Source organism: Capra hircus, chromosome 18, assembly GCF_001704415.2.
Source record: "Capra hircus breed San Clemente chromosome 18, ASM170441v1, whole genome shotgun sequence".
Taxonomy (NCBI): Eukaryota; Metazoa; Chordata; class Mammalia; order Artiodactyla; family Bovidae; genus Capra; species Capra hircus.
The window spans coordinates 60,217,221-60,289,309 of record NC_030825.1 but is presented as its reverse complement, the minus strand read 5'-3'; the positions used below and the strand labels follow the sequence as shown (position 1 = coordinate 60,289,309).

Below are 72,089 nucleotides of genomic sequence, written 5' to 3'. Positions count from 1 at the left end.
TAGATCACAGGCTCAGTACTTGTGTTGCACGGGTTTAGTTGCTCTGAGGCACATGGTATCCTCCCAGACCAGGGATCAAACCCAGGTCCTATGCATTGGTGGGTAGATTACTTACCACTGGACCACCAGGGAAGTTCTACTCAGTGTCTTTTAACTGAGCGCTATGTATGTTAAAACACTGCCAAACAAAATGGGGGTCATCAGTCAATAACTGGGAGATCTGAAAACCAGGAGAGACTCCCCGAAACATCTCTGGACTTGCTGAAGAAGTGGATGGACCCAAGAGACCCTTCCTGAAATACCAAGGCCAGAATGTCCAAAGCACAGTATGCTGCCTGCTTTTCTCAATCCTGCTTTCCCCTCAGGGTGCACTTTCGCTGAGCCACTGCAGTGACTAATAAGCTTGATCCTTGAAGAAGTGGAATGTCAAGACATTTTTCTCCTTAGAAGTGTTAGTATGAAGTAGCCCTTTCAAGAGTTGTGTGTTTCACATTCTAGCTTTTCATCCCTACATAAAGCCAGTTCTTATTTACTTAAACTGCTTAAATTCTAATTGTAGGAATATTCCTGGGTCCAACCAGCACCCCACATCCAGTCCCACCCCACCAGCACCCCACATCAACCCCCACCCAACCCCAACCTGGCCACAAGACCAGGTTTCAGTTCCCAGGCCTCTAAATCACTTCAGCCTAGGCAGCAGGACTCCAAGTACAGTTCGGTTCAGTCGCTGAACCAAAGAACCATATCCGACTCTTTGTGACCCCATGGACTGAAGCACGCCAGGCCTCCCTGTCCATCACCTACTCCCAGAATTTACTCAAACTCATTGTGTCAGTGATGCCATCCAACCATCTCATCCTCTGTCGTCGGACATGCAGGACTCCAAATGTTATGCCAAAACCTTTCTTTCCATTGTGATTAACCCACAGAATTTTAAGGTTTTATTAAAAGTGTTGTTGCTGCTGTTGCTGCTGCTAAGTCGCTTTATTCGTGTCTGACTCTGCGCGACCCCATAGACAGCAGCCCACCAGGCTCCCCCGTCCCTGGGATTCTCCAGGCAAGAATACTGGAGTGGGTTGCCATTTCCTTCTCCAATGCATGAAAGTGAAAAGTGAAAGTGATGTCACTCAGTCGTGTCCGACTCTTCGCAACCCCATGGACTGCAGCCCACCAACTCCTCTGTCCATGGGATTTTCCAGGCGAGAGTACTGGCGTGGGGTGCCATTGCCTTCTCCGATTAATAGTGTTACAGTTACTTAAACCAATGAGCAATCAATGGTGCAATACGAGACGTGAGGAACCCTCAAGTATTACTTACCCCTGACAAGATGCCCCTCTAGGGGGCCCCGCTCGGGGGTCAGCCCGGCTCACAGTTCTGGACACACGTCCAGATACAGGCGTGTGTGCTAGGCTCCGCCCCTCGTTGTCCCTTCCCTCTGGAACCTAATGCTTGGGAGTCTCTGGTGTCTCCACTCGAAGGACCTGAGTTTACAGGAATTCCTGAAGCCGAGACTTGGTAGGTGCGGGCTCCCCGGGAATAGTGAGGTACTGTCTTTTGCTTTTCGGTCTTGTTAAGCTCCGCCCACAGGGTCCCTTCTACTCCATATCTGTGGTCGCGGGTCACTTTGGACCTTCCTAATCCCCCAGCCTTTCCTCCACAAGTAAATTCAGTTGTTACTTTGAGAGGCCAGTGGTCTAATTTCCTTTCAGTGTAAAATCCTGAGGTAACATATATCGTGCACGAAATATATAGTAATTTATAGGGGGAAAGTGATTATCATTGAGACATGGCACTTGATAATTTTGTAAATATACCAAAACACTTGTTCAGGAGCTAGCTTAGAATTTTATCTTTGCAACTGGTGGTGGAGCTGGAGTTCCTTTTCTACTGTTAGGGAGGCGTATTACTGTCCTTTTCTGGTTTATATGACCAGGGTAATAAATTGACTACAGACACTCTTCACTTTAGATTATTTTCAGTAATGCTGCTTACTGGTATGAGCTCTAGAATCAAAGAAAAATATTAAATGGTCTCTATGCTCAGACATTTCTGACTCTTTGAGACCCCATGGAGTGTAGCCCACCAGGCTCCTGTGTCCATGGGATTTCCCAGGCAAGAATCCTGGAGTGGGTTGCCATTTCCTAATCCTGGGGATCTTCTGACTCAGGGATAAAACCCCCATCTCTTGCGTCTCTATTGGCAGGAGGACTGGTACCACTGAGCCATCTGGGAAGCCTCTTTGGTCTGATACTAAAGTTTCATTTGAATTAAAGAAGTGAGTTTTGGTTGGTAGTTTTCCAGTCAATGAGACCGAGTGTGGATAATGCTGAATTATGGACTGCTGACAAGTGCAGTGGAAAGTGGTGTATAATAGTGGGAAAATATCTTATGAGATCGGAGAATCTGAAGACATTTGGGGGATAGTTTTAGATTTTGTGCATCAAGGTTGACTGTCAGTGCTACACTAAACCTAAGATGATTATGTGGGGCAGGTGGACAAGGAGCAATTAGCTTCAAGTAATTAAGCCTGGTTATTTGTGGGAATGTTGTTGGTGGAATATTGTCAGAGATTAAAAATTGGTTGAAAATGCTTCTAACGAACAGACCTTTGATAGAGTTGAGTAGGAGTGGGTTGTCTTCATTAATCAAAATTAATCAGAGAAGGGAGGTTTTCCTAGAATTGTGAAGCCAGTGACAGGAGTGCTGTACACAGCTGTGTGGGATGTAGAGTCAGGGTTATTAGTAGGCTCAGGTCTTGGTGTGCAACATGTGGGCTGATTGGATAATAAGATCTTAAGAATGGAAGCCTGTGAGGATTGGTAATCCTGTTAATGGGAGACTTCATAATGTCTGTAGTGGAGAAATGCATTGCTTTCAGTGGTTTATCTACTCAGAGTGGGGGATACTGATTTTACTGTGGTTAGAGTGGCCAGAAGCTTTGGAATCTAAGGGGCTATGAAGGAGCCCCCCCCTCCCCCTTCCTTAAAGAGCTGGAGTATCTTCCAATTAGGTCAGTCAGGGACAACAGGCAAATTGGGGCCTTTCTCTGTGACTTTTTCACTGAACTCAATCAAGCCAAATCTCAAGGACCTTTAAAACTTTGTGATATCCCCAGTTCCTGGCATGTTTTCCCAGGAGGGCCAGTTTCTTGGTCTCCATACTGAGTGCCCAGTGCCCTTGCATTTGTGGCTTGCGTGTTTCTGTCTGTTGCCCGGGCCCAGTGGTCTCTACTGTTTAGCCATGTTGCTCAACAGAGCACAGAAAAGTGGTGAAAAAATGTGGGAAAGTGGAGAGGAAGCTATCAGGGGTCTAGGAGAGTTGCGAGAGGAGGCAGGTTTCGGCCTCTGGATGAGCCCTATGAATGGTGTATGCATGTGTTGCAAGCATAGTGGTGTGACCCAGTTCAAGCTCGCTCTGCTGCCTGTGAGAGAGGCCAGTGCTTTGGAGAGACAACTTCTTGAGGCAAACAATGGGACTTCATTTTGAAAACCAGCTGACCAAGAAGATGGCTAACTAATATCTCACAATAGCCATCTTGTTGGTGTCTGGATGCCAGATTCTTTTATGAAACCAGAGAAAGAAGCAGTGAGGAAATAAAGTCAGAAGGGAGGATAGGGAGAGGCAGTGGGGAAGTAAGGTAAAAAGGGCCACCAATAAAGGGCTATCAGTCTTGCAGTACATCTCAGGGACAGCCAGCCTTCTGTGTTCCTCTCTTGTTTTCTGCAGTCATTCACAGGTTGTGAGATCAGAGCATCTCCCTGTGAGCTCAACAAAGGCACTTTAGTTTAACAGTCAGGCCAAGAGGTAGGGTCCTCTGAGGCCAGCCATTATGGAGGATTACAATAACCACAGCAGTGAGAAGCAAGGCAAAGAAACCGTTCCAACTTGGAATCAGAATTGGCTCTTCCCTGCAACAGTTGTGGGATCACGTTGTGTGGAATTGTTGACAAGGGTGGTCTCAGTTTTGACTGGAAGACCTGGATGTGGGCTCATGGCTAATTGTGGGTTGCCTGGAAGGGTGGGCATGCCACAGTGTCTTAGCTCAGTTTCCCTGGGATACAGATGCTGTGATTGAGGCTGTGTGTGTTGGTTGATTGGGAAGGTCATGATCACACCTGTGGAGGAAGGAAGGAAGTGGAATTGGGAAGAGGACTGTTACCCTGCAGTGTGTTAGAATCAAGGCCTGAGCTGAGCCCACAGGGAGGGATGGGTGCGTTAGTCCTGGAGGTGGGATCCAGAAGGTTCCCCACAGCATCAACTCCATGGAGTGAATTTTGTGATGTCTTTTGGAAGGGCAAGAATCATTATGCAACCTTAAAATAACTGTTGGTAAAATCCAGGAGATGATATTGTTGGTTACTTTTAGTATTTTCTGTTATTTTGAGTTGTAATGAAGAAGGTTTCTGATGGATTTGGGAGGGAAAAAAGACCTTGGAGTGTATCTTTGGAGGTTGTTGACGTCTCACTGGGACATGTGCATCAGCAGACACATCTTCTTTTTATTATTAGAGTTTGGAGATGACAGTTTTTGGGCTGGCTGAGGTCACTGTGACTGGTAAGAAGCTGTCTTGAATCCGGTTTGCTGCTCAGGCACCTTCATGTGTATTATTCCATCATAAATGCATGAGTTGTTAAACCTTGGAATCTTTCTGGGGATTGCATAGCACGATGGATGGATTATTACTGAATGTGTGGAGAGTGTGTTGAACCAGATGAAATTTCATAAGGGTCTTTCAACCTAGAAGGAAAATGGTGCTAAACTTTGATGGCAGAGGGATTTCGTTAGGGAGGGGCCATTAAATCTCAGGATGTAAGGAAAGATCAGGCTCCCCAGGTGGTGCTAGTGATAAAGAATCACCTGCCAATGCAGGAGACATAAGAGACGTGGGTTTGACCCCTGAGTCGGGAGGAGGGCATGGGCAACCTACTCCATGGGCAGAGGAGTCCGGTGGACTACAGTCCATAGGGTCGAAAAGAGTCAGACGTGACTGAAGCGACTTAGCTCACGGGCACAGGGAAGGATTATTCGTAGACTCTGAGGACCATCAGCTCCATAGCAATCTGGAGTACAGAGGCTTATTCTGGAGATGATGCAGCTGCTATTTCTTGCTGCCAGGGCAGTGGGGTTCTCTCCATGTCTTTCCAAATCACGTGCACGTGCCACATACCTGCACAATACAGGTAAACAGGAACTCTTGTGAATGGTTGGTGGGAATGTAAATAGTACATGGAAAACAGTATGGAGGTTCCTCAAATATTAAAAAGAGAACATGCATAGGATCTCAGAGTCTCGCTTCTGATTATATACCCAAAGGAAGCAGAATCAGTATATATTTTTAAACATTTATTTATTTGACTCCCATGGGCCTTAGTTGTGGAGCACAAGATCTTTTCTGCATCACACAGGCCCTTTCATCCTGGCAGGGGGGCTCTGGAGTATGCCTGCTCTTTCTTTGTGGTGCTTGGGCTTAGTTGCTCTGCTGCATGTCAGATCTTATATCCCCAACCAAGGATTGAACAAGGATTGAGTCCCCTTTGTTGCAAGGCAGGTTCTTAACCTGGAATTCCTGTGACCACCAGGAATGTCCTGTGAAAAATCAGTATTTTGAAGGAGTTACCTGCATTTGTATAATCACTTCTTTATTCACAACAATCATTTTTCTTCAAATAACACAGTTTTATCCGATTTCAGTTCTACATAACAGAACCTAGTAATGCCCCAAAGGTTCCCAAGGTTGAAAGAATCTATTAAGAGTTTCTTTTCATGGTGTAATCAAAGAATAGTTAATTTGGGGATTATATACTAATAATTTGCACTTGAGCTATTCTCTCCACACTCTGTCCATAGTGGAGCTTTTATAGACTCTGGACCCCTAAAACCTACTCCCTTGTTTAAGGATGTTCCTGTATGATATTTCCCAATGTCCTCTTTTGTTCCCAATAAAACCAATAGTATGCGCCTGATCTACATGGAAAGAATCATGGGATCTTACTTTTTATGCCTGCCTTTCGTCATTAATCACCGTGGCCCTTGCTCTTTCTGTTCCTTCAGGTCTAGGCCAGTGAGGTCTCCCCGTCTCCTTCCCATATTCTCTGTCACATTAACCAGGTTTCCTGCCTCTTTATTAATCACTTTCATCAGAAATGCCTTTGTCCTTTGACTGTTTGGGGTCTTTCCTTTTTTCCCTCCACTGAAGGTTGAACCGTGTTCCTCTTCCTCCCTGGGTGCTCACAGCATCTCACTCTGGGGGTGAGGACTGGGAATGTGGGTTGGCCTGAAGAATTCTTAGGGGAGACAGAGGGGACAGGGTAGGTGATGATGGTTCCTGTATCTGTTCTGAACATTTCAACTCTAATTGATCCTTACCCTATGTGGGCACTTAATCACTGAAAAGCAAAAAGATATGGGGAGTCCTAATGAGCCCGATAGATCTAGTGTCTTGAGGTGTCCCCATGTTTTAGTCTGCTGTGTCACTGCTCACTGCAGCCCCCAGGTCTTCTAAGCTCTGTCCACCCAGGGACTGGTTGCCATCTTAGACAGCAGCTCTGCCTTCCAGCAGTTTATCCGCTCAGATCCGGGGATGCTGAGTTTACTGTGGTTAGAGTGGCCAGAAGGTTTGGAATCCAAGGGGATATGAAGGAGTCCCCCCCTCCTTAAAGATTGGGGATATCTTCCAGTTAGCTCTCACTGGGGAGAACAGGGGTCAGTGAGACTGGGGTCTCTCTATCTTTGTTAATTCTTCACTGAGCTCAATCCAACCAAATCTCAAGAGCCTGTAAAATTTTCTGATGTCCCAAGTTGCTGGCAGGTTTTCCCAGGAGGGCCAGCTCCTTGGTCTCTGTACTGAGTGCCGAGTGTCCTTGGATTTGCAGCTTGTGTGCAACTCTGTTGCGATGCTCATGCCCTTGGTCTCTGCTCTTTATCCCTCTTGTTCAACCATGCATGAAGAAGTAGAAAAGTGGGGGAAAGTGAAGGGGAGCTTGTCAGAGTCTCCAGAAGGGCTGTGGCAGCAAGAGTAGGCCTCTAGATGAACCCAGTGAATGGGGGTGTGTGTGTGTATGTGTGTGTGTGTAAGAGAAAGAGAGAGACATTCATACTTGTGGGATCACATGGTGTGTGGAACTGTTGACAAAGGTGGTCTCAGTTCTACCTGGAGGACCTGGATGTGGGCTCATGGCCAATTGTGGGCTGCGTGGAATGGTGGGCATGCCATAGTGTCTTAGCTCAGTTTCCCTGGGACACAGATGCTGTGACTGAGGTTTGCATGACTGGGTTTCATTGGGAAACACATGATTACACCTGTGGAGGACGGAAGGAAGTGGAATTGGGTTGAGGACTGTTACCCTGCAGTGTGTTAGAATCAAGGCCTGAGCTGAGCCCACAGGAAGGTCTGGGTGCAGGAGGATGGGCACAAGGTTGCAGAGAAGGGGTTTGGGATCCAGGAGGTGCCCCATAGCACCCCCTCCACACAGTAGATTCTGTGGGGGTCTTTAGGGAGGGCTAGAATCAGGCCCACAGAATAACTGTCATTAAAATTCCAGAGATCACTTTGCGGCTTACCTATAATTTTTCTGTTAGTTTGAGTTGCTAGTGAAGATTTCAGATGGAAGGTAAAAAAAGAGAAGTTGGCGTGTTCCTTGGAAGATGGTGAAGTTGCACTGGGGCGTGTGCATCAGCCTACACATTGATCTTGTATTATATTTTGGTGATGACAGTTTGGGGCTGCTGGGGTCACTGTGACTGATAAGGTGTCTTGAGTCTGGTTGGTGTTTGGCCGTCTTCGTGTATATTATTCCATCATTAACACAGGAGTTGTTAAGGCTTGGAACCTTCTGGGGGTTGCATAGCATGATGGGTGGATTATTACTAGGTCTCTGGGGAGTGTGTTGGCCCAGATGCAGGTCTGGAAGTTTCTTTCAGCCTCAGAGGGTAATGATTGGGCCTCAGCTTTGATGGCAGAAGTTTCTCATGATGCAGTGAAGGCTTGTTCTTAGAATCCGAGGATTATCAGCTCCACAGCAACCTGTAGTACAGAGGCTTATTCTGGAGATGACGCAGCTGCTACTTGTTGCTGCCGGTGCAGTGGATTCCTCTACTGTTCTCTCATCATCTTTACAGATCTCGTGTGTCTGCCATGTACATGCACAGTACAGTTAATGGTTGTAAACGGTGGAAGGCAATGTAAATGGTACATGGAAAACAGTACAGAGTTACCCAAAGATTAAAAATAGAACATGCATAGGATCGTGCAATCTCACTTCTAATTATATAGGTAAGAAAAGAAAAATTTTAAAAACTGTTTGTGTATTTGGCTTCACCTGCGTCCTTCAGGATCTTTGGTTTCAGTGCACTGAAATTCTAGTGTGCTCAGGCTTAGTCGCTCCGCTGCCTGTGGGATCTTAGTTCCCCCACCAGCGATTGAACCCACATCCCCCACAGAGCTAGGGAGGTTCGTCACCACTGAACCACCAGGGAAGTCCTGTGCAAAAATCAGTATTTTTGCAGGAGTAACCAGCACTCCTGTAACCCATACTGTATGATTCACAACAGTCATGTGTTGTAGAAACAACCTGAATGTCTGTTCTCAGCCGAGTGGATGATGAAACCGTGATGTGTATATGAGACAGGCTGGGTCCTGGGACCTTTCCCTGCAATTCTTGCACCTGGACGAACGTCTTCTCAGGCAACAGACCACAAAGAAAGTGTAACTGAACAAAGAATCTATACCCACATTCATGAGCGGGCAGCAATTCTGAACAATAAGTAAAAGGACCACAAACCAAGCTCAATTTCTGAGGCTCCAGAAGCAAAATCAGATCACTTCCCGTGACCCCTGCTCACAGCACCACCGGGGGGCCCGAGGCGGGGCAGATCACCTCAGCTTCCTTCCCACCTTAACCAAAGGGATCAGCTCACCCCCTTTTTTTGGGAGGAGCAGGGGCACCCACTTCTTTTTCTGTCTCTCCTTACTGCAGCAAGAGTCTCAGTAAAGCCTCTCTTGAAATTCCCCTCTGGTCTCATAACTATTTCTATTGATTAAAGAGCCCCAGGATCCAGGTTGAAAACATGTAAGTGTAAGTGTTAGTCACTCAGTCATGTCACACTCTTTGTGACCCCAGGGACTGTACACTGCCAGGCTCCTCTGTCCATGAAATTCTCTAGGCAAGAGTACTGGAGTGGGTTGCCATTCCCTTCTCCAGGGGATCTTTCCAACCAAGGGATCAAATCTGGGTCTTCTGCATTGCTGGCAGATTCTTTACCTTCTGAGCTCCCAGGGAAGTCCTCATTGGTAACCCAGGAAAATATACAAACATATTTGTAACGGCATATTCAGTTCAGTTTAGTTGCTCAGCCATGTCTGTCTCTTTGCCAGCTCATGGACTGTAGCACCCAGGCTTCCCTGTCCATCACCAACTCCCTGAACTTACTCAAACTCATGTCCATCGCATTGGTGATGCCATCCAACCATCTCACCCTCTGTCATCCCCTTCTCCCACCTTCAGTCTTTCTGAGCGTCTGGGTTTTTGCCAGTGACTCAGTTCTTTGCATCAGGTGGCCAAAGTATTGGAGTTTCAGCTTCATCATCAATACTTCCAATGAATAGTCAGGATTCATTTCATTTAGGATTGACTGATTGGATTTCTTTGCTGTCCAAGGGACTCTCAAGAGTCTTCTCCAGCACCACAGTTCAAAAGCATCAATTCTTTGGCACTCAGCTTTCTTTATACTCCAACTCTCACATCCATACATGACTACTGGTAAAACCATAGCTTTGACTAGACAGACCTTTGTTGGTAAAGTAATGTCTCTGCTTTTTAATATGCTGTCTAGGTTGGTCATGGACATAGCTTTTCTTCCAAGGAGCAAGTGTCTTTTAATTTCATTTGTGCAGTCATCATAAGCAGTGATGTTGGAGCCCCCCAAAATAAAGTCTGACACTGTTTCCACTAGTTCCCCAGCTATTTGCCATGAAGTGATAGGACGGGATGCCGTGATCTTAGTTTTCTGAATGTTGAGTTTTAAGCCAACTTTTTCACTCTTTCACTTTCATCAAGAGGCTTCTTAGTTCTTCTTCACTTTTTTCCATACAAGTGGTGTCATATGCATATCTGAGGTTATTGATATTTCTTCCGGCAACCTTGATTCCAGCTTGCATCCAGCCCAGCATTTCGCATGATGTGCTCTGCGTGTTAAGAGCACACTTTTTAACTTTTCTGTAAGTTAAGTAAGCAGGGTAATAGTGTGCAACCTTGATGAACTCCTTTCCCAATTTGGAACCAGTCTGTTATTCCATGTCTAGTTCTAACTGTTGCCTCTTGACCTGCATGCAGATTTCTCAGGAGGCAGGTCAGGTGGTCTGGTATTCCCATCTCTTTAAATTTTTCCACAGTTTGTTGTGATCCACACAGTCAAAGGGTTTGTCATATCAATAAAGCAGAAGTAGATGTTTTGTGGAACTCTCTTGCTTTTTTGAGGATCCATTGGATGTTGGTAATTTGATCTCTGGTTCCTCTGCCTTTTCTAAATCCAACTTGAACATCTGGAAGTTCACAGTTCACATACTGTTGAAGCCTGGCTTGGAGAACTTTTAGCATTACTTTGCTAGCATATGAGCTGAGTGCAATTGTGTGGTAGTTTGAACATTCTGTGGCATTGCCTTTCTTTGAGGTTGGAATGAAAACTGAATTTCTCCAGGCCTGTGGCCATTACTGAGTTTTCCAGATTGGCTGTCATATTGAGTGCAACACTTCCACAGCATCATCTTTCAGGATTTGAAATAGCTCAGCTGGAATTCCGTCACCTCCACTAGCTTTGTTCGTAGTGGTGCTTCCTAAGGCCCACTTGACTTTGCATTCCAGGCTGTCTCTCTCTGGGTGAGTAATCACACCATCGTGGTAATCTGGGTCATGAAGATCTTTTTTGTACAGTTCTTCTGTGTATTCTTGCCACATCTTAATATCATTTGCTTCTGCTAAGTCCATACCATTTCTGTCCTTTATTGTGCCCATCTTTGCATGAAATGTTCCCTGAGAATCTCTAATTTTCTTCAGGAGGTCTCTAGTCTTTCCCATTCTATTGTTTTCCTCTATTTCTTTGCCCTGATCACTGAGGAAGGGTTTCTTAGCCTTTCCCATGTAGATGGAGATTTTTGTCACTTGGGACAGCTTGGATGAATGTAGAGAATTTTATGCTAATTGAATTAGGACAGACGGGGTAAGACTGATATTGTATGTGCTTGCTTATATGGAGAATGTAAAAAAGTGAAATTCACTAGTACCAGACAGTGGGATGGTAGTTATCTGGGGCTGGGAGGTGGGGAGGTTGGGGAGATGTTGGTCGAAGTGTGGTACAGACTTTGAGTTGTAAAATGAGTGCATCCTGTGGAGGTGTGTGCAGCACGCTGACCGTAGTTAATCCTATTCTGTTACTGCATGCTGGGAATTTGTCAGGAGAGTTTGTCGTCAGTGTTTTCACCACACACAGACAGACCATGGGCATTTGGAGGTGGTGGATGTGTTGGTTCGTGGATTGTGATAAATATTTCAAAGGGTACAGGTGTCACATGATCACATGATGTATGGTATATGTACACATAACCCTTCTCGTTGGTCTCAGTAAAACTGGAAAAGAAGAAAGTGGGAGGTGGCCTGGCCTTAATCATTCACTAGTGATCAACCCAGGCCTCACATGAGATCATGAGGCATTTTGCCCGGGCATGTTTTGTACCCCTCCCCCAAAAGACACACTCCTCAAGATTTCATGTGGGGCCTCGCCTCAGGAATGTGCACAGGCCGCAGATGATTCCGATCTGGATCCTGCGTTGAGCACCAGGGCTCTTAGTCTCCACTTCTGAGACTGAGATCAAGACCTGGGGGAGGGGAGAGTATTCTGCTCTGAGTGGGGCTGGACCAGGGCCTGCTCTGTGACCTGAAGGGCATCGTGGGGTGAGCGGAGGTGCCCCCTGCTTCTGTGTACATAAGGCCTCCCAGGAGGGAAGTGTGATCCATGGGAAAGTATGGGAATGTCCCGAGTCAGTCTCTCTGTGGGAGTTGACCGTCCTGCGTCCCTCCTGAGACAGTGGGCACAGAGGACTGTCCGTTCCTCATGGTGAGGGCCTCCCTGTGTGTGTGGTTGGGGCTCAGGAAGGGAATGTGTTGACCCTAAGCATTAAACAGCATGTTTTCCACTTTCATGAGAGAACTGTGAAGACTCATGGATGAAGAAGTGCAGAAGAGGAAAGAACAGGAGTCAGGCATGGCTCTTTCTCCGGTAAGGTCATATTCTCAGTGGATTCTCACACTGCCTTCCTGAAATGCCCTTCTCTGGACTCACTAATCATGTCTGACTCTGAAGTATCCTGTCTGACTCCTGTACATGCACACTCACCCGGGGCCTTCCCTCAGGGCCTGTCCTCTCCACTTAGATCCCGTCTCCCCATGACCTAGTGACCTGGCCTTGTGAGGAGGTTCCCCTGGGCACCGTCCTGGGCAGGGCTTCTCACCCATGGGTTGGAGACGGGGTCTTGGTGCTGCTTAAGGCCCATGTGGATGTGCTGTCTGCTCTCTGTCAATCAGGGCAAAGAAGCTGTAGGTGGACCTCAGGTATTAATATGTACAGTACATGGTAAAATCTTCCAAAAAGGCCAATGAGGGGAAATCAGTTCTGAATTTTTATAGGACATTTAAAACTAAATGAACACCTCCTTGAAAACTTAAGTGTTTGGGAATGGAATGGAACGTTCAGAAAGAGATGTCAGGGATATGGAGTGTTTCTTTACACCATATAATTTACACTGTGAAATCAGACTTACTACTTTTTTTTTCTTTCTTTTTTGAGCACATGTTTCAGCTTCCAGAGTCTTAGTTTGCTGAGTAGAAATCGAACCTGAAACCCTGCAGTGGAAGTGAGAGATCTTTATCACTGGGCCATGAGGGAATTTTCCAGCTTTACTAATCTTGATTCAGTATTTTCTTAGTGGAATAAAATAATAAGATTTGGAGTTTGTTAATAAGTACATACCTAAAATTAATGATAAAAAATCACATTATGATTTTAAAAATATATTTATTTCCTGTACTCTGCCTTCATTGCTTTAGTGTCTTTTCCCTAGTTCTGGAGAGCGGTGAGCAGTCTGATTGCGGTTTGCATGCTTCTCATTGTGGTGGCTTCTCTTGTCTTGCAGCCCAGGCTCTAGAGCACGCTGGATTCAGTAGTTTCACCTGCTGGGCTCTACAGCTCTGGCTCAGGAATTGAGATTCACGGGCTCAGGTGCCCCTCAGCATGTGGGATCTTACTGGACCAGGCAACAACCTATGTTTCTAACATTGGTCAGTGGACTCTTTACCACTGAGCCACTGGGGACACCATCATATTATTTTTAAATACAGGTATTTTATACAAATTGGTATTAAAGTATTTTCTGTATTATTTTCTGCTTGCACTACTTTTTATGTTTTTAATAGTATAAGATAATGTTGAGGACTTCCCTGGTGATACAGTGGATAGCAATGTGTCTGCCAATGTAGGGGACACGGGTTCCATCCCAATTCCTGGAAGATGCCGCAGAGCAACTAAGCCCATGCCCAACAACTGCTGTGGCTGTGTTCTGGAGCCCAGAATCCTTAACTTCTGAAGCCCACATTCTTGAGCTTGTCTTCCGAAACAAGAGAAGCCACTGCAATGAGAAGTCTGGGCGCTGCAGACACAAATCCATGCAGTGCAGCCACAAGTAGAGAGCTGGATCACAGCAACGAAGGCCCAGCATAAACAAACCAAATAAGCTGTGAAAAGGAAATAGAATGTTAACAAACTTACTGAATCAAACTTACATTTGATTCACTTTTAATGTCCCAAAGATGCCAAAATATAGGAGAAGGGAATGGCCGTCCACTCCAGTTTTCTTGCCTGGAGAATCCCATGGACAGAGGAGCCTGGCAGGCTACAGTCCATGGAGTCGCATAGAGTCTCACATGATTGAGCCAACTGAACATCAACCTCCTCATATAGCAGACTGATTGCTGAAAAACAAACCTAAACCTCTAACTTTCCTCCTGCAGATTCTTAAGTGATGTCCAGTTGCTTTTGAAATAATGTCTTCAATTTATACGCCTTGCAGAAATCAGCCTCTACCTGTCATTATCCCGTCCTCGTTCCCACGTTGCAGTCACACTGGCTGGGTTTCTGTTCAGTAAATATCTTTCTGATAAAAAGCTCTTCTCTCTGCTTACAAAACTCTTCCATTTTCCACCTTGCCAATCCTAAGTGTTTCTTCCTCACAGAGACCTTGTCTGACTTCTTGATGTAGGTCAAGACTTTCTGTTGAATCTTCTCTTAGCACCAAGCCTGTTTCAGAGCACATATAAAAATAGTGATGTTAAAATTATGGATGTAATTGGCCAGCTGGCTGCTGGATGGTAAGCTCTGTCATGTTCACTGCTGTACTCCCAGTTAGGGACACAGAGTTGATACTCACTAAGTTTTGATTGAACGAAAGAAAAAACCTGTATGGCCATATGTCCTGTATGGACAACTCTTGTTTCAATCAATTGTGTGTTTCCTTGTGCATGCACAAGTGCATGGATATGTCACTCCATGATTTTAGTACAAAACCATCTCATAAATGCGGTTTATGCTTAGAGCAGTTGCAGTTGTATCTTAAGTGTGTATTCCATGGCCTTTAATATTTTCTACCACACCACATGAATAATGTAAATAGTAGTCAGACTATTGACATTGTGTGGGTTGGGGGGTAGAGTGGGTGACCCTGTACAGTGACTATTTATGCTGTTCCATTGCACTTCAGCTCCCTTGAACTTGTTTCGGGTATTCTCAGGGAACTCTCTGGGGATGGTCTTTTATACTGTTACTTAACTCTTTGATTCCTTAGGTTCAGTTGTCTCTCCCAACCTCCTGAGCTCAGGTGCTGTTGCCTCATTTCTTAACTGTTTGATGGGAGCTATTTATTAGAGTGACAGAGCTTTCTCCCCAGTAAGATGGACACAGATCTTTCTCTACTGTTGCTGTTTTGTTGATGACAAGTTCATATGGGTAAAGTCTTTAGAGTAATGCTTAGTGTGTATGAAGTGTTGAGACACCTCTCATCAGTGTGATGATGCCATCCTCATCACAGTCTGTGTTCTTTTAAAGCCACTGTGGACTTTGTCCTCTCTGAAGACAGCAGTCCTGCTGTAACTCATCTAGATAGTGAATGTCACTCAGTGTGTAGAACATAACACTTCTGCATCAATGACCCACTGTTGATTGGAATTTGTATATTTTTCATGTCTTGTCCATACCCATGATGACTTCATGTTGATTGGAGGATATCATCATCTTATGAAAAAACAGGAAATTAGAGAGCAACAATTTGCTCCATATAGATTCGCATGTATGTATCAGAATATTACTTGAGCTGAATCGACCTTACCTGTCTCATTTCTCCTTTTCTGCGAAAATAAGAACCCTCCTCAGGGCCCATTGGTGAAATGTGTTTTCATTTCAGGCACAGTTGACCTTCAAAGATGTGTTCATAGATTTCACTCCCAAGGAGTGGGACTGTCTGGACAGTGCCCAGAGACCCCCAGGAATCTGCTGTCTGTGGGTGAGGATCACTTCCCTCTGAAGTAGGGATCTACTTTGGGGTATCTCTGCATTTTCGCTTGCCGTCTATTGGGAGCCCTGTTTTTCTTGACTGAGCTGAAAACCTTGTTCACTCCGACATGTAAGGCTTTGTGTTTGGCATCGGGAGTTCAAACCTGTCTTTCCTTCTGATGACCTGCCCACTGTGTGATACACAAGGAGTTTTTTCAGAGCTTGAGTGTTTATAAAGCTGATATCAAACTTTGAAACATCCAGTTGCCTGTTTTATACCCCTGTGTTCTTGGTTCAGTAACTCTTGTAAAGGAACTAGATACCTGATGCATACTATACTGTTCCCTGTGCATTCAGAAGGAGGCAATTAGTAATTTGTGAAATATTTTTCTGTCCATCATAATGTCCTCATTTCTTGACAAAAGAGCTGGGATTTTCCACCTGCCAGTGCAGGAGACACAGGTTCGATCCCTGGTCTGGAAGATCCCACATCACAGAGCAGCTAAGCCCGTGGGCCAGAACTACTAAAGCAGCATTCTAGAGCCTGGAAGCTGCAATTTCTGAGCCCACATTGGACAACTACTGAAACCCGTGCACCCAGAAAGAGCCAAAGCAAATGAGAAGCCCAAACACTGCAACTGGAGAGTAACCCCTACTTGCCCAACTTGGGGAAAAGTCCAAGCATCAAGGATCACTCACTCCAGCCAAAGTAAATGAATAAACAAAATTATTAAAGATAGCAAATGCATTTATTTTTAAACAAGAAAGTTTGGATTCTGGAAGAAGCCAAGTATGACATTTCTTCTGAACAGGAATTTCTGCTTCTGACCTAAATCATAGCTCTATTTTTGTAGCACAAGAAAGATCACTGGATTGTGGAGAATTAGGTGATATTTAGCAGAAAATCAGATGAATGGGAAAGGATTAACAATGTGATTTCAGGTCAGCTGTCACAAGGACAGAGAGGAAGCCACACCATTCACTGTGTTTGGGAAACTCTTGAAGTGCAAGAGTTCTGTGAGAAAACAGATATTTTGTGTTTGTGAACTCTCACAGGAGATTTTTCTTCTCTTCAACTTCCTGCTCTGTTCTTTGACCTGTGAAATGTACATCACCCTCCAGTGGTGCTTTAGTGCCCACAGAGACAAAGGCAAGCCTTTTTGGTTGTTTTTTTCTTTTTCTTTTCTTTTTTTTTTTTTTTGGCTGTACTAGGTGTCTATTTCCTGTGTGGCCATTTCTCTATTTGAGACAAGTGGGGGCTACTCTCTGCTTGTAGGGTGCATGGCTTCTCGTTGCAGTGGCTTCTTTGGTTGTGGAGCACCAGCTCTAGGCACACGTGCTTCAGTAGTTTTGCTACACAGGCTCAGTATCTGTCCTTCAGCTTAGTTGCTCCCTGGCATGTGAGATCTTCCCAGAACAAGGATCGGACCCATGTCTCCCACACTGGCAAGCTAACTTTTTACCATGCGGCCACCAGTGTGTTAGGGAAATTAAAGAAATAGTCCTGTTTAGGCTTCAAGACAAAGCAGTGCATTCCTCTGTGCTTGCCTCCAACCTGCCTGGACACACCCTGACTGTGAGTACCCTGACTGCCTGCTGTGAGTGCAAGGCTTGCAGCACCATAGATAAGTTAGGACACAAATCTTGAGATTGTTCACCTTTGAGATTGTTCAAAGAGGCTCTGACCAACCCAGCCCCAGGCTTAGGAACATCCAAGTTTCATAAGACAAAACAAATAGCATGAAGATGAAACCAGAGCTGCTGTTTGCTCACAGAGGGATGATATCAGTTTGTATCCTGGGATGATAAGCAGGAACCCCGAACTGCTGTATGAAAGCCTCACCCATGAAGTGGACAGGCTACAGGGGACCTTTACCCAATTCGGACTCCAGATGTGCTGTGTCCTGGGACTTCCCAGGGCTGTTCCAGTCGGGATGTTGGTCAGAAGCCAACTTGGTGATGTATCCTCTGCTGTTTCTATTTCCTTGTCTTTTCAGTTCACTTCAGTCAGTCAATCATGTCTGACTCTGCCACCCCATGAACCACAGCATGCCAGGCCTCCATGTCCACCACCAACTTCCAAAGTTTTGAACCCAAACTCATGTCCATTGAACCAGTGATTCCATCCAACCATCTCATCCTCTGTCCTCGCCTTCTCCTCCTGCCCTCAATCTTCCCCAGCATCAGGGTCTTTTCAAATGAGTCAGCTCCTTGCATCAGGTGGCCAAAGTACTGGAGCTTCAGCTTCAACATCAGTCCTTCCAATGAGCACCCAGGGCTGATCTCTTTTAAGATGGACTGATTCAGTTCAGTTCAGTAGTTCAGTTTTGTCCGACTCTTTGCAACAGCATGCATCGCAGCACGCCAGGCCACCCTGTCCATCACCGACTCCCGGAGTTCACTCACACTCATGTCCATCGAGTTGGTGATGCCATCCAGCCATCTCATCCTCTGTCGTCCCCTACTCCTCCTGCCCCCCATCCTTCCCAGCTACAGAGTCTTTTCCAGTGAGACAACTCTTCACATGAGGTGGCCAAAGTATTGAAGTTTCAGCTTTAGCATCAGTCCTTCCAAATAACACCCATGACTGATCTCCTTTAGAATGGACTGGTTGGATCTCCTTGCAGTCCAAGGGACTCTCAAGAGTCTTCTCCAACACCACAGTTCAAAAGCATCAATTCTTCAGCGCTCAGCTTTCTTCACAGTCCAACTCTCACATCCTTACATGACCACTGGAAAAACCATAGCCTTCACTGGACAGACCTTTATTGGCTAAGTAATGTCTCTGCTTTTGAATATGCTATCTAGGTTGGTCATAACTTTCCTTCCCAGGAGTAAGCGTCCTTTAATTTCATGGCTGCAATCACCATCTGCAGTGATTTTGAAGCCCAGAAAAATAAAGACTGACACTATTTCCACTGTTTCCCCATCTATTTCCCATGAAGTGATGGGACCAGATGCCATGATCTTAGTTTTCTGAATGTTGAGCTTTAAGCCAAGTTTTTCACTCTCCCCTTTCACTTACATCAAGGGGCTTTTTACTTCCTCTTCACTTTCTGCCATAAGGGTGGTGTCATCTGCATATCTGAAGTTATTAATATTTCTTCCAGCACTCTTGATTCCAGCTTGTGTTTCTTCCAGCCCAGTGTTTCTCATGATGTACTCTGCATATCAGCTGAATAAGCAGGGTGACAATATACAGCCTTAACGTATTCCTTTTCCTATTTGGAAGCAGTCTGTTCTTCAATGTCTAGTTCTAACTGTTGCTTCCTGACCTGCATACAGGTTTCTCAAGATGTAAGTCAGGTGGTCTTGTATTCCCATCTCTTTCAGAATTTTCCACAGTTTATTGTGATCTACACAATCAAAGGCTTTGGGATAGTCAATAAAGCAGAAATAGATGTTTTTCTGGAACTCTCTTGCTTTTTCCATGATCCAGCGGATGTTGGCAGTTTGATCTTTGGTTCCTTTGCCTTTTCTAAAACCACCTGGAACATCTGGGAGTTCACAGTCACATATTGCTGAAGCCTGGCTTGGAGAATTTTGAGCATCACTTTACTAACGTGTGAAGTGAATGCAATTGTGCGGTAGTTTGAGCAATCTGGCATTTCCTTTCTTTGGGACTGGAACGAAAACTGACCTTTTCCAGTCCTGTGGCCACAGCTGAGTTTTCCAAATTTGCTGGCATATTGAGTGCAGCACTTTCACAGCATCATCTTCCAGGAGTTGAAATAGCTCAACTGGAATTCCATCACCTCCACCTGCTTTGTTCGTAGTGATGCTTTCTAAGGCCCACTTGACGTCACATTCCAGGATATCTGCATAGTGCAGCTTGCAGAATCTTAGTTCCCTGAATATAGATTGAACCTGAAACTCCGGAAATGGAAGTGCGAGGTCTTAACCACGGGACTGCCAGGGAAGTCCCCAAATTTACTAACCTTGTTTCATTGTTTTATTGTGGAATTAGCAAATAAACTGGTTTTGGTTAATAACTACATACCTAAAATTAACTGCGGATAAAATCTTTTTTTTTTTAGAAAAATTTTTTATTTAGCTGTTCTGGGTCTTTGTTGCTGCTTGGTCTTTTCTCTAGTTGCCAACAGTGGGGGCTGTTCTCTAGTTGTGGCGCATGCGATTCCTGTTGTGGTGTCTTGTTGCAGAGCATGGGCTGTATGATGCTTGGGCTTCAGTAGTTTCAGCACGTGGGCCTAGTAGTTTGGGCTCTTGGGCATTACAGCACAGGCTCAGCAGTTGCATCACTTCGTCTTAGTTGCCCCGAGGCATGTGGCCTTATCCTGGAGCAGAACCCATGTCTTCTGCATTTGCGGGTGGATTCTTTACCATTGCGCCAAGAGAGATGCCCTCATATTATTTGTGAAGACAGGTATTTTATAGAGATTGGACTCAACGTATTCTATATATGTTTTTTTATACGACTACTACTTTTTCTTTTTTTAAAACTAATATAGTATTAGAGTTGAGACGTCCCTGTTGGTATAGTGGCTAAGAATGTGTCTGCCAATGCAGGGGATATGGGTTGGATCTCCCTGGTCGGAGAGGATTCCGTATGCTGGGGAGTAACTAAGCCCATCCACCACAACTACTGAGCCCATGCTCGAGAGCCTGCGAGCCAAAACTGCAGACCCCATGTGTTGCAACTACAGGAGCCTTGTGCCTGCAGTTCACCTACAACCTGTTCTCTGTAACAAAAAATGCCATTGCAGTGAGAAGCCTACTCACCACAACTACAGAGTATCTCCCCCTCAGTGCAACTAGAAAAAGCCACACAAAGTAACAAAGACCAGCACTACCTAAATAAATAAACAAGCTTTTTTAAAAAAGGTAATATTGACACACTTAAGTACAGTTGATTCATTTTCATGGCTCCAGAGATGCTGAAATACATATGACTAAAAAGTGATCATGGGAAAATGATTTAAAAATGTGTCAAGAGGCAACTGTTCATTTCAGTCAATTGTGTATTTACATGTGCATACATGTGTGCATGGATATGCAACTCCATGGTTTTATTACAAAACATCATCTCATAAATAAGCTTTGTATTTTTGAACAGTTGAAATTATATCTTAAATATATGTGTAGCCGTAATTTTTTTCTATCCTAGCACAGGAATGATTTAAATAGTAATAAGATTACTGATATTGTGTGGGGGGGAAGGGGTTGAGGAGTGACCCTATACAATGACCTTTCATGGCCTTCCATTGCTCTTCAAATTCCTTGATGTTATTTGAGGTTTCTCAGGGAACTCTTACTGATGGACTTTAATGCTCTGTTACCTAACTGTTTGATTCCTTAGGTTCAAAGGAATTTGACTTGACTTGACTCCCTCCTCTTTTAGTATAAAAAGGGACTGAGTTCTAACTCAGATAAGATGGTTTTGGGGGTACAGTCCACCATATTTTCGGTTTGCTGACTTTCTGAATAAAGTCATTATTCCTGCCCCAGCAACTTGTCTCTCAATTATTGGCCTGTTGTGTGGAGAGCAGTAGAAGTTTAGAATGTGTACTAAAGGAACAATGTGGTTTTCATCAATTTTTAAAGATGTATTACTCTTTTTGGCTACATGATGCAAAGAGCAGATGCAATGGAAAAGACCCTGATGCTGGGAAAGATTGTGGGCTAGAGAAGAGGGCGACAGAGGATGAGATGGTTGGATGGCATTACCCACTCAATGAACACAAGTTTGAGAAAACGCTGGGAAATAGTGAAGGACAGGGAAGCCTGGTGTGCTGCAGTTCATGGAGTTGGAAAGAGTCAGATTCGACTTAGAAACTGATCAGCGAAAATTGCTCTTTTTAAAGCAATGGTTAGTAAACTTTTTCAATTTCAAAATTAAAAAAAAAAAAAGGTACTGACAGAAGTTCCCATCACATACCTTAGTCCTCCACTCTCAGACTGTAGGTTTTGACCTTGTGTCTCTGGAACTGAGCCATGTGGAGGTTGGCCTTCCAGCTGAATGAAGAACAAAGAGGAAAAGTTGTGATACAGGATGTCACTGTAAAATGGCACGTTTTCCCCAGGCATAGTTTTGTATTTCTTAATTTAGTTTGCAGTACAGAGAGAAATCCAGAAAAATTTCTTGTTTTCTTAAGATGGTTAAATTATTCTAATGGCAGGAAATGTCCTGCATCCAACCACTGCCCTACAGGAACTCTTTGGAGACCCAGGTTCTCAACCTCTGAATCGCAGGAGCAGGACAGGCAAGAACCTGCTGATAAAACCATTTATTTATTTATTGCACTTGAAAATATGTGGGTTATTTTCAAATACCTTTTGGTATTGATTTCTCACATAGTTTCACAGTAATAAGAGAGCAGGCCCTGTATGATTTCAATACTCTTTATTTAGGCCATGAAACTTTTGCACCTTGTTTTATGCGAAGTTCCAGTGTCTCCTGGTTAATAGTCTATGGGAACTTGAATAAAATTTGTATCCTGCTCTTGTGTGAAAATTGTATAAGTCTTAATTATGTTGAATTGGTTCACAATTCTTTTCAGGTCTAGTATATCCTACTTTCCTGTCCATTCTATTAATTTTTGAGAGTTTAATATTGAAATTCCAACTAAATATCTTAATTTGTCCACTGAAAAAATTGTAATATATAGTGGAACTGTCTGTAACTACTTTCAAAGCCTCATGTAAATGTGTTGTCATACTTTTGTAATTTCAAAAAATTTTAAAAAGGAAAGTAAAATCTTTATTGAAACTTTCTACTTGTTAGGAGGACATATCCTAGTTTGCAACATACTGGTCTCCAAAGTTATAAGCTTTTGCCTTAAAAGTGTAACGGGATGACACAGTGACCTGGGAAGGCCGGCCGCCCCTGCCTGCATGGCCGGGTAGAGCTCGCCCCCCCCCCCCCCCCCCCCCCCCCCGCAGCAGTGCCTCTGGTCTGCGGAACCCACCAGCTTCCTCCTCTCTACTGTCCCAGTGCATGTTTTCCTCGCATCCTGAGGGGGGAGCTCAAAGTGACCCAGTTCAGTTCAGTTCAGTTCAGTTCAGTCGCTCAGTCATGTCCGACTCTTTGTGACCCCATGAATCGCAGCACGCCAGGCCTCCCTGTACATCACCAACTCCTGGAGTTCACTCAGACTCACGTCCATCCAGTCAGTGATGCCATCCAGCCATCTCATCCTCTGGCGTCCCCTTCTCCTCCTGCCCCCAATCCCTCCCAGCATCAGAGTCTTTTCCAATGAGTCAACTCTTCACGTGAGTTGGCCAAAGTACTGGAGTTTCAACTTTAGCATCATTCCTTCCAAAGAAATCCTAGGGCTGATCTCCTTCAGAATGGACTGGTTGGATCTCCTTGCAGTCCAAGGGACTCTCAAGAGTCTTCTCCAACACCACAGTTCAAAAGCATGAATTCTTCGGCCCTCAGCTTTCTTCACAGTCCAACTCTCACATCCATACATGACTACTGGAAAAACCATAGCCTTGACTAGACACACCTTAGTCGGCAAAGTAATGTCTCTGCTTTTGAGTATGCTACCTAGGTAGGTCATTATTTTTCTTCCAAGGAGTAAGCATCCTTTAATTTCATGGCGGCAATCACCATCTGCAATGAGTTTGGAGCCCCCCAAAATAAAGTCTGACACTGTTTCCACTGTTTCTCCATCTATTTGCCATGAAGTGATTGGACCAGATGCCATGATCTTCATTTTCTGAATGTTGAGCTTTAAGCCAACATTATCACTCTCCTCTTTCACTTTCATCAAGAGGCTTTTCAGTTCCTCTTCACTTTCTGCCATAAGGGTGGTGTCATCTGCATATCTGAGGTTATTGATATTTCTCCCAGCAATCTTGATTCCAGCTTGTGTTTCTTCCAGTCCAGAGTTTCTCATGATGTACTCTGCATAGAAGTTAAATAAGCAGGGTGACAATATACAGCCTTGCCGTACTCCTTTACCTATTTGGAAAAATTCTGTTGTTCCATGTCCAGTTCTAACTGTTACTTTCTGACCTGCATACAGATTTCTCAAAAGGGAGGTCAGGTGGTCTGGTATTGCCATCTCTCTCACAATTTTCCACAGTTTATTTTGATCCACACAGTCAAAGGCTTTGGCATAGTCAATAAAGCAGAAATAGATGTTTTTCTGGAACTCTCTTGCTTTTTCCATGATCCAGTGCATGTTGGCAATTTGATCTCTGGTTCCTCTGCCTTTTCTAAAACCAGCTTGAACATGAGGAAGTTCACGGTTCACATATTGCTGAAGCCTGGCTTGGAGAATTTTGAGCATTACTTTACTAGCATGTGAGATGAGTGAAATTGTGCTGTAGTTTGAGCATTCTTTGGCATTGCCTTTCTTTGGGATTGGAATGAAAACTGACCTTTTCCAGTCCTGTGGCCACTGCTGAGGTTTCCAAATTTGCTGGCATATTGAGTGCAGCACTTTGACAGCATCATCTTTCAGGATTTGAAATAGCTCAAGTGGACCCACATCCTCAAAATTTCCAGGAGGCTGTGGGGGAATGCATAAAATTCAAATTAAATTGGAAGAATTTAAGGAGAAGAGAACTGTCTAGCAGCCAACAGGCACTAAAAGAAGAAATCAAAGGTAGGCACGGATTGCAGATTTTTAAGTCTGTCCCCAAACACTGACCATACCCTGGCTGCTTAGATGTTGTTGCTAAAACACTGGATGAATCTTACTAACAGGGGCTTCCCTTGTGGCTCAGCTGGTAAGGAATCTGCCTGCAATGCGGGAGACCTGGGTTAGATCCCTGGCTTGGGAAGATCCCATGCAGAAGGTAAAGACTACCCACTCCAGTGTTCTGGCCTGGAGAATTCCATGGACTGTATAGACCATGGGGTCGCAGAGTCGGATACGACTGAGCGACTTTCACTACTACCACCGTTCTTTCCTCAACATATGACAAAAAGTTTATTTTGTTCATCGACATTTTTATACTGTAATTATAGAAGAATATACTATCTCTTTAGATGTTAAAGGCAATAAAGTAAAAAAAAAAAAAAAACAGACTGTAATTTATGGGGCATCACAGGACTGTTAAACACCTCCAGGCCCCTTGCCGCGCTTAGCTCTCCTGGGGCAGACAAGGACGCTCCTCGCCCCGCCCCTCGCCTGCAGCGATCCGCCCAGCCCCCTACCCGGAAGCTCAGCCTAGGAATCCGCGCGTGCGCAGTTTCCTGCGGAAGCAGAAGGCCGCGAGAGAAGGGCGCCGCGCGGTCATTGACTTTTTTTCTCCGAGTGTAAACGCGTGCTGCGCGCTTAGCCGTCCAACCCGCCCTCGCCACGCCCATCTTCAGGGTCCCGGTGGCTTTGCAGAAGTAATATCCCAATACCGCGCCGTCCGCCCCAAATAAACCCAGAGGCCGTGGTTGCCGGTCGAGTGTTCGAAATCGCTCTGAGGCTTGTCCTTGCCGTTTGCTTTTCAGCCTTAGGCCCCAGAGACACCGCCTTTCGGGATATTTTCCTGCTTAAAACTTAACCGTTAGTACCTACGCCTGTGCCTTGTAAAGTCCCCGGGCGCGAGGGGGATTCGGGCACGTCCACCTCCACCGCCTCACCCTGTCGGCCTCTGGAGGTCGCCTCGACAGCCGCGCCCCCGAAGAAGCCGCGTCCTCTCCCCGGTCCTGGGATTCTGGAGAGCCCGCCCCGCCCGAAACCTCCCTGGCTCCCAGCCTCTCTGCCCTCGTCTTCTTAGGCCGGTCGTTCTGCCCCGCAGGCCTCCCTTCCTGGTCAGTCCCTTTTCCTCACCCCTGGGCTGGACGTGTGACACCCAGTGTTTCTCCGTCACGAGTCCCTCTTGTTGGAAAAGGTGCTCTTTTGATAGGCGGGCGTTTCATTTACTCATCATTTCTGTAGATACATGGGCGAGGGGGATCAGAAGAAGCAGTGACTGAGAGTGAAAGGCAAACTCAGAAGTGGAAAACAATGAGAGAACCCACGGGGTCGCCCAGGATGGCTGAGGCAGTTGTAAAAGGATGGTGAAATGAAATAGAGTTAGCCCTTAAAGTAGCGGGTGGGTGAAAGAATAATGGACAAAGGCGTGGGATCTCCAGGAGTTGGAGACAAGGAGGCAGGGGCCCCGCGTCTGCGGTAGGAGGGCTGACAAGGGTGATCCTAGGAGAGAAACAGGGATAGGTGTTGACTGGAAGAGAATAGAAGGAAGTAAGCCTAGACACCTGGAGTGCCCCAGAGTGGGAGTGTAACAGGGAGAGAAGGGATGTGACTAGAAGGCAGAGAGGGAGCAGAGTTGGAGAAAGAAAGAGACAGATGTATAGATGTTTAGGACAATTAGAAGGGTGGGGGTGGAGAGAAGAGCAGCAAGAGGAGAAACAAGTTGCCGAGGCGGGCAGGAGAGGTGTGAGGGAAGAAATAGGAGGGCAGAAACAGCATCCCACCTGAGGCAGTGGACGCCAAAGGACTGCTCCACATAGTGAGGTCTTCCTGTTGTTTTGTGGTTGTGGCAAACGAAGGGGGGATGTTGATTCTAATCGTTAAGCAGCCTTTTCCACTTGCCAGATCAACTTCTAAAAACTTACATTGTCTGAGGAAGATACTGGGAAGAGGAGGAAAAAAGGCAGGAAAGGAGGAATGGCTCTTTCTCAGGTAAAATCATATTCTCAGTTGATTCTCAGTCTGTCCTTCCTGAAATCCCTTCTTTGGACTTACTAATCATCTCTGACTCTGAAGTATCCTTCCTGACACTGGTACATGCACACTCAGCAGGGAACTTCCCTCAGGGCCTGTCGTCTCCACTTAGATCCCATCTCCCCATGACCCAGCGGCCTGGACCTTGTGTGGAGGGCACCATCCTGGGCAGGGCTTCACACCCACGGGTTTGAGAAGGGGTCTCAGTGCTGTTGGGCAGCAGGGATTGCCTCGGGTCCTTCTGGATGTGCAGTCTGCTCTCTATCAATCAGGATTAAGAAGCTGTGGGTGGAAGTCAGGTATTAACATGCACAGTATCTGGTAAAATCTGGAAGTAGACCTAAAAAGGGAAATTTGTTCTAAGGTAATTGAAGCTAAGTGAGTGAGTCACTGACTTCAAAATCTTGATTGGAAATGGGATGCAAAGTTCAGAATCAGGTATCAGTGATAGAGAGTGTGCTATTCCATCATCTGTTTGAAACTGTGACATGAATCTGAATCTCTGAGAGCTGGAAATTCACCGTCATTGCCTTCATTGTTCAGATTTTGTCTTTTCACTGTGTTCATTTTGTGGTTTGAAACAGAGATGTTTTTACTTTTGATGCAGGTGAGGTTTCCTCTTCATTGTTTAACCCATAGATTCACCATTTGTTATGGCAGCTGTCTTTTTTCCACTGGGTTTTCTTAGCATCCTTGTCATTAGATTTTAAATCTATGCAAATGGTTATTTCTGAACATTCTCTTCTGTTCCCTTGGTGTATAAATCCGTGTTTATGCCAGTACTACACCATCTGGATGATATTGTGATATGGCTTGAAATTTTAGAAAGGGTCGCCTTCATCTTTCATCTTTGTACTTATTGAAGAGTATTTTTGCAGTTTGTAGTCCCCTTGAGATTCTTTATGACTTCTGGCAAGTTTTTTCTATTTCTGCGTACATCTATTGTATGTTTCATTATGAATTCATTAAATCTGTGGAACACTTTGAGTAACTTGGAAATATAGAGTACTGAGATTTCCAGTCCATGACTACTAGATTTATTTGTTTATTTTGGATTTCTTCTAGAAATGGTTAAGTAGTTTTCAGTGTATATGTTTCACCTCCTTGGTGAATTATTCCCAAATATTTCATCCATTTTTAATACAACAGTAAGTAAAATTTTTATGTGATTTTCTTTTCACATTGTTCATTGTGTATAGAAATGCAGCTGATTTGCACGTTGACTGTTGTATTTTGCAAGTTTGCTAAGATTGCTATTTGATGGGGCAGGAGGTTTTTTGTGTCTGTATGGAATCTACAGTTTATACACAAAAGACTTTATCCTCTAGGGAAGACGGTAACTTTCTAATTTTTCACTTTGGAAAGCTTTGATTTCTTTTTCTTGTGTAATTGCTCTGGTTAGGGGTTTCAGTCCTTTGTTGAACAGTGATGCAGTGTGCACATCCTTGCCTTCTTCCCGATCCCAGAAGAAAAGTTTTCAGTCTTTCACCATTGAGAACAGTGTTCAGTTCACTTCAGTTCAGTCCCTCAGACATGCCCGACTCTTTGCGACCCCATGAATTGCAGCATGCCAGGCCTCCCTGTCCATCAGCAACTCCCAGAGTTCACTCAGACTTACATCCGTCGAGTCAGTGGTACCATCCAGCCATCTCATCCTCTGTCGTCCCCTTCTCCTCCTGCCCCCTATCCCTCCCAGCATCAGAGTCTTTTCCCATGAGTCAACTCTTCACATGAGGTGGCCAAAGTATTGCAGTTTCAGCTTTAGCATCGTTCCTTCCAAAGAACACCCAGGACTGATCTCCTTCAGAATGGACTGGTTGGATCTCCATACAGTCCAAGGGACTCTCAAGAGTCTTCTCCAACACCACAGTTCAAAAGCATCAATTCTTTGGCGCTCAGCCTTCTTCACAGTCCAACTCTCACATCCATACATGACCACAGGAAAAACCATAGCCTTGACTAGACGGACCTTTGTTGGCAAAGTAATGTCTCTGCTTAGAGTTTAAGTGGAGTTGTTTTGTTGTGTAATCATTCAGCTCTGGGCTTAAAGAAAAAAGTTTGTCCTTTTCTCCTCCTTGATAATTCCAGACTGCTTTCTATCCTCGAGAGCCCCAGACCCCTTTCTCCTCCTTGGGTATCCCAGACTTCTCAACCTACCTAGGAATTGATTCTCTCAGCTCTTTGGCCAAGGAGAAGTTTGTTTAATAAAGTCCCAGAGGAAGCTTAACCTTTCCCCAAGTCCTCAGCCTGTTCTTCAACATGTATCTTGTGTTCTTTCACCCGCCAGTGGTGCTGCAGCTCCATCAGACATAAAGGCAAGGTTTGTATCCACAACACTCGCCATCTCCCTGCTGTGGGCTGGTTGTTCTTGAGTGTGAGGAGCATGAGGTGGGCTGCCTTGCCCCCTCTTCTCTCTTTGTGGGCTTGGATCTATTGGCTACTCAATTCTTAGTCCATATAGATCAGAGCTGATGCCCCAAGCGTCTAACCCCTGATCCGGTGCTGCTTTCATCACAGTTGTCATATTTGGGAGATAGAATCGGCAAATGGGAAAGTACTGGCTGCTCTTTAATTTTATCTGGCACCTCAGAACCTGTAATGAACTGTCTCAGTCCCTGTCTGCCTCTTGAGATCGCTCAGCCATTTCTGCTGTTCTCCTTTTGCTGCCATACATGTCAGGGTGTGTGGAATAGGCTGGTGGATTGGATCTTCTGTGCCTCTTACTTAGGAAAGCTGTAAGGACAGCAGTCCAACAAAGGGAATATGTGTGAATCTTTTAGGCTCTTAGCTTGGCATCTCTGGGTGGACCAAATAGTCCCATCTCAAGGTCTTAGGCTATGAGACCCCCACATCTCATAGTTTTCCCCTCTTGTACTGGTCTATCTAGTCTGGGAGTATAGACTCTTTCTGACTTCGCTTTCTCCTTAGTTTGTATAATTTTTCCTTTTAAATTGATTTGGAAGTATGTGGCTCTAGGGTCTGAAGTCACGTCCAGGTTCTTTGCTGTGGTAATCTGCCTGTGTTTACAGGGCAGCTCCTCCTGGACTCTCTGTGGTGTGGGTTTACTGGGTAAGAGAAAATTTTTAAAGGAGAATCCTTTCCCTTATTAGTTGTAATATTTTCCTGCTGCATACAGAATTACCACTTGAAGCTACTTAGTATAGTGGTCAGCGTCTTCTGTGAGATGAGAAAGTATCTGAAGACTTTGACCTGTACATCTTTTTCTGGCTTTGAGTGATGTCACAGATGCCTGTGTAAAGGGCACTGTGATAGTGTTTTTCACGTGTACTATCACCATGCCCTTTGAACCTCACCAAGAGGTGTAGGAACTTCTCCTGACAAGGGTACTGTCCAGGTTCACACGCTCATATTCGTGAGGCTGTTGACTAAACTGTTGCTGATGCTGCATGCTTGTCACCTGGGTGCTATTGATCATTCTGCCTCCACACTTAATTTTGTAGCAACTTAATGACAGAGCTTATGTAATGGAGTGATAACTTCAGTGATGAACCATTATTTTTTTTTTCAAGGCCTAGCTACTTTCCTTTTTTAATATTTGTATGCATTATAAATGATTGTCTTTTATATTTGCCATTAAGTTTCTATTTTATGTTACTCTTTGTATTTTATTTGCAATATGTGAGATGGTTGGTTAAGAGAGCTCCTCCACCCCAATGGTGGAATTGGTGATCAGTACTTTTTAGAGTTCTTTATGTATTCTATGTTAAACTATTATTGAATATATGCTTGGCAATTTTTTGGTCTTATAGTGTACATTGTTTTTTCACTGCTGAGGATGGATTACTGCACAATATTTGATAACTAGGATGTGTGCAATTTACCTTTTTATTTTGTTGGTGTGAGCTTTTGGTGTTGTATCTGATAGATCATTGGTGAATCCACTGTCGAGAATCATTTTTAGGTTATCTGTACGAAACTATGGATGCTAGACAAACTTATTGTGATAATCGTTTCACAGTATACGTATCAGTTAATTTTTTCTCTGTAGCTTAAACTTACACAATGATATTTGTCATTGTAAGAGTTGCTTATAAAACCCCTTTATGTCACTGTTTAAAGAGTTGGGTTTAGAAAGGGGAAATAATTAAAACACGTTGGATTAAAGAAACAATAACGCAGTTTATAATTATTTAAAGTGTCTTGCTCTTAAAAGGCTGTGGTTAGTGACCCAAATGATCACATCCCTTAAGTCCTCCATGTCAGACACCCAGGTACTGTCCCTAAGTTTGCTGTTTTGTAGGGTGTGAAGAGGGAATAGCCCGTTTCTACCCAGGCAGAGTTTTGTATTTGCAATATAGACTCATTCTTGTTTCTTAAAACTGCCCAAGTTCCCAGATCCCTGAATTGCTTCAGCCTCACTAGCCGGATCTGAGCACAACATGCTGTGAAAAACAGTTTTTATTGAGAGTAAACCCTTTTAGACTTAAGAGGAAGTATCTTGGCTTCCGACATAACTTGAAGCTTTTACCTGAGCAGTGTTACAGACCTTAACTTAATGCTGTCAAGGTAACAGGCCCCGCCCCCTCCGCGCCCCGCCCCTCCCACGAACAGTGCGCACAGCGGGTGCTCGCCCCGCCCCTGATCGGAAGCCGCGGCTCTAAAACCAAGAGCCCTTTCCCACGGAGCCGGAAGTTGGAGAGCGCGGAGCCGAGGTCCGCGAGCGGCCCCTAAGCTTCCTTCTAGAGTAAGTTTGCAGAGCTCGCCACCCCTCCATCCCCCACCTCCGCGCCCGCTCACTCGTCCTCATGGTGTGAGAATTGCCAGCGACCTGAAAACCCTGGCACCCGGTGCTTGGCCCCGAATAAACGCTGCCACTGCGGTTGCGGCCCAGTTATCTTTTCGTTTGGGTTTTAAGTATTGCTGAGACGGTTTCGGCCCTCGGTGCGCGTAGACACCGCCTCTGACGACATTTTCCTGCTTAAAACCCTTTTTGACCTCTGGCCTCGCCAAGTAAAGCCCTCTCTCGCTAGTTGGAGTCGCGCCCGCCCCGTCGCCTTCTCGACTGCTGGAAGCAGAGCCCTGATGGGCCGCACACTCTCTCCTCAGTCCGGTGATTCCGGAGAGGCCGCCCCGCTCCTGAGCCCCTTCCCTCCCAGCCCCTCCGTCCTCGCGTCTCCTGAGGCCGGTCCTTCTGCCCCGCAGCAGCCCCCTTTCCTGTCAGCCCGTCCCCTCACCCCTCATAGGGTAGGTGACCTGGGCCAGCCATGTGTGTCCCTTGCCCAATTCAACTCGGTCGGAAAAGGTGATCTTCCGGTCTGGGGGTGTCTCGTTCTGTCGCCCACTCAGTAAATTCAGGAGGCAGGAGGATCAGGACAAGCAGAGTCAGAAGGACTGAGAGAAATAACTGAAACCGAGGAGAAAAGCATCAGGGAGAACCAATGGGAAAAATGAGAATGGCTCAGGGATTTGCAAAGGGATAGTCAAGTCAAAGAGGTTAAGCCTTGAAAATAGCCAAGTGAGTAAAATAGAGAAGTATTAGTAAATTAGAAAGCCAGATCTCCAGGGACTGGAAAACAGCATAGGGAGAACTGCCCTGTCTCAGTGATGGGAGCGGGGAGGCGAAGGGCGATGAGGGACGTCAGAGGTGGAGAGTCCCTAACTGGGTTTTGGCCAGGTTTGAGTCCAGGCCTCTTGGGTTAGGGTCCTGAATTGTGTTTTCACCCGGTTGGAGTCCCGCCACAAAGGTTCAAGTCTCAATCTGAGGTGGCCGGTTTTATGGTGTTGGCAGAGAAGGGTAGGAGCAGAGGAAGAAAGGGCTGGAAGGAAGCATAGCCACATGGCCTGCCAGAGAGCGGGGAGGAAGGGAGAGTCACAGCGAGAGGAGGGGAGTAATCTGGAGCGCAGAGAGGGAGCCGAAATGGGGGAAGAAAGAGGCAGACATAGGTATGGATTTTTGAAAGACTCAGGAAGGTTGGAGAGAGAGAGCGTTTCGAGAGGGAACGAATTGCAGCCTCTTCGGACAGGACACGTGTCAGGGAGGAAATAGGACAGGAACAGTGGGAGAGCAGAGGGGGAGAAAAAGAGACACTGAGACCCAGATGAAATAGGGAGCTAGGTGAACAGAGGGTTAAGCTCGATCCGGGTGTGGCCAGTTTTTGGATACAGATGATTTTTTTAGTTATACAGAGGAGAATGAGAATTTCAAAACTCCTGTCTATGAGGCTTGTGTCTTTTTTTATTAGTTGTGGCAGAAGATGACTTTCATTTGCAAACCCTGTTGAGCCTGGGGCAGTGGCTTTATTCACTGAGTTGTGAGTGACCCCCTTCCCTGGTCCTATCATAAGATAGAGATCAGGGAAGAAGAGACCTGGAACAAGAAATGACCGTCTCTAGATTGTCACGCGTAGTAGCATTTTTTTTTTTTTTTGATGAATTTTTTTGGCTGTGCTGTGCCATGGGCTCAGGAGTTGTGGCTCCCAGGTTCTAAAGCACAGGCTCAGTAGTGCACAGGCTTAGTTGCTTGTACTTGTGGGATCTTCCTGAACCAGGGATAGAACCCATGTCCCCTGCATTGTCAGGCAGATTCTTATCCACTGTATCATTATTGGGTAGCATTTTTAAAGGAACACTTTTTTTTTTTTTTTTAACGGATTCACATTTTCTCCTTTCTTTATGTATGGTGCTTTTTGTAGCTTGGAATAGGTCTTAATTCATTCAGTTCTATACTCATTTTTAACTTCAGAAATAAGCTTTTTTAGTTTCCAGTATTCTACTCTTATCATCCTTTTCTAAATATGATTATTCTCCACATTTTTTTAAACTTTTACACCAGGTTTTTAGATTAAAAATCATTCAGTTTTTTTTCCAAATTTTTTTCAGATTCATTCCTTGCCTGAGTGATTTCTTCCCTTCATCTCATACATTTGAGAAGATAATCTTTGGTAAGTAGTAAATCATCTTAGACTATTTTGTGCCATACTTAGCAAAAATGTCACCTCGTTTATCAGTTCTAATGAGGTAGATGAACCTAGAGTCTATTATACAGAGTGAAATAAGTCAGAAAGAGAAAGACAAATACTGTATATTAATGCATATATATGGAATTTCGAAAGATGGTACCAGTGATCCTACATGCAGGGCAACAAAGGGAGACAGAGATGTAAAGAACAGACTTTTGGACTCAGTGGGAGAAGGTGAGGGTGGGATGATTTGAGAGAATAGCACGGAAACATGTAAATTACCATATGTAAAATGGAATGATTAGTGCAAGTTCGGTGCACGAAGCAGGGCACCCAAAGCCAGTGCTCTGGAACAACCCAGAGAGATCTGGTGAGAAGGGAGGTGGAAGGGGGTTCAGAATGGGGGTGCTGCTGCTCCTGCTAAGTCGTGTCAGTCGTGTCTGACACTGTGTGACCCCATAGACGGCAGCCCAACAGGCTCCTCTGTCCCTGGGATTCTCCAGGCAAGAATACTGGCATGGGTTGCCATTTCCTTCTCCAATGCATGAAAGTGAAAAGGGAAAGCGAAGTCACTCAGTCGTGTCTGGCTCTTAGCGACCCCATGGACTGCAGCCTACCAGGTTCCACCATCCATGGGATTTTCCAGGCAGGAGTACTGGAGTGGGGTGCCATTATAGTCAACTGCTACTGCTAAGTCACTTCATTCGTGTCCGACTCTGCACGACCCCATAGACAGCAGCCCACCAGGTTCCCCCATTCCTGGGATTCTCCAAGCAAGAACACTGGAGTGGGTTGCCATTTCCTTCTCCAATGCATGAAAGTGAAAAGTGAAAGTGAAGTCACTCAGTCGTGTCTGACCCTCAGAGACCCATGGACTGCAGGCTTCTCCGTCCATGGGATTTTCCAGGCAAGAGTACTGGAGTGGGGTGCCATTGCCTTCAGTCTGTTAATGAAGGAAAGGAATGTTTTAAAACTCAGAATGGCACCAGGCCCCTCATCCATAAGATGCATTTTGGGATAATCTTGGCACCAGATGATTCATCCCAGGGCATAAAATGATTAACTGGAATCTTGTAGAAGGGCAGATTACCATGCAAATAGTTTTGTTTACATAGATTAGGAGACAGTATCTTGAGTATAACATACTGGTTTGTGAAGTAGGTTCTGAGCCATTAGGCAGAACAGACTTGAAGACAGAGTCTGGGGTAAATGCATAGTCCATTCACATAGCTTAAGACAAACATTTCCATAAGAAAAATGCCTTGGTCAACTCAAGGTTTGAGAATAGTTAACTTCAGGTAAAACCAAGTGTCATTATGGCAACAAGGTATGTTAAAAGAAACCTCCTTTTAAATTTGTATAGAGAATGACAAAAGTATCGCTAGTTTGTTTCCTCCTGCCGCTTAAGAGAGAGAAAAATGTCTGACACTTACAGCCTATTTCCTCCATTTGGAGACCCCTGGCCTTCCTGTCTGTTACCCTCTCAGTCCCCCCTTTTCTTTTAGAAGAATTATGTTGCCTAGGGAAAAGGGGCATTGTTCTCGTTCCATAACTGCTTCTGAGCTGAAAATGGGCATTGTCCCTAAATTGGTGAGGCAGCGTGTTCTCCTAACCCTCATACCGAAGATGTCTGATCCAGGGCCCCCAAATAGTAGTTGGAAGAAGCTGCAGCAGTAGCAGGAGTTTGAGCAACTATTGCAGGAAGGGGGACCACTTACAGGGTCCGAAACTGAGCTCTGGTATAACACTCAGAAATGCATTGCCTGAGGAGACATATGTGCTGACAAAGCAAGAGATTTTATTGGGAAGGGCACTTGGGTGGAGAGCAATAGGGTAAGGGAACCCAGGAGAACTGCTCTGCTGGGCAGCCCACAGTCTCGGATTTTATGGTGATGATATTAGTTTCCGGGTGGTCTTTGGCCAATCATTCTAATTCAGAGTCTTTCCTGGTGGCACACGCATCACTCAGCCAAGATGGATGCTAGCGAGAGGGATTCTGGGAAGTGGACAGACACTCCATGTCTCCTTTCAACCTTTTTGGAACTCTTCAGGTTGGTGGTGGCTCATTAGTTCCCTATTCCTTATCAGGATCTCCTGTCATAAAACAACTCATGCAAATGGTTACTATGGTGCCTGGCCAGGGAGGGGGGTTTCAATCAGTGTGCTTCCCCTAACACAGCCATTTGTAACTTAAAAGTTTTCATGCAACTAGAAACAAATCCAGTTACACAGTTACAGATGCAGGGAGCAAACAGCAAAAACAAAACAATCAGAATTATTGTAAGTAAGATAGTTTTCCACCATGGGGCACTAGTTAACATCTCCCAAAATGAGGCAATTGAGGCTTCAGGAATATCCATAGCCCCAATCATCTTGTTCATGTGTTTAGTAAAGTGAATAACATTAGGGCTCATATCAGGTATATATGTACAGCATTGGGTATGAATAATGGCACAAGTTCCTCCTTGCGCAGCTGTCAGAATATCTAAAGGCAATCTGTTTTGTAAAACCACCTTTCTGATTTGTGCTTGTTCAGCATTAAGAGCTGAAATAGCTTTTTGAGAATCTTGTAATGCCTGTTGAGTAAAATTAGTCAATGCATCCACTCGTAGCATATCATCTGTAGTTCCCAAAGAGGAAACAAAGACTGCAGCCAAATAATGATACCAGTGAAATACAGACCTTACCCACCGAGTTTTAAGGTGGGGTAAATTAGCAGGCTTTTCTGGAAGCTCTGAAAATATAAAGCCATGAGTAAAGGCTAGACCCAGGGTGCATCTCCCTATCCAACCAAGGGGAAGCCATGCCCATAAGTAAGAGCCATATATCCAATAGGTCCCGTTTGGAGAAAGCCAGCTGACTGAGATATCCAGTCCCAATTAATGCCTGGCCAGACAAAGGGAGGACCAGAACTGGGGTTGGAAAACATGGGAATGATTACGTTGCATACATCCTGAAGCAAAAATCCCAAATGTTTCCTATCATTGTAATTAAGTTGTTGGCTGACTTTTGGGGATGGCTCTGTTTGTTCCCAGCATAGAAGGGCAGTAGATACTAGACGTCCTTTTTCAGGAGTTAGCCATATAACCTCATCCCATATTTGATAAACGTCTGGTAAAAAACCATTAGATCCAGACCTATTTGCCTTATGTGTAGCGAAATAGTCATTAAACCGAGACAATGTATAATCAAAATTAAAAGTCACATTATGTCCATAGTTAAAGTACAAAGTGTTGCACCAGTCCAATTTAGGGTTGGTAGATGCCATCGGATGTAGAAGAGACATCACATATGATTGCTGTCGAAGGTATTTGCAGACTTGGAGAAAGTCTTTTTCTTGAAGTGGAGATGTCCGCCGCAGGAAGCCTTTCATGATGAAGAGGGGAGTGCTCCACAGACCCAGCAGTTAGAGCAATTGTGGAATGCAGCGGGGTGAGCCCAGGAGAGGAAGTCATTGTCTTGAGGATCAAACGGCACACTCAGGATTTTTGGAGCCAGCAGAAGTAGGCTCACATAGATTATCAGGCCCATCTGAAAGGTACAAAGTCAGAGCATAGAAAGTAAAGACATAAAATGAAGTCACTTAGTTCTGGTCAGGGTGCCACCTCTTAACTCAAGTGTGATGTACCCACGAATCAATTCCTGGCACTTTGACAGCTATGGAAGAAGAAAGAATAACCTGGTAAGGGCCTTCCCAGAGGGGCTCGGGGGATGGGCCCCCAGATCTCAGTGTTTTTATGAGGACCTCGATTCCTGGCTCAAATAGAGGCTTGCTTGACTCAGAGGCTGGGTTAGGAGTCATCTCTCGGAGTTCTGTTAATGCCTGTTGAAAAGCTGAGAGCTGAGTTACATAACTAGTTAATTCCAAGGCTTCAGGGTCTATAACTATGTCTGTGCATAAGAAAGGCCTTCCATAAATACGTTCAAAGCTGGACAGTCCTTCCCTTTTGGGGGCAGTTAAAGGCCTCATTCAAGCTATGGGTAGGACTTTAATCCCGTTGTCCTGTGTCTCTTTAGTTAATTTGCGCAGATGTCTTTTGATAATGTCATTAGATTTTTCAACCTTTCCTGAAGATTGGGGTCTCCAGGAACAGTGTAAGTCATACTCTATTTCTAGAGCTTTAGATAACCCCTGAGTTACAGCAGCTTTAAATGTGGAGCCATTGTCACTCTGAAGGCTCCATGGCAGCCCAAACCTGGGGGTAGTTTCATGGATTGAAATCTTTATAAACTCCTTAGCTTGCTTACTATGACAGGGAACACCTCAATCCATCCAGTAAAAGTATCTACCCAAACTTGTAAGCAAGAATGTCAGTTAGCTTTTGGCATATGGCTAAAATCAATTTCCCAGCCCTCTCCAGGATACTTTCCACTTCGTTGTAATCCAGATATTGCTAGCTTCTCAGTCTTTGGGTTATTTTTCTGACAAACCTCATACCTTTTGATAATGTTCTTTGAAGTTTTCATTACATTTTTACCTTCAAACAAACGAGAAGCAATCTGGTAAGTACTCTGCACTCAAATGAAAACTCTGGTGTAAACCCTTAAGAATTTTCCATTGAGCATTTTCAGGAATTATTAATCGTCTATCCTGGGACTATAACCATCTTTTATTTGTAATCTTAGTTCCTCTTTTCTCATATCTTTCTAATTCTTGCTTAGTATATTATGGTTTTTCCTGTTACTCAGGACCTGTCTAGATCAAAGGTGTCTGCAGTGAAGGGGTTTCATAAAGTGCCAGCTTTTCTGGCCTGAGAGTCAGCCAGCTGATTACCTCCAGCTGCTTTACTCCCATCCCTGCTGTGCCCTTTGCAATGCATAACAGCTACACAATATATACAGTTAAAAGTCTCTCAATCTCTCTGAAATGCTTCATAGGTTCTCCTGTTGCTGTTTTAAACTGTCTTTCTTTCCATATTGCAGCATGAGCATGTAAAGTCAAATAAGCATACTTAGAATCCTTGTAGATATTTCCTTGCTGCCCTTTGCTTAACTATAGAGCTCAGGTCAGAGCCACAAGCTCTGCTAACTGAGCACTGGTTCCCTGGGGGAGAGATTTTGTTTCTGAAACCTGCTCAGCAGTCACCATGGTGTAACCTGCTTTATGCTTTCCATCCCGAACAAAAGAACTGCCATCTGTAAATATTCCATGTCAGGATTGTCTAATAGGGTATCCATTAGATCCTCCCAGGCTGCATAGTTTAAAGTTAGGAACTGGGAACAATCGTGATCAGGTGTTTCATTTTCCTTCTCAGGAAGGAAAGTGGCAGGATTTAAATGTCCACACACTTTAAGCTTAGGTACTGGTGCTTCTAACAACAATGATTTTAAGAAGCCTACTTACTGTCTGTCATCCAAATATTAACCTTAGAATTTAAGATTCCATTCACATCATGAGAATTCAGGACAGTAAGATTTCTTCGATTAATTATTTTTAAAGCTTCAGGTGGTAATAAAGCCGCTGCCCCAATTACTCTTAGGCAGTGGGGCCACCCACGTGAAATTACATCTAATGTTCTGCTTAGATGAGCAATAGGTTGCTGGTGAGGCCCTCGGGGTTGTGTCAAAATTCCCAAGGCCACACCTTTTCTTTCAGTGACAAACAAATTAAATCCTGACCCTGTGGGCAAGCTCAAAGCAGGAGCTTGCAGGAGGGCAGTCTGAAGAACCTTAAAAGCCTTTTGAGTCCTGGAGACCAAAGCAGTTTGTCTGTTTGGGCCTGCTGAGTTTCAGCTATAAGTTTATATAAAGGCCGGGCAAGTTCCCCATAACCCGGAATCCAAATATAACAGTAGCCTGTGATTCCCAGAAATCTTCTCAGTTCTCTTAAAGTCATAGGTAGGGGATGATTTGGTATGGGTTTAATTTTCTCAGGGCCTATGGCCCTAGTCCCTTCTGATATGATTAGGCCCAGATATCTAACAGATTGTTGACAAAGCTGAGCCTTTTCTCTTGATGCCTTATAACCGCAGCCTGCCAGAAAGTTAAAGAAATCTTCTGAGGTTCCTGAACAAGCTTCCTCTGTCTCAGCACAGAGCCAAATATCATCTACATATTGTAACACCACCGCTTCGGAGCTATTAAAGTTTTGTAGATCCCGTGACAAACTTTGTCCAAATAAGTGAGGACTTTAACGAAATCCCAGGGGCAAAACTGTCCAGGTTAACTGAGAAGCTGGCTGCATAGGGTCTTCAAAGGCAAATAGAAATTGACTTTCCTCTGCCAAAGGCACAGAATAGAAAGCATTTTTCAAATCAATTACTGAGAAATATTTGGGTCATTCAGGAATTTCAGACAATAGAGTATAAGGATTAGGCACCATGAGGTGTAAAGGAACTACAGCCTCATTTATTATTTGTAAATCTTGAACTAGTCTCCATTTACCATTTGATTTCTTTATACCCAAAATAGAGTTGCATGGACTATTATAGGGAACTAATAGTCCCTGCTCCTTCAAATTTTCGATGATGTGTTTTAACCCTTAGCCTCAGGTTTCAATGGATACTGCTTCTTATGTGGAAATAAGTGGGTCTTTGAGCTTGACAACTACAGGAATAGCATTTTGTGCTCGACCCACAGATTTTCCATCAGCCCATACTCTAGGATTTACAGTTTGTTCAACTAAAGGGAGAGAAAGGGAGGGCTCCATATTTATGAAAACAGAGGCATGGACCTTGTTCTGTAGATTCCTCCCCAAAAGGGGTGAGGGAGACTCTGGCACAATCAGAAACTCGTGTGAAAATAGCCCAGAATCTCAGTTACAACATAAAGAATAACTGAAATAATACCTTTTGGCTCGTCCAGACAGTCCCATTACAGAAGCGGATCCAGAAGGAAGTGGGCCAGGGGCTTCAGTAAGCATGGAGTAAGTTGCCCAGTATCTAGAAGGAAATCGATGGCTTGGCCCCCCACAGTTATTAATACCTGGGCTTCCTCAGGTATAATTAAGACAGGAGCTTGTGTGGCGACCCCCGGGCACCTTCAGTCCTGATTGTCTTGAGAATCTGACCCCAGGTGTCATTATGACAATCCAGTATTTTAAGAGAAACCTCCTTTTAGATTTGTATAGAGAAGGAAAAAAATATCGCTAGTTTGTTTCCTCTTGCTGCTTAAGAGAGATAAAAATGTCTGACACTTGCAGCCTACTTCCTCCCTTGGAGACCCCTGGCCTTCCTGCCTGTTACCCTCTCAACATCATGTAATAAAATAGACATATTTTCGACTGTGGTTTTACCAAAGACATGAATTGTGTGTATGTGTTTATGTGTGCGCACACAAATGGATATTTCTGGTCTCAGCTGTTTACCAGAGAATGACAGAGGTATGACATTAGATCTTGTGAAATTAAAGGCATTTCTTTGAGAAATGGGAAAATAAAAGAACATTTAACATGATAAAACCTACAAAATGCTTCATTCTTTCCTTTCCAAAAAGAAAAAAAGAAAAAATCACCTAGTTTAACTGGTTAGTCTAATGGTCTGCTTTCTCCATTTTCTATGATCAGTGAAAAAAAGTGAGTTGTGCAGTGATATGAAGATGTTTCCCTCAGGTCCCTTTGTGTCTTTTCTGTGCAAATGCAACAGAGCCTGTCTCTTAATAATGAAAAAGGTTGCTCAGATCCTATTTCCAAGCTGACCCCTTACAATGTTTTTTGTACCAGTGGATATATATTTGCAATTCTGTATTTTTTAAATATTTTACTGCAATCATATAATAAAGAATTACCTGCTTGGTATCAGTTTGACCCAATCTTGAAAGAAAGGTTTCTTTTGCTCAGATACATGACAGATGTTCCTGGTCATAAATGGGATGGGCAATAAGGACAAACTTGGCCCCCTTGCCCTTCAGCCTCCCATTTCATTATTCAGTTATACCCGGTTCTCTTCACTCAGCTCAGACCTTCTCATAAACAGCTTATCTCTGGGCCTGAGGGAGCCCGCTTGTAACATGCAGATGAGAGACTAGAGTGGAATCTCTGAGCGTGAGCAACACTGGCCCCTGAAACGATTAGCCAAATTGGCTATGTGTCTGTGTGTGGCAGTTCTGGTTTGGAGGGAGTTTCTGGTGGTAATGAGAATTGTAAATAGATCCCAGTCCTCCCTGAGTGAAAAAGGAAAAGGAAAACTGTAGGATGGAGGCAGGATCACAGGCTCAGAATTAGATGACTTCTATGAATAAGGCTAAATCTGAAGGGAGATTTTTTTTTTTTTTTAAATGTCCTGACGTTCAGACTTCCACTGCCTTTCATTTGTTCTTGGGTCAAAAGCTTGACTCCTTGCTATTTGTCCACAACCCTCTGTCAAGCTTAGGGCCCTGTCAGTGCCTCCAGCCTCATCCTGGGAGTTGAACCTTTGCTCATGGTTCAGCCTGTCCTGGTCTCATTTACTTTTTCTCTGTTTAAAAATACGAAAACCATTTCTGTCTGACATTGTAGTTCCTTTTCTTACCATCAGGCCACCATGACTCAGGCCGTTTGTCACCCTTCAAGTCTAGGCTCAGAGAGGTCTCCCCGTCCCCTCCTAACAGTCTCTCTCATGTTACCCAGGTTTATTGCCTGTGTATCAGTTGCCATCTGCAGAAATTAATGCCCTTGTTCATGGGTTATTTTGAGTCCTTCCTGGTTCCTCTCTTTTCAGGGCTCATAGTGTTCCTCTTCTTCCCAGCATGGCTGCAGTACCTGTTACTAGAAATGTCTGTAGATGACAGAACTATGGGTTGGGCTGAATAATCCTCCGGGAAGACCAAGAGAACAGGGCAGGTGATGAAGATGTTTCCCATGTTCTGGACATTTCAGCTGTAATTGATCTTTACCCCATGTGACTACTTAATTACTCAAAAGATGAGCCAAGAAATATAGGAAGTCCTGAAAAGCCCTACAGAACTGGTGTCCTCAAGCAGTGGGCTAAGATGTCCCCATGTTTCATCTGCTGGGTTTCATCCTCTGCAGCCCCCAGATCTAAGCTCTGTCCAACCAGGACCAGTCACCATCGTGGACAGCAGCTTTGCCATCTAGGAGTTCATGTCCTTAGATCAGCGTTGTGGTTTCACTGCGCTGAGATGACCAGGAATCCAAAACCTAATGGGGCAGGAAGAAGACCCTGCCCCCTGCGCCCCCCAAGAGCTAGAATATCTTCGAAGTAGGTGTTGGTGGAGAAAACAGGAGATAGTGAAACCTGGAGACCCTTGCTTTGAGACTTCCTCATCTCAAATGCCTTTGTACGTGGACTCCATAATGTCCCCAGGTGGTGACAGACTTTCGCAGGAGGGCCAGTCTCTTGATTTTCATACTGCATGTGCAGTGTCCTTTGGGTAGTAGCTCGTGGGCACTCCTCTTGTGATCCCCTTTGCCAGGAAACCCCTGTGCGCTTTAGTCTTGCTTAGTCCAGTCATCAGGGAGGAGAGGTAGACGAATGGGGAAAGCAGAGGGAGCCTGGTGGGGTCTGCAGGAGGGTTGTGGCAGTACTTGGGAGCATCAAGGTGAGTCCAGTGAATGGAGCGTGTGACCATCCCAGGTGTAGTTGCAGGGACAAGGGGTGAGTGGATCTATTGGAAGAGAATGTCTCCATTCAGGCTGGAGCACCTGGAAGGGGGTTTGTTGGAGATCCCGCATGGAGTGGTTTGAGGTTCTACTGCCTGAGCTCGTGTTCCCTGGGAGAGCCGTGCTGAGGCTGACATGTGCCTGCACAGGTTTGATTTGACAACTCGTGACCACACGTGAGCAGCAATGAAGAACGTGGAATTCAGCCAAGAGAAGTCTTTTCCACTGTTAGAACGGTGGCCTGGGCTGAGCCTGCAGGCAGCTGTGGGTGCAGGAGGATGGGAGCCTTGGGCTTGAGGGGCTGGTTCTAGCAGGTGCCCCCAGCATCCACTCCACTCCCTGGCTTTTGTTTGCTCTTTTAGCAGGCAGGCACTGTAGAGTAACAGGGAAAATCTCAAGTCATTTTTTACATCAACTTTGGTATCATTGTGTACTTGGGGTTGCCGGTGCAGAAAGGTTCATGTGCATTTGGGAAGATACCAAGAGAATCTGGAGTGTTTCCTTGGAAGATGCTGAGTTCTCAGTGGGCCATGTGCATCATTGGAATTATCCCTCTTTTTCATAGTCTTTGGAGATTTCGATGTTTGTCCTGGATCACTCACTGTAAATGAAAATATGGTGTCTTGTGTCTGTGGATCCTTGGGTGTCCTCTTTTGTATTTTGCCTCATGCATGAGCTATCAGGGCTTGGAATGCTTTGTGTTTGTATAAGAGGGTTAGAGTCTCATTATGGGCTCTGTGGAGACTCTGTTGGATACCATGAAAGTTTGTAAGTTTGTTTGAGTCCCACTGGGAAAACAGGAGTACTAAGGTTAAGATCACAGAATGCTTGTTATAAGGTGGTCCTACTCGGTAGGGATCTCTGGGTCCAACCTGAGAAGAGTCATAAAGTCCTGTGACATAGGGGAGGATGGCTTCAAAAAATCAGAGGGCAGCGATGCCACAGTGATCTGCAGCCTGGAGGCTTGTCCTCTAGAAGATGCAGCTGCAACTGTCTTGCTGCCAGGCTGGCTTCTGTGTTATCCACTCCTGTCCCTCCAAAAATAAGCACACATACAGCACAGTACAGAAAACATGGAATCTTAACTGCACTGCTGGTGGTAATGTAAATGGTTCTGCTATGCTTGGAAAATAAAATGGACGTTCCTTAACAAATTAACATAGAAGAGGCCTACAGTGTGTCAAATCCATTTCTGACAGATATCCAAAGGAAAAGCAATCAGTTTTTCAGGGATATGTCCACAGTCCCGTGAGTGTGACTGGATTTGCAGTAGCCAAGGCATAGACACAGTCCAGATGTCTCTTGACAAAAGAATAGGTTACAAGAGTGTGGTATAGAAATATTTTTTATATACTGTATATTCATGAACTATGTTTTCTCTGTATATAAATATAAAAATCAAGAATCCTGCATTTATGCCAGAATGAATGAACCTAGAGAACATTATACCAAGTTAAATAAGCCTGACAAACGAGGACAGACACTATGTGGAAACTAGAATTGTCAAACTCATAGAGCCATCGAGTAATAAGGCTTTTACCAGGAGCTGGGTGGAGGGGGAAATGGGACACTGGTAGTCGAAGAGTAGAGATTTTCCGTTGTAAAATAAGTAAGTTCTGGGGATCTGAGGTACTGCATGCTGCTGGTAGTGTTTCTGTATCCTTGAAATTTGCCCAGAGAGAAATAATACAGTGTAGTCATAGGTGGAAGTGTAACTTCCTCAACTATAATAATTATTCAGTGTATGAGTCTATCACATGATCACTTTGTTCAGTACATTTATACCATTTTTGTTAGTTGCACCTTAGTAAGGCTGGGAAAGAAAAAGAGACTTGAGGAGGGGGTGCTTTTCGCCTCTGAATGGTGCTCAGTCCAGGCTTCATGTTTCATTGATGACGTATTTTGCATACACATGTGCCGGAGTCCAGCTCCAGCAGCCAAGGAATTAGCCTGAAGAGATGAGCGGTGTCGGTGGAGAATGATGCAGCCTCTGACTCAAGGTACGGGTCTGCATGTTTATTGCAAGCTTCAGATTCTCTTTTATACTTTAACAAAACCATTAGGTCAGAGGTTTGGAATTTTCAATTTTCCCCTCACCCAGATTTATTGTCTCTATAAAACATTGTTGCCCTTCAAACAGAGTTTCTGCTTCAGTGATTCTCTCAGAATCCTGGTTACTTTAACTTGTGATTACACTGTAACTCATGCTTATGTCTGGGCTGTATAACACATTCCTCAGTTTATTTCTTATCTTTCTAAATCCTGTTTGCCCCTAGCATCTTAAGTTCACTATCTCCTAAGAAGGCTTTAGCTATTAATATCTCTGAAATTCTCTAATCTGTGTAAGCTATTGTAAAACATGCTAGCACTACCACATTGCTTAAATTTTTAGCTTCTAACTATTCTTAATTATTCCAAAACCCTACATTCAGCAAACTTTCCTTTGCCATAAACATTTCCCTCACAAATAGGTCTCAGATGACAATCCTACCCATGGCCTCAAGCTGTGGCCTACTTGCTCATCCTGGAATACTCTTTATAAAGATCCTTGAACAAAGGTCAGTGGTTAACTTTATGGCTTATTCTCTGGGCACAACTACAGAAGGCTTTGTGCCTTCTCATGCTCCTCTCAAGGACAATAAGCACCTTAACCTTCTTTTCAGTAACGCAACCGAGGAAAGGGAAAAACAATTAGAATCACAAGACCTAACTCCTTCATCCCAGGTCCATGCCTGCGGGAGAAGAAGAGGGAGTTAGGGCCGTGCCTCCATTTTGTCAGTAATGTCTAATGGAGCTCCCAACACACATGTTTTTGTACCCTCTGACCAGAGATTCCCCTTCAGGTAGTTTGTGTTGATCCACAGCTCGAGACTGTTTAAGATGCCCCAGTTGATTCCAGTCTGGATCCCTCACTGAGCATCAGGACTCTTGAGTCCTCCCAGTCCTGAGGGCTGAGATCTGGGCCTGAGAAGGGGATGCTCCGTTCTGAGTGGGGATGGATTAGGGCTTGCTGTGTGACCTGAAGGAGATTGCCTTGGTCAGTGGAGGTGCCTCCTGCTGCTGTGTACATGAGGCCTCAGCAGGAGGGGAGTGTGATCCAAGGGAAAGTGTGGGAAAGTCCCATGTTGGTCTCTCTGCAGAAGTTAACTGTCCGCCTCCTGAGACATTGGCCACAGGGGCCTATCTGTTCCTCATGGTGAGGGCTTCCCTGTGTGTGTGTGGTTGGGGCTCAGGAAGGGGATGTGTTGACTCTAAGCATTAAACAGCATGTTTTCAATTTTCATGATAGACCTCTGAAGACTCGTGTTGCCTGAGGGAAGCCCTGAAGTTAAAGAAGAGGAAAGAAAATGGAGTGAGGCATGGCTCTTACTCAGGTAAGGTCATATTTCATCTGTCCTTCCTGAAATGCCCTTCTCTAGACTCACTAATCATGTCTGACTCCGGAGTGTCCTGTGTGACTCCTGTACATGCACAGTCATCCGGGCCTTCCCTCAGGCCCTGTCGTCTCCACTTAGATCCCGGTCTCCCCATGACTCGGTGACCTGGCCCTTGTGAGGAGGCTCCCCTGGGCACCGTCCTGGGCAGGGCTTCTCACCCACGGGTTAGAGAATGGGGTCTCAGTGCTGTTGGGCAGCAGGGATTGCTTAGGGCCTATCTGGATGCACTGTCTGCTCTCTCAACCAGGGTAAGGAAACTGCACGTGAAAGTCAAGTGTTTGTATGCACAATAGCTGGTTAAATCTGGGAATCAGATCAATTGGAGCCTGTCCTTTGCCTTTTGTGTATCTTGACATCCTTGTGAATATACCTTACATATACACAAAGAATTATTTCTGAGTCCTGTGTCTGTTCAGTTGGTTATTGTCTGTTTTTATACCAGTACCACATCACCTTGATTACCTTGTAATAAGTGTTGAAATAGAAAGACCTCCATCTTCCTTCTTCAAGAGTTTTGCTGTTTGCTCTTTGAATAAGTTCTATGACTTTCACCGATGTTTTTTTCTGCTTCTACAAAGATTGTCATGGTAATTTTGATAATGAGTTAATTGGTTGATTGACCCTTTGTGTAGTTATTAAAGAATCTGTTTTGATATAGCATGTTTCTTTTGTAATCTTATGATTTTTACTGATGAAACTTCGTCATGTGGAAAGAAGATACGTTACTTCTTTTTAATTTTGGACTTTGATTTCTTTTTCTCATCTACTTGCTCTAAGGGTTTCAGTGCTTTGTTGAACTGCAGTGCAGAGTGTGCATCCTTGCCTTCTTCTTGACCTCAGAGGAAAAGCTTTCTTTCATTCTTTCCCAATTGCTGTGCTCTTTTCATAATGGCATTTATTATGTTGATAATGGTATAATTTATTGTTTGTAGTTTGTTGAGTGTTCCATCTTGAAAGATTGTCAAATTGTTGTTGAATGGTTTTTTTTCTGCATCGAGTTGATCCTGTTTTTTTTCCCCCCTTTAATCTGTTAATGTGGTGTGTTATGTTAGTTCATTTTTGTATGTTGACTTCTCCTTGCCTTATATGAATAAAATCCATTTGGTCATGGTGTCAGTTCTTTTTATTTATTTATTTAAATTATTTTAATTGAGGGATAATTGCTTTACAGAAGTTGTTATTTTCTGCCATACACCAGCATGAATCAGCCATAGGTTTACATATGGCCCCTCCCTCCCATCTTCCTCCCTATCCCACCCCTGTACGTTGTTAGAGAGCCCCTGTTTGAGTCCCTGAGTCAGTCAGCAAATTCGCACTGGCTCTCTACTTTATATATGGTAATGTAAGTTTCCATGTTACTCTCTCCATACATCTTACCCTCTCCTTCCTCCCCTCCCACCTCCATCTGTTCTCTGCGTCTGTTTCTCCAGTTCTTTTAAATGTGTGTTGAAGTTGGTTTGCAAGTATTTTAATTTTGCATCAGTATTCATCAGGGTTTCTAGTTTTTCTAGTTTTCCTTTCTTGTGTCTTTGGGAAATCAGCAAACTATTAGAACCATGCTTGCTCCACAGAATTAGCACGATTAGTGGTAATTCTTCTGTAAATGTTTGGTAGTATTTGGTCCTGTATTTTTCTTAGAGGTTTCTAACTACTTTTTAAATCTCTCTAGTTATAATGGGCTTCCCTGGTGACTCAAATCATAAAGAATCTGCCTACAGTGCAGGAGACCCAGGTTCTATCCCTGGGTCGGAAGATTCCCTGGAGAAAGGAATGGCTCTCTAGTCCAGTATTCTTATCTGGAGAAATTCCACGGACAGAGGAGCCTTGTGGGCTACAGTCCATGAGGTGACAAAGAATCAGACACGACTGAGTGGCTAACACTTTCACTTTCAACACTTACCAATTTTTTTAATTTCTTAATAAGTAAAATAGTTTGTATGTTTCTGAGAATTTGCCAGTATCTCCTGTATTCTGTCATTTATAGGCATTATCCGTCATACTACTTCCTTGTCTTTTTGACCTCAGTTGTAATCACTCCTGTTTCATATCTGTTTTTAGTTATTTGAATCTTTTTTTTTCTTGTCCTTAGTCAAGGTGGGGGTTTTCCTATACAGTTTTTTCAAAACATCAACTTTTGGTTTGTTGATTTTTATATTTTTCTACTTTCTATTGTATCTCTGGTTTAATCTTTCTTATTTACATGTTTCCTTCTGCTAAACTTGAGTTTAGTTTGTTTTCTGTTTTCTGCTTCCTAGAGGTCTAAAAATAGATTTCAGATTTAAGATCTTTTCTTTTTTTTACTGTAAGCATTTAACAGTTCAGACTTTCCTTCTAGTACAGTGTTCTCTCTGTGTTATAAATTTTGTAATGTTGTCTTTTCGTTTTTATCCATGTATTTAAAAATTTCCTTGTGATTTTTTTCCTGGACCCATTTGTGTTGTAAGAGTGAGTTGTTTAATGTTCACATTTGAGGAATTTTCTTTTTTTTCTTGTTTATTTTGTTGTTGTTAGGGAAGATACTTTTATGGTATCAATCTCTTAAAATGGTTAATTTTGGCCTAACATGTGGTGTCTCATAGAGAATGTTTTCTGTGTCCTTGAGATACATGTGTTTTCTGCTTTTCTTGGGCCGTGTGATCTGTACATGCCTGTTCAATGTTTGCTTCATTTTTCTGAGATATCTTATGTTAGATGTATATATATTTTCACTTGTTACAGCGTTTTGGTAAATTGACCATTTTATCGTTATACAATATTTATCTCATTGCACTTTCGTTTTTCTTCAGTTTGTTTTGTCTGATATAGCAGTCTCCCCTGCTCTCTTTAGGATGGGCTGTCTTTTTCCATCCTTTCACTTTTCACCTTTCCATGTCTTTAGGTTTGTGAGTACTACCTGTTTCAAGTCTCTGACAAACTCTGTGTCTCTTGCCCTGGTTTTTTCCTCCTGTTAGTTCTTCTAGTGGCCCCTGAAAGACAGGCACCCTGGACAGCTCCTTTCATGCCACTATAATTTCAGAAGGAATGTATTGAATATTTCCTTCCTATCATGATGTTTCTTCAGATAGTCTTGCTTAATAACTATATTTTTTCCATATTATTTTTGCCATGATTTTTAATTCTCCAAGAAGTTTTTTTACTTTGCTATTCTGATAAGTTTTTTTTGTCATAATCTAATGACTCTTCTAATTTCAAATCACTGTTTTATTAATGGAAAAAAAAAGCAAAGAAAGTCTTTGGCTTCTGTTAATGCCTTGCTATGTAAATCTAAATGGATAAAAATTTATATCTTTGTATATGGTAATTTTATTATGAATTAAGTTCAAGTATTCTTTTTTTTTTTTTTAATGTTTTTACCAGTTTTCTTTTGGTAACCTAGTGTAGAATCCTGTTGACAAACTCAGCTGAGTGCAAAGGATACATTTTTATTGTCTGAAAGATGCTGAAACACATGTGAATAAAAGGATGATATAAAATTGTCCAAAAAATCTGTCAAAAGATGAATCCTCTCAGGTCAATTAGTTTTTATAGATAAGCATGCATGTATGTGCAAGTCTGTGGTTTAGGTAGAAGACGTCATGATTTAAAAACTACATATCACCTTTTTTTTTCAGTTGAAATTATGTTATCAGTATAATCTGCAGCGTTGAAATTTTCTAAAAATCCTGTTAGTGTTTTAAGTAGTAAATTACTAACAGTTGTGTTTCTGTATTCACGTCTATAAGACCTTTCATGCCATTCCACATTGTTCACCTTGGACTTTTTTTTTTCATATTTATACAATATTTATTTGTTTTCCTTCTGTCAAACCCTGAGCTCAGCACTTTCCCCAGAGTGCCTGGGGATTTACAGGAAAGGGAACATACAGGGCAGACACAGGAGAAAGAACTATGGGAGGTGGAAACAGCTGCTTCACATCGTGAAGAAGATGAGCTAGACCACCAACAGGCAAAAGAGCCCCATGGCCTTTGAGAGGGCCAAGCCCATGGCGTAGAAAAGCTACTGTTTCAGAGAAGGGTTCCTGGCATAACAGTGATGAAGCTCCCAAACACAGTCCCAATTCCAGGCCCGGAGCCAGCCACCCCTGCTGTGGCAGCTCCAGCTCCAGGGAACTTGGCTGCTGTGTCAAAGTCCTTTGAAATGGCACTGGTTTGGAAGCTGTGGCTAAGAATAAGTGAGATGGTCCAGGGACCTGGGGCTGCCAAGCTGCTGTGGCTCTCATTGGTCAGTGTCTCCAGTCCTTCACCACCACTGCAGACAGTGATCACTCAACAGGGGGGAGGTTCTCCCAATCAGGGAGGGGGTAGAGACTAATTTGGCACAGGTGTCCATTTTCAAGGGATGAAGGCCTGAGGCCCGAGAGCTGCTCCCCCTGCAGAGAAGACAGAGGGGCAGGGAAGAGGCTCACCTTCGACTTCTTTCAAGTTTTCTTTAGGAACCCTCTGTCAAAGGACTTGTAATGTTCTCTGTATTACTTCGCTGTTAGATACTTAAGCTTCAGTTGCTGAGCCCAAGCTTCTGAGTTCGGGTGCTTCATGTAACATTTCTTACCTTCTTGATCTGAGTCAAGTTTCTCAGAGTGTCTGTGACACAGGTTTTCTTCTCTAAGGTGGGAACAGATGGTTCTTTAATGAGCTATTATATTGATGACAGGTTCTTGCCTGTAAAGTACTTATTTAATGTTTAGAGTAATACTACAGTAATTTAGAGCAATAGGAAGCCTTCAGACACTTTTGGTCCTTGCTGCTGTTATCTACATCATACTTGAAAATTTTGACCTTTCCATTAAAAGTGCCGTGGACTTTGTCATCTCTGAAGACACCACTCGTGCTGTACCTCATCTGGATAATCAGTTGCACTCACTGGGTAGAGCTTTATTTTTATATATTTTATAAAGCTCAACAGTGTTGAGCTTTATTTTTATATATTTCATGGATTTTGAACAGTGATGAAAAATCCGTATTAATTGGAGGATCTCATAAGGTCTTAGCAAAAAGCATAAGAAATTAAAATTAGAGATGCATAATTTCTCCAGATACCCCTGCATGGATCTGTTAGTTCAACCAAGTCAATCCGTACCCCTTACTACCTTTTCTCTTTTGCATGAAAATGAGAACTTTTCATGGCCGTTTTGGTGACATGTGGTTTCATTTCAGGAACGACTGACCTCTGCGGATGTGGCCATCAACTTCACTCAGGAGGAGTGGGAATTCCTGGCCCCTGCTCAGAGGGCCTTGTACAGGGACGTGATGCTGGAGACCTACAGGAACCTGCTGTCTGTGGGTGAGGATGACTTCCTTCCAGAGCTGCCCTTGGGTATCTGCATTTTCCCTGTGTGCCCCTTGGGAGGCCCTGATGTCTTCCATCTGAGAGTTCTGGTAACTGGGGCATGACACAACTTCACAAGGTTAAACTGACCGTCTTCAGATGCTGCGTCTGTTTCATGTAATATCTGAGGTTGTCCCAGAGCTTAATTATCTACAAAGCTCACTGGCAAATGTTAACAAAACAATACCAAAAAACCCGATTTCCTATTTTCTACCTTTTGACTTTTGGCTCAGGGTTTAAAAAAATCCACAGCACTTTAGATTTCTTTCTTCTGATAACACTGAATATCTGTCTGTTTTTGCTTGCTTGTTTACTTTTTTTTGGCTGCACCATTCTGCTTGTGGGATCTTAGTTCCCTGACTAAGGAATCAAACCTGCACCCCCTGCATTGGAAATGCAGAGTCTTAACCACTGGATCACCAGGGGAGTCCCAGAATTTCTGTTTCTGATCTGAATATTATCTCCACATTGGAGCATGAGAAAAAGCTCTGGACAGTGGGGAGTGATGTAAAAGTAGCCAAAAATACAACATATAAAGAAAAACGAGTATCTCAAAAGGGCTGTTTTTTTTCTGTTTAGGAGTGGGACAAGTTGGTGGATTGGATCCTCTGTGGTTGTTACTTAGGAAGATGTAAGAGTGTGTAGAGAGATCGTCGTTTTGATCCTAGATCCTACGAGGGGAGCATATGTGACTCTCGCAGCCTCTTAGCTTGCCATCTGTAGGCTGAGCGCATGGTCCCATCTCAAGATGCTGTAATGTCTGACCTTCATGTTGTGTTAGTTTTACTCTTGTGCTGCTCTGCCCCGTCTGGGAATGTCAGCTGTTCCTGATGTTCCTTTCTCCTTACTTTGTATCATTTTACCTCTTCAATTTCTTTGAAATATATTTCTGAGGGTCTGAAATTTTATCTGGTTTCCTTGCTGTGATAATCCACCTATGTTTAATTGGCAGCCTCTGGTGAGTCTCTGTGGAGTGGATTTAGTAGGTAACAGAAAACTGTGATGGAGACACTATTTCTAATGTTATTTTCTTGCTCTGTACAAAGTCACCACTTGAAGCTATCCAGTAGAGTGGTCAGTATGTTCTAGGATTATGGGAGAGAAAGTATCACGAGAGCCTGATATATCTTTCCAGGTTATTTTCTGGCTTTGGAGACTCTGTCAAGGGCACCATGACAGTGTTGTTCATGTGTATCAAGGACCATATATTTTAGCCTCTGTAAATGATATGGGAATTTATCCCAGGACAACTTTGTCCAAGTTCACATTCTCATATCTATGAGGCTATTGGCTGCACTGTTGTTCTGTGCATTGTAAATATTTTTAAATTTTATCATTGAGTTCAAATTTCTGTGTTACTCTCTGTATTTCTGTTTTGTATTTGCAACACGTTGGATGGTTGATTGGGGAATGGTTCCTATGGTGGAACTGGTGATCAGTCCGTCTTAAAATTCTTTGTATATTCTTTGTACTCATTTACTATCAGATGTATGATTTCCACATATTTTCTCTTTTACTGTTGATTGTCTTTTCAAACTCTCTGTACTTTAATGCAGAGTGGTTTATAATTTTGATATAGTTCAATTTATTAATATCTGGTTTTATTTTGTGGCCTGTGCTTTTGGTGTTATATCTTTTGGTGTTGTATATATTATGGGTCCAATTTCCAGAAACATTTCCTGCACGTTTGCTTCTAGGAGTTTTATACACTTGGGACTTCGATTTAGGTCTTTGAATCATTTTGAGTTCGTTTTTGTCTGTAGTGTAAGATAATGTCCCAAGTAAATTCTTTTGCTGGTGGGTATTCAGTTTTGTCAACATGTCTTGTTTCATAGACTGCTTCCCCCATTTAGTAGTTTTTACACCCTTGTGAAACATCTTTGGAACATCTCTACAAGAGGTGTTTTTGTTTTAACCATTCTTTTTAGGTATGCGGCTGCTGCTGCTGCTAAGTCCTGTCAGTCGTGTCTGACTCTGTGCGACCCCACAGATGGCAGCCCACCAGGCTCTTCTGTCCCTGGGATTCTCCAGGCAAAAACACTGGCATGGGTTGCCATTTCCTTCTCCAGTGCATGCATGCCAAGTCGCTTCAGCTGTGTCTCACTTTGTGTGACCACGTAGATGGCAGCCGACCAGGCTCCTCTGTCCGTGGGATCCTCCAGGCAAGAATGCTGGAGTGGGTTGCCATTTCCTTCTCCACTTTTTAAGCATAGTTAATTTACAATTTTGTGTTTCAAGTATACAGCAGTTTGCAAGATACCAAATATAGTTCCCTGAGCTGTATCATAGGTACTTATTGTTTATCTATTTTGTATATACATTAGTTTGTAAATATTCAGACTCCTAGTTTATCTCTCCCTTTCCTGCCCCCATCACCATCCTGTACTATCCCCTTTGGTAACCATAAGTTTGTTTTTTATTCTGGTGAGTTTATTTTGTGAATAAGTTCATTTGTATCATTTATTTCAGTTCAACATATAATATCCTATGATATTTGTCTTTCTCTGTCTGATTTCACTTAGAATACTCCCTAAGTCTGTCTATATTGCTGCAAAAGGCATTACTTCATTGTGTTTTATGCTGTGGAGGTGGCAGCCCACTCCAGTGTTCTTGCCTGGAGAATTACATGGACAGGGGAGTCTGGCAGGCTGCAGTGTTCTTGCCTGGAGAATTACATGGACAGGGGAGTCTGGCAGGCTGCAGGTAATGGGGTCTTAAAGAGTTGGACACAGCTGAGCTACTTTCACTTCACAATATTCCCCTGTATATATGTACCACATATTCTTTATCCCTTTGTCTGTCAGTGAACATTTAGGTTGCTGCCGTGTTTTGCCTGGTATAAATAGTGCTGTTAAAACTTTGAGGTCCATGTATCATTTTGAATTCGTTTTCATCCTTTCTGGATATATGCCCAGGATTGGAATTGCTGCTTCATGTGATAGCTCTATTTTTAGTTCTTTATGGAACCTCCATGCTATTCTCCAAAGTGGCAGTACCATTTATGTTCCTTCCAACAGTGTAGGAGGGTTCTCTTTTCTCCACACCCTCTCAAGCATTTATTGTTTGTAGACTTTTTGATGGTGGTCATTCTGACCAGTGTGAGGTGATACATTTTTGTGGTTTTGATTTGCATTTCTCTCATAAGTAGAGATGTCAAACATCTTTTCAGGTGACTGTTGGCCATCTGTTTGTCTGCTTTGGAGAAGTATCTGTTTTGATCTTCTGCCTAGTTTTTGATTGGGTTGTTTGTTTTGATATTAAGCGTATGAACTGTTTGTATATTTTGAAAATAAATCCCTTATAGGTAGCATCATTTGCGTATATAGTCTCCTAGTGCAAAAGTTGAATTTTTGTTCTTTTTTTGGTTTCCTTTGCTTTGCAAAAAGGTTTTAAATTTAATTAGGTCTCATTTGTTTGATTTTGCTTTTATTACCATGACTCTAAGAGATAGATTCAAAAAAATTTCGCTGACATTTATGTCAGTATTTTGCATTTGTTTTCCACTATGAATTTTATAGTATCTGGTCTTGCATTTAGATGTTTAACACATTTTGAGTTTATTTTTGTATGTGGTGTTAGAGAATGTTGGAATTTCATTCTTTTTCATGTAACTATCCATTTATCCCAGCATCACTTATTAAAGAGACTTTTTCATTCTATATTCTTTCCTCCTTTGTTATAGAATAATTGACTCTAAGTAAATTGGTTTATTTCTGGGTTTTCTGTCCTGTTCTACTGATCTGTGTTTCTGTTTTGTGCCATCATCATGTAACTTCCCTGCTGGCTCAGACGGTAAAGCCATCTGCCTACAATGCAGGAGACCCAGGTTCAGTCCCTGAGTCAGGAAGATCTGCTGGAGAAGGAAATGGCAACCCACTTCAGTATTCTTGCCTGGAAAATCCCATGGACAGAGGAACCTGGTAGTCTACAGTCGATGGGGTCACAAAGAGTTGGACACGACTGAGCGACTTCACTTTCACTTTGTTGACTGTCAGTTGGTAGTATAGTCTGAACTCAGGGAACATGATTTCTCCAGCTCTGTTCTTCTTTCTCAAGATCATTTTAGATATCAGAGTCTTTTGTATTTCGGTACAAATTAAAGTTTTTCTTTGTTTTATGAAATATGTCATTGTTAATTTGATAAAGGTTGCTTTGATAGTATGGTCATTGTGACAGTGTTACTTCTTTCAATCCAAGAATATGGTATATGTTTGTGCCATCTGTTTGTGTCATCTTTGGTATCAGTCATCAGCATCTTCTAGTTTCATGAGTACAGTTCTTTTGACTTTTTAGGTAGGTTTATTCCTTAGAATTGTATTGTTTTCTCTGAGATGGTGAATGGGATTGTTCATTAATTTCACTTTCTGATATATCATTATTATTGTATAGAAATGCAGCAGTTCTCTATATATTTTGTATCCAGCAAGTTTACTCTGTTCATTGATGAGGTCTAGTAGTCATCTGGTGGCATCTTCGGAATTTTCTGTGTGTAGCATCATAGTGACAGTTTTACTTCTTCTTTATTTTTTTACTTTGAATACCTTCTATTTCTTTTTCTTTTCTGATAGTTGTGGCTAGGACTTCCAAAAATATGTTCAATAAAAGTGGCAGTAGTGAACATTCTTGTCTTATTCATGTTGTTAAGGGGAGTGCTTTCAGTTTTTCCCTGTTGAGTATGATGTTAGCTGTGTGTTTGACATATACAGTCTTAACTATGTTGAGGTAGGGACCATCTGTGCTGACTTTCTGAAGGGTTTTTATCATAAATGGCACTTGAATTTTGTCAGAACTTTTTCTACATCTATTGATGATCATACGGCTTTTAGTCTTCAACTGTTACTGTGGTGTATCATAGTGATTAACTTGTAGATATTGAGAAATCTTGCATCCCTGAAATAAATCCCACTTGATCATGGTATGATCCTTGAATGTCCTTTAATGTGTTAGTAACTGTTTGAATCTGCTCTTTTGAACTCAGGGAAGGTCTAGGAGATAAAGCCTTTTTCTACAAAAAAGAGTTGGATGCCTCAGAAAGGCTTTTGTAACTGGGAAGGTCTTCCAGAGTCAGTGTCAGTCCCTCCTTTCGTTTGATACTCCTCGATCTTGAGATGACCATGTCTGGAAGAAGAAACGAAGTAAATGTCCAATAGAGTGGTTAATCATACTTGGCAGAGGAACCCAGGTTTAGATAGCCTTTTCCTGGATTTTTCTTCTGATTTCTGCTAATAAGATTCTTACACAATATCCTGGAATATTGTGTATGCTTTTCTTGAATATAAGCGTTCCATTGTAAGTTACAAAATCAGAGTTGGATACATTACATTGTAAATAGTATAATAGGTATTATCCTGCTTTCTGCATATATCACAGTCACTTTTAAAATCTCTCTTGTTTCTGTCCCATACCCATAGTATAATGCCCATAAAGTTGCTGAACCAGTTCTTTTCTCTTAAGGTCAGTATATTAGTTTATGCTCTCAGTTATTTCCACAAAGACATGCAGTCAGACGCTGATATCTGACATAAACCTGTGTACCCTATGTTCCACGCAGGCCCTTTCTTAGTCCTGACCAGTCCTCACATAGTACCTTGATATGGATGGAAACATTGTTCTTACCTATCACATCCCTCCACCTTCTACATACTCTCACTGTAAAGATAATCTCTGATCATTTATTGAACACATATCTCAGGACATGACCTAAATCACTCTGTGCGAGATGGGATGGTTGAATAATAGTTAAACAGACTACTTCTGTCTTGTATCTTCCTTGATATTTTCTTTCTAAGTTCCTTGTGTTTATTTTTTAATATTTTCTAGTCTATTCATTCAGTTGCTGGTCATGTTTACAAATAGGTTTTCTCAGTTGTCCCAGTAGGTTCAGATTCATATCCTGGTTCTCTTACCACTTTGTGGGCCAGTTGGGTGTGTCTCCTGCTCTGATTAGAGAAAAACATGTTAATTTACCTCAAGCCTTTTAAAGCAAATTACTGCTGTCAGTAGTACATGTTTTATAGTAAATACTCAAAATTTATTTGTTTTAAAAAGGTAATATCTATATTCTGTCATGTTCTTTATCTACATTATATCTTTTTTAAAATATAAATTTATTTGTTTTCATTGGAGGTTAATTACTTTACAATATTGTATTGGTTTTGCCATACATCAACATGAGTCCACCACAGGTATACACGTGTTCCCCATCATGAACCCCGCTCCCTCCTCCCTCCCCGTACCATACCTCTGGGTCATCCCAGTGCACCAGCCCCAAGTATCCACTGTCATGCATTGAACCTGGACTGGCAATTCGTTTCATATATGATATTATACATGTTTCAATGCCATTCTCCCAAATCATCCTACCCTCTCCCTCTCCCGCAGAGTCCAAAAGCCTGTTCTATACATCTGTGTCTCTTTTGCTGTCTCGCATACAGGGTTATCGTTACCATCATTCTAAATTACATATATATGTGTTAATATATTGTATTGGTGTTTTTCTTTCCGGCTTACTTCACTCTGTATAATAGGCTTCAGTTTCATCCACCTCATTAGAACTGATTCAAATGAATTCTTCTTAATGGCTGAGTAATACTCCATTGTGTATATGTACCACAGCCTTCTTATCTGTTCATCTGCTAGCAGACATCTAGGTTGCTTCTATGTCCTGGCTATTATAAACAGTGCTGCGATGAACATTGAGGTACACGTGTCTCTTTCAATTCTGGTTTCCTCGGTGTGTATGCCCAGCAGTGGGATTGCTGGGTCATAAGGCAGTTCTATTTCCAGTTTTTTAAGGAATCTCCACAGTTCTCCATAGTGGCTGTACAAGTTTGCATTCCCACCAACAGTGTAAGAGGGTTCCCTTTTCTTCACACCCTCTCCAGCATTTATTGCTTGTAGACTTTCGGATCACAGCCATTCTGACTGGTGTGAAATGGTACCTCATTGTGGTTTTGATTTGCATTTCTCTGATAATGAGTGATGTTGAGCATCTTTTCATGTGTTTGTTAGCCATCTGTATGTCTTCTTTGGAGAAATGTCTATTTAATTCTTTGGCCCATTTTTTGATTGGGTCGTTTAGTTTTCTGCAATTAAGCTGCAGGAGTTGCTTGTATATTTTTGAGATTGGTTGTTTGTCAGTTGCTTCATTTGCCATTATTTTCTCCCATTCTGAAGGCTGTCTTTTCACCTTGCTTATAGTTTCCTTTGTTGTGCAGAAGCTTTTAAGTTTAATTAGGTCCTATTTGTTTATTTTTGCTTTCATTTCCAGTATTCTGGGAGGTGGTCATAGAAGATCCTACTGTGATGTATGTCGGAGAGTGTTTTGCCTATGTTCTCCTCTAGGAGTTTTATAGTTTCTGGTCATCTGTTTAGATCTTTAATCCACTGTGAGTTTATTTTTGTGTATGGTGTTAGAAAGTGATCTAGTTTCTTTCTTTTACAAGTGGTGACCAGTTTTCCCAACACCACTTGTTAAAGACATTGTGTTTAATCCAGTGTATATTCTTGCCTCCTTTGTCAAAGATAAGGTGTCCATAGGTGCGTGGATTTTTCTCTGGGCTTTCTATTTTGTTCCGTTGACTATATTTCTGTCTTTGTGCCAGTACCATACTGTCTTGATGGCTGTGACTTTGTAGTAGAGCCTGAAGTCAGGCAGGTTGATTCCTCCAGTTCCATTCTTCTTTCTCAAGATTGCTTTGGCTATTCGAGGTATTTTTTGTATTTCCATACAAATTGTGAAATTATTTATTCTAGCTCTACATTATATCTTCTTAAAATTTTATTTATTTTTTAATTGAAGGATAATGGCTTTACCGAATTTTGTTTTCTGTCAAACCTCAACTACATTATATCTTGTATGCGTTTCACTTGCAACATTTTTCAGCAATATTGTGTCTGACCCTAGTCAATAAATACACAAAGCACTCACTTTTAACTTATTATATTTTGGTGCCATTAAACTAGGTAATTAAGAATAGTGCATGGCTAGAGATTAGCCTTCCTTGGTGGCTCAGTGGTAAAGAATTCACCTGCTAATGCAGAAGATGCAGGTTTGATCCCTGAGTCAGGAAGATCCCATGGAGAAGGAAATGGCAACCCACTCCATTATTTTTGCCTGGGAAATCCCACCTGGAAAATCCCATGGATGGGAGGAACCTGGTAGGCTACAGTCCATGGGGTCACTAAGAGACTGAGTGACTTCACGTTTACTTTTCCCTTTCATGCACTGGAAAAAGAAATGGCAAACCCACTGCAGTATTCTTGCCTGGAGAATCCCAGGGACAGAGGAGCCTAGTGGGCTGCTGTCTATGAGGTCACACAGAGTCGGATACGACTGAAGCAACTTAGCAGCAGCAGCAGAGACCTTCCTTGGTGGCTCAGTGGTAAAGAATTCACCTGCTAATGCAGAAGATGCAGGTTTGATCCCTGAGTCAGAAAGATCCCATAGAGAAGGAAGTGGCAACCCACTCCACTGTTCTTGGCTGGGAAATCCCATGGACAGAGGAGTCCGGTGCACTACAGTCCACACTGTCGCAAAGAGGCAAACACGACTGAGTGACTGAACAACAGCATAGGTGGGGATTGCATTTTTTATTGGCTGTTAGAAAACCGGTGAATATTTTACATCTTAATTTATGTGTCATTTACAGATGATGGTCTTTTAGCGTGTATTCAGCAATACAACTGGCACATACTACTTGTTAACATTGTAAAATGCCTTTTCTTAGGGGGTACGTAGTTCTATAGCAGATTTAGAAAAGTATGTTGTTTCAAAAAATTGTTTTAGTCACATTCTTCATTTTCTCATTTGTTTTCAATTGTAAACAACCAATTATGAATATTTAATTATTAATTGGGTAAGCTTGGTTATGGATTATTTACTGTTACAATATATAATTTATTCTTTAGAATTTAGTTATGTACAGTAAGTTTGCAGAATACAATGATAGTGTAATATTTTTCTTTTCAATTTGAGACAACTGTTGATTGATACATTCCTAAGGGTCCTGGTAGAAAAGACTCTGTTTTTGAGAGTTGGCATAAGATTGTCCAATATGAGTGTTTGTCATATGGTTTTTAAAACTAGGCTACCCTAACGGTGAATTTATGTTGATGCTTTCTTAAGTTAAGAATTCTATTCCTTTAGTGTTTCTAAACACTTACAGTCATCATTGTGGTGTTTCATAACTTGATGTAAGTATTACTTTTGGTGTAATATATATTCAACATGAAACATTTATTTTTGAATTATTGAGAGCAGGATACCTATGATTCTTTTTATCTTGTAGATATCTCTCCTACACATGTGATCAAGCTTTTACAACCCAAAGCGAACAGTGATAAACGAGAAACATTCCAAACATTGATGCTGGGAAGACCTGAAAGCTGTGAAATCAAACATGTTCATCTTTGGGATAGTCAGGAAAATATGTGTGACTTTGAGTGTCAGGGGAGAGATGACAAAAGAAATTATAAAGGCACACCTGTAAGCCTTAATGGAAATGTGCCTGATGGACGAGATTCGCATGATAGAAAGGATGCAGGCATCAAGCCCTTTGGAAAGAGGTTTGGATTTAACTTTCAGTATAAACTGCAGATATTTCAAACTGGCGGAATAATTTCTGAATATAATGAAGTTAAGAGTTCTGTCAACAACAGTTTCTCATTTTCACCAGTTCTAAGAATTCCTCCTTCTGTCCAAACCAGTGTTTCTAATATATATGGGAATAAGTTTATGAATCCTTCAGGAATAACACAAGAACTCAAAGCACACAGGGAAAAACCTTACAAATGTGATGAGTGTGGCAAGGCCTTTACTCACAGCTCAGACCTCAGGAGACATAAGAAAATTCATACAGGAAAGAAATTATTTAAATGTGATATATGTGACAAAGTCTTCAGCCAAAATTCAAATCTTGTTCGTCATCAGAGGGTTCATACTGGAGATAAACGTTACAAATGTGATGAGTGTGGCAAGGCCTTTCGTGTAAAGTCAAGCCTTTTAAGCCATCAGACAGTTCATACTGGAGAGAAACCTTACAAATGTGATGAGTGTGGCAGGGCCTTTCGTCTAAAGTCAACTCTTTTAAGTCATCAGACAGTTCATACTGGAGAGAAACCTTACAAATGTGATGAGTGTGGCACGACCTTTCGTGTAAAGTCAACCCTTTCAAGTCATCAGACAGTTCATACTGGTGAGAAACCTTACAAATGTGATGAGTGTGGCAAGGCCTTTCGTGTAAAGTCAACCCTTTTAAGTCATCAGACAGTTCATACTGGTGAGAAACGTTACAAATGTGATGAGTGTGGCAAGGCCTTTCGACTAAAGTCAACCCGTTTAACTCATCAGACAGTTCATACTGGAGAGAAACGTTACAAATGTGATGAGTGTGGCATGGCCTTTCGTCTAAAGTCAAGCCTTTTAAGTCATCAGACAGTTCATACTGGAGAGAAACCTTACAAATGTGATGAGTGTGGCAAGGCCTTTTGTGTAAAGTCAACCCTTTTAAGGCATCAGACAGTTCATACTGGAGAGAAACCTTACAAATGTGATGAGTGTGGCCTGGCCTTTCGTCTAAAGTCAAGCCTTTTAAGTCATCAGACAGTTCATACTGGAGAGAAACCTTACAAATGTGATGAGTGTGGCAAGGCCTTTCGTCTAAAGGGAACCCTTTTAAGGCATCAGACAATTCATACTGGAGAGAAACCTTACAAATGTGATGAGTGTGGCAAGGCCTTTCGTCTAAGTCAAGCCTTTTAAGTCATCAGACAATTCATACTGGAGAGAAACCTTACAAATGTGGATAATCTGGCAAGGCCTTTACTCAGAGCTCACACCTCAAGAGACAAGAAAATTCATTCAGGAAATAAATTATTTAAATGTGGTATATGTGACAAAGTCTTTGGCCAAAATTCAACCCGTTTAAGTCATCAGACGGATCATACAGGAGAGAACCTTACATATGTGATGAGTGTGGCAAAGCCTGTCGTCTAAAGTCAAACCTTTTAAGTCATCAGACAGTTCATACTGGAGAGCAGAGAACCTTTACAACAATGATGATCGAGATATGAGTGTGGCAAGGCCTTGTTCATCTATAAAGTTCAATCGCTTCTCTAAAGGCATCAGACAGTTCATACAGGTGAGAAACCTTACAAATGTGATAAGTGTGGCAAGGCCTTTCGTGAAAAGTCAACCCTTTCAAGTCATCAGACGTTTCATACTGGAGAGAAACCTTACAAATGTGATGAGTGTGGCAAGGCCTTTCGTCTAAAGTTAACCCTTTTAAAGCATCAGACAGTTCATACTGGAGAGAAACCTTACAAATAAGATGAATATGGCGAGACCTTTCGTGTAAAGTCAACCCCTTTTAAGTCATCAGACAGTTCATACTGGTGAGAAACCTTACAAATATGTTGAGTGTGGAAAAATCTTCGGTCAAAAACTACATCTTCAACTTCACTGGAGAATTTATACTGGAGAGAGACCTTTCAGATGTAATGAGTGTGGCAAGTTCTTCAGTCAAAATTCACACCTTAAAAAACATTGGAGAATACATATAGAGAAACCTTTCAAATGTTTCGAGTGTGGAAAATCCTTTACTGAGGTCTCAGCACTCACTAAACAACAGAAAATGCATACATGAGAGAAACTCATGTGAATGTGGTATATGGTAGAAGTCTTCAAAATTCAAAGTTCAAAATTCACACCCTACTGTTGCTCAGAGAATTCATCCTACTGAGAAACCATACAAATATCATGAGTGTGGCAACATCTTAGGCTTCATAAGAAAATTCATACTAGATAGAAGCCAGATATATAAGTATTTATTAGTCAGGTCTTTAGAACATGAATTCATTCTAGAAAGATTCCTCACCAATTTCACAAATTTTTTTTTTCTTTTTTTTTAAAAAAGGAACCCTATCCTCACATCTCACCAGTAGTATCAGACTATTTATCCTGGAGAAAACACACAGCAATGTAATGTGTGTGGCAAGGATCTTACCCAAAAGTCACCAGATAGGAACATAGTGGAGCCATACTTCCCAGACTCAGTGGTTGTGGCAAATCCTTTACCTTTTTCACTATATGTATTCTCTGATGACTTTAGTTCAGGTACTCAGCAACTGCTGCTGCTGCTGCTGCTGCTGCTGCTGCTGCTATGTCACTTCAGTCGTATCTGACTCTGTGTGACCCCATAGATGGCAGCCCACCAGGCTCTCTCATCCCTGGGATTCTCCAGGCAAGAACACTGGAGTGGGTTGCCATTTCCTTCTCCAGTGCATGAAAGTGAAAAGTGAAAGTGAAGTCGCTCAGTCGTGTCCAACCCCTCAGCAACCCTATGGACTGCAGCCTTCCAGGCTCTGGCATCCATGGGATTTTCCAGGCAAGAGTACTGGAGTGGGTGCCTTTGCTGCAGTAAGTCCATATTTGAAGAGAAGCTATAGAGATCTTTTCGTGTAAAAGAAACCCGAATTCTACCTCAGCAAAGATGATTCTTTGGGAGAGTAATCCACCATCTTTTTGGTCTCCTGGCTTTCTGAATAAAGTCACTATTCCTTGCTCAACAAGTAGTCTCTCAGTTTATTGGCCTGTTGTGTGGTGAGCTCTAAGAGCTTGGCTTTGGTAATACATTGATCAAATGCATTTGCTACATGGGTTTCACAATGGTCTCTGGGAAGGAATCAATGAGATGAAGGGACTGGCTTCATTAAATACAATTCATTCACATCCATATTCCCTGGAAAAACACACAGCCTGAATTACAAAATTCAATAGTGAGTGTGAATTAGCAACAGGGAGGGGAGAAAATAATGTAAAACTAGGACATGACTCATCATGGTCAGTAGGATCAGGAAGCCCTTCCGTACATAGTCCAGCCTGTTATAAAACATAATGTTCTACCAACTGACCTTGAACAGAGTAGGCAAGATGTTAAAAGGCCTGGGCTTTTCGTAGGAGGAGAGGGACAGTTACCAGGGACTGATGGTGTGCCAGGAACAATGCATAGGAATAGGGTCATGTTTTCCATTGGACAGAAATAACTGTTGTATGTATGATTAAAGAAGAGTTACTCTTATTTGTGGAAATTGAAGACAGAGCTGTCATGGTCTTTGTAGACCGGGACCTGAGGAATGGAGTCGATGAGAAGAAGGAAGCAGGGGACCCAAGTCTCGAGTGAAACAAGGGTGCTTTATTTGCAAAAACGGATGGTTATATATCTTTCTACAAGGCAGCTTTAAGCAATAGAAACATTGAGGAAAAAGAAAGCCAAGCAAATAACAATCTTGAAAGGGCCAGAAAGCATTCCATATCCTGAGGAAGAGGGGCATAACTGAATAGATTTTCTTCAAGTAAAAGGTCACTGAAGGGAATCCAAGCAGATGCTCTTTCTCATGACCTCAGTCCTGAGAACTGTGTGCAGCTCTGCTCGTTCCTGTTTTCCAGAACTGATAAAGAATAGAGTCCTTGAGAATCAGCACACAAAAGAAGAAAATATCATGTTGGATCCTTTAAAGGTGAATGTCCCCTGACATTTCCCCCTTTTTTACTTTTTCATAGTTGGGGATAACTGTAGATACTTTTGTGAAAAAGGCCCTGAGCAAGTGAGTTTAAGGAAGCATTATTATGCATATCTTGCAAATGAAATTTGATTTTTTCCCAATTGTAAGCACTATGATTAAACCAAAGAGAAGTGATAGAAAATTGAGTAGAATTCCAATCACAATTTAACACTTGTTTTTGTAAATCTATTAATTGGTCTCCAACCCATTGGATGGCTGTTTTTTAATTCTTGAATTTTATCTTGAACTTTTTCATCTTTTTGAACCTGAGTGACCCATATAGTATGAGTATCTTTAGTCCAATTATGAATAAAGTTTTGTGTTTGAATTGAAGTTTGTAAAGCAGTGTCTGTGATAGTGGCAGTGGTGCAAATGGCTATTAACCCCCAAATGCCAAGAATCAAGCATCTAATTAATCGCTTAGATCATCAGAGTAATTTAGTGAGTAACTGGGAGGTAAGTCTTGCCATGGGATCCTCTTTCCAGGGTCATTGGAGATCTACCGGCAACCACAGTCTCCGTCGAGATCGAAGCATCAAAAAGGATTCTTTTTTTTTTTTTTTAAGAGAAGTAGAGGAATTAAGACAAGTATACAATTTGCAATCTATACAAGTCACAGAACATAAAGTCTTATTAAATTGTAAGTTTCCTATGGCAATAAAAAAAGGAAGGGGAACGCAAGCTTGTATAAAATATGAATGATTATAATGGAAGAAATAGTTACTATGACTATGACTGGTCCCTGTGAAATATCCTGTCCAAGTTCCAAGTTTTTCAGTATTTGTAGCAAGTTTCCAGATGTCCCATTGCTCAGGCCCAATTTGTTTATTGAGGACCATTTGACGACAAGGAGATGCCATTCCACCATCAAGCCAGCCAAGGAGTCCTTTGTAATGGAAGTGTTCCATGGAATTGTTGGTAATCTTCCATGTTACGTGAGTAACATAATGACACATAGGACTGTTAATATCATCTGAGCAGTTCGATAACCACATACCATAGGGTCCCCTGTCAACAATGGTGTAATTGGCCACAAACATGAATTTCCATGATTTAGCTTGACATCTATCTCAATAAACAGGAGTATATTTAAAATCCTTATAAGTAAACCCCTTACATTCCAACTTTTGTCCTGTCCTAGAGTGTTGGTAGTTTTGACATGGTTCTCATAAAAGGACAGGGCAGTAAACAGTCTAAACAATGTGTGGAAGTTCTCTTTTGGAGGCAGGATGAAAGCCCACAGTTGTCGACTAACATTAATACATAATTCTGCTGGGCCCATGCATAAAGGAAGGAATTTATAGCCTAGACGAATGTTAATCTTCCTTCTTCCTCAGGATGAGAGGGCCCCTCCAAGCTCCAAGGAGGAGGCATATGTACTGAGTCATTAGTGGATACAGCTGGTCCTATATCTGTCCATTCTACAACTTGCATAAAGGGGAGTTAGGTATATAAGCCCAATAAGTGTGATTAATCAAGTCAGCCTGAGTGAGGGAAGCAAAAGCAAGAATAGTGACAAAAATATTTTTAGGATTCCGAGGCATTCCCTGTTGAGAAACCAGATTTTCAGCTTGATTAGTAAGGGTTTTTATTTGTCCCCAAGTGGGGAAATCATAAGGTCAATGACCTCGAGTGTGGCGTTTCAAGTCGCCATGGCTTGTACTGGAAACTCCTCCTCCTGGGGATTTCACCATTTCTTCTCTATCTTGAATGCTGGTGGCTCCCTTGGGGCGGATCTTCTGAAGAGGGAGCCAACTGATTTCGTTGGGTCCATCTGGAGAAATACAAGCATACCCCTTTCCCTGTAATATTAATTTTACAGATTTCCATTGTTTAGTCAATCAGTCTTGATACCAAATGGGCAGAGGAAGGGAGATATCCTTCAATGCCTCAAAATGTTTTTCTGCTTTGTCAAAATATCCCCTTGTGACAAGCTTAAAAATTTTAAACAAATAAAGCTGTATTAACAATAGTTATAGGATTAAAGAATATATTGCAATATTAAATATAATAAATATTAATTGCAATATTAAATAATATATTGCAATATATTCCAATATATATTGGAATCTGTTGGGGTCCTTTAATGGACTGGAACTTGGCGGTCCGGAGTCGAAGAAATGAAAGAGAGAAAGAGAAAGAAAGACACGGGGACCCAAGCTCTGATGGAGAAAAGGTGCTTTAATGATCTTTCTGTGAGTATATATAGGCTGTTGTACAAGAAATTTCTTTCGATAATGATAAAGATCAGAAAACCAAACGTACAGCAGCCATTACCAAGGGAACAAGGGATTAATAATGGTCACAAGGTCAGGAGACAATCCATATCTCAAGAAAGAGGATCGAGACTAAGCAGTTTTGTCGTAAGGAGAATGTTTACTGAAGGCATTTCAAGCCTGTCTCATCCTATGACCTCAGTCCTGGGAGTGGTGTGCTGTTCCACTGGTTTCTGACAACAGAAACTGATAAGGAACAGAGGATTTATGAGGAACAGCACTTTGGAATCCTCCTGTTAAACATTCCCTGACAATTCCCCCTTATTTATAATATTTGTAAAAAGGGTTCTGACCATTGGAGTTTGTTCAGTTCTAACAATTTTGCATGAAGGCAACAGTGAACGACAAATATAATTGTCAAGACAGTCACCAAAATTACAGTTCCAGACCCAGTGCTGAGAGTAATGCTTTGAAGCCATCCGCGTGGGTCTAGCCCAGATAATTGGTCAGCTGGTTGTTCAGCTAAAGTTTGCAAATTAGTGGAAGAGGGCAGATTTTTAGAAAAGGTTTCAAAGATTTCTTTTTGTAATAATTGTACATTCAGAGAGGCATTGTCATGTATGTTTTGTAAATGAAATTTGATTTGTTCCCAGTTGTAGGTACTATGATTGAGTTGAACAAGTATAACACAAAATTGATTAGAATTCCAATCACAGTTTAGCATCACCTGTTTTTGTACATCTATTAATTGATCTCCAACCCATTTGATGACTGTTTTTAGTTCCTGTATTTCATCTTGAATATCCTCATCTATCTGAGCCTGAGTGGCCCACATAGTATGAGCATCTTTAGTCCAATTTTGGATAAAATGATGTGTTTGAATTGCGGTTTGTAAAGCAATGCCAGTGATGGCAGCAGTGGTGCAAATAGCTATTAATCCCAAAATGCCAAGAATCAGCCATCCAATGAATCATCTCGATCACTGGAGCAGTTTAGTAAGTAACTGGGAAGCAAGTCCAGCCGTGGGGCCTTCTTCCCAGGGCCACTGGAGATTTATTGGTAACCTCAGACTACGTTGAGATCGAAGAATCAAAAGGGATTCATTTCTTAAGGAAACAGAAGAGTTAAGACAAGTATATAATTTGTGATTTATACAAGTTACAGAACATGAAGTCTTATTGAATTGTAAACTTCCTATAGCTAGAACAGAAGGAAGGGGAACACAAGCTTGTGTGAAATATGATTGATTATAATGAAAGAAATAGTTTCTGTGACTACGATTAGTCCCTGTGAAATGTCCAGTCCAAGTCCTAAGCTCTTCGGTGCCCGCAGCAAGTTTCCAGGTGTCCCATTGTTCAGGCCCAATCTGATTATCCAGGACTATTCGAGGATGAGGTGGGTGCCATTCCACCGTCAAGCCACCCAAGAAGTCCTTTGTCATGGTAATGTTCCATTATAGTGCTACTAACCTTCTATGCTACTTGAGTAGCATAATCACACATAGTGCTGTTAATATCGTCTGAGCAGTTAGATAACCACATACCATGGGGTCCCCAATCGACAATTATATGATTAGCCACAAACATTAATTTTCCTGATTTGGCCTGACACTTGTCCCAATGAACCGGAGTATATTTAAAGTTCTTATTAGTAAACCCTTTGCATAGTGTTCTTTGTTGTTTCCCTAACTCTTTCCCTAAAGTTTCAGTAGTATAAACATGGTTCACAGACAAAGAAAGGGCAGTAAATAATCTAAGGAACATCCGAAAGTCCTCTTTTGGAGGCAGGGCAAAAGCCCAAGTTTGTCTGCTAACATTTATGCATAATTTTGCTGGGCCCATACACAAAGGAAGGACTTCATAACCTAGAGAGATATTAGTTTCCCTTCTTCAGGGTGTGAGGGCCCTTTAAGGCTCCAGGGAGAAGGCATATGTATGGAGTCATTGGTTAATACGATTGGTCCTTTCTCTGTCCATTCTACAGCCTGAAGTAAAGGGGGGGTTGGGTATGTAAGCCCAGGGTGATTGATGAGTTCAGCTTGAGTTGGGGGGAGGCGCCAGCAAGGAGAGCAAGCAGGGCAACAAAAATATTTTCAGGACTCCGAGGCATTCTCTATTGAGAAACTGGATTTTCAGCTTGATTAGTTAGGGTTTTTATTTGTTCCCCAAGACGGGAGATCATAAGGTTGATGCCGCCGAGGGCGGTGATTTTGGAGATATTTAGAGCCACCATGGCCTGTATTGGCATTTCTTCCTCCTGGGGTTTTTGTTGTCTCATTCTATGTTGAAGGCTGGGGCCCCCTTGGGTCGGATCTTCCAAAGAGGAAGCCATGTGAGTTCATTGGATCCATCTGGGGAAATACAAGCATACCCCTCTTTCTATAAGATTAATTTCCCAGATTTCCATTGTTTATTCAACCTGTCTTGGTATCAAATGGGCAGAGGAAGAGAAGAGTCCTTCAGTTCCTCGAAATGTTTTTCTGCTTGTGTCAAGATATCTCCTTGCAGTCAATTTGAAACAAACCTATATTAACAATAGTTATAGGCTTAAAGAATATATTGTGTTGGAATCTAGTAAAGTCTGCTCTGGATAAGGAAGATAAAAGTGTTCCTGTGTATTCCCCCGTATTTAATTTTTTATTTGTAGTTTCAGTGTATAATGTGTTTGTTTAACTGTGTCTTGTGTTTGTGGATTATAAGAAATGTCTGTAATCTGTTTAATAGAGAATGAATGTAAAAGTTGTTTGAAATGCTTAGAAATACAGGCAGGGTCATTGTCTGTTTTTATAGAATTAGGTGTTCTCATTATTGCAAAGTAAGCTAACAGGTGGGTTATAACATGTGTAGTTTCATCTCGGAGAGGTGTGGCCCATGTAAAAGAAGAATTTGTATTGGTTGAGACATGTAAGAAGGAAGAGGAAGAAAGTGCAGAGCAATGAGTTACATCTATTTGCCATAAAATTCTCTTTCATTTGTCAGAAACCTTTTTTATATGTTTGTATTCATCATTATGGCAAATAAAATATATATTTATTAATAGTCTAAAATCTCTTTATTTTTTCTGTAAGAAAAACTTTTTGTAAGAGGAAGTTAGTGTTCAGTAATTAATGTTCTAAAATCTTACTTTATTTGGAAATGACCTAGCTATTTAATATACTTTTATCTATTCGTTTAGTACAATTTTATGAATTTAAGTTAACCCAATCCTAAGAGATTATTTTAGGTAGACATTTTGAAAATATAATTATTTTTATTAGAGTTTATCTAAAAGTTTTCATCTCATTTATATATTTATATATTTAAAGTTACCTTTTTGTTGACAAACTTAGTTTACCTTAAATCTAGGCACAATAAAAGTGTTATATAATGATGATTTAAGACATGTCTTAATTAGATTAGCAAACAGTTATATTTAAATAAACATTTAATATGAATATTTTTCAGTTCACATGAACTTGAATTTAAATAGAGCTCATTAACTTCATATTATTTAAAAACAAAGACATACATTGAGACATTTGAGACATAGGTAATTTTAGATAGACAGATATAGTTTTCCACTTGACATTTAAAATATCTTTCTGATATATATATATTCTTTTTCCTGAGTTCCACCAATTTGTTTATGGCTGGAGTCCCAGATAGAGTGGGCTGTGTATCCCAAGGACATGATAAGAGTTAACTTTAAGTTTTTTCTTTGGCCTGTTTTTGTTTCCCAGGCAGATTTCGAGCTCCAAAACAGTATTTTAACAAGTTAACCTTTTCCTAACTGCACATGTAAGAAGAATCAGTTTTGCAATTTCAAAAACGATTTTATTTTAATCAGTTTTTTCTCAAGCCTAAAGAATGAATATCATGGCCATTTAGTGTCAAAAATATCACTTCTCCTTTTTGTAGTTACAGTATATTATTAATGATATATGCATGAGGGAATTGCTGTCACATTGGATGTAAAGCCTTGGCTACAAAATTTTGACAAATAGGACTGTTAAGTATACGTTGAGGTAACACAGTCTATTGAAATCTTTTATGAGGCCCGATGTGATTAGGAAAAGGGAGAGAGAAAGTGAATCTCTCTCAGTCTAAAGGGTGTAAAGATATATTTAAAAAGCAATCTTGTAAATCAGTAATAATAATGTGGCAATTTTGAGGAACAGTAGTAGGGGATGGGATCCCTGGTTGTTGTGCACCCATGGGATTCATAGATGCATTAACTTTTCTAAGGTCTGTTGCTGCTGCTGCTAAGTCGCGTCAGTCGTGTCCAACTCTGTGCGACCCCATAGACGGAAGCCCACCAGGCTCCTCTGTCCCTGGGGTTCTCCAGGCAAGAACACTGGAGTAGGTTGCCATTTCCTTCTCCAATGCATGAAAGTGAAAAGTGGAAGTGAACTCGCTCAGTCATGTCTGACTCTTAGCGACCCCATGGACTATAGGCTATGAGGCTCCTCCGTCCATGGGATTTCCCAGGCAAGAGTACTGGAGTGGGGTGCTATTGCCTTCTCCGAAGGTCTGTTAAGAGATGTCATTTGTTAGATTTCTTTTTTATAACAAAAATAGGAGAGTTCCAAGGAGAGTAAGATTCCTCAATATGTTTTAATTCTAATTGTGTGTCTATAAGTTCTTTAGTAGCCTGTAATTTTTCTTTCATGAGGGGCCATTGTTCTGTGCAAATAGGCTCATCATTCTTCCAAGTTATTTTAATCATTGCTTTGTTTGTTAAATGAGCAGTGGCCCCTAGGAAAAATGTAGAATGTATATCTGAGTTTGCCACTGCATAAGTAAGTGCCTTCCTATAAGATTAAGGGGTGCATCTATCACATAAGGTCTTAATGTTGCAGGCTGGCATTTTGGTCCTTCATAT

General features: G+C 42.4%; 1 protein-coding gene, 1 long non-coding RNA gene and 1 pseudogene across 3 annotated transcripts; 2 read left to right on the top strand and 1 right to left on the bottom strand.

The window, feature by feature from the left end:
- LOC108638025 lies at positions 30,850-46,006 on the top strand. Of its 2 annotated transcripts, XR_001919556.1 has the most exons (5): positions 30,850-30,935; positions 33,071-33,132; positions 35,120-35,201; positions 44,617-44,688; positions 45,978-46,006. It is a non-coding gene; the product is annotated as an uncharacterized LOC108638025 (long non-coding RNA). The 2 variants fall into 2 exon arrangements; XR_001919555.1 differs by lacking the exons at positions 35,120-35,201; positions 45,978-46,006 and adding an exon at positions 45,160-45,279.
- Positions 46,006-62,491, top strand: LOC108638022 (zinc finger protein 160-like). Its single transcript, XM_018062973.1, has 3 exons — positions 46,006-46,062; positions 51,279-51,405; positions 60,741-62,491. Exons 1-3 carry the CDS (start codon positions 46,048-46,050, stop codon positions 62,210-62,212), a joined length of 1,614 nt encoding a protein of 537 aa, XP_017918462.1. The 5' UTR covers positions 46,006-46,047; the 3' UTR covers positions 62,213-62,491.
- LOC108638056 lies at positions 50,056-50,602 on the bottom strand (annotated as a pseudogene).

Coding starts and splice junctions, on each gene's coding strand:
- LOC108638022 (XM_018062973.1), top strand. Junction 51,406..60,740: donor CAGGAACCTGCTGTCTGTGG/GTGAGGATGACT, acceptor TTTATCTTGTAG/ATATCTCTCCTACACATGTG.